The sequence below is a fragment of the Enhydra lutris genome, unplaced genomic scaffold (genome assembly GCF_002288905.1).
Source record: "Enhydra lutris kenyoni isolate GAN:26980312 unplaced genomic scaffold, ASM228890v2 scaffoldscaffold30, whole genome shotgun sequence".
NCBI lineage: Eukaryota > Metazoa > Chordata > Mammalia > Carnivora > Mustelidae > Enhydra > Enhydra lutris.
In genome coordinates this window covers 12,161,825-12,233,913 of record NW_019154114.1, presented here as the reverse complement: position 1 = coordinate 12,233,913, position 72,089 = coordinate 12,161,825, and positions in this window count along the sequence as shown.

The following is a 72,089-nucleotide window of genomic DNA, read 5'->3' as shown; positions in this document are numbered from 1 at the left end:
TGTTGTCAAAATAGTCATACATAACTTTTAGTTTTGAAGGTGAGCTTTAGATTTACTTAAGTGTTTTTTTTTTTTTTTTTTTTACCCCATTGGCTTAATGTTTTAAACTCTATAGTTATGATAATATATCTTCAGGTCCCATTTCTAAACCCATCAATAACATTGCGATTCAATTCTGCAAAAGAAATTATTAGTCAATGCCTGTATATTAATCATTCAAAAACAATAAAAATAAAATTGAGGGCAAAACACTAGTTGCCTCAAAGTATTGAATAAGCAAGGTCTTCTGGGAGATTTATGATCAGGATTTACAATTATTTTTTTTCTGATGAAATTGAGCTTTGTCTATTAGAATGAAATTGAAAATGACCTTTCCTGAGTCCTATAACTATGAAAATATATTCTTGATGAGAATATTTAGAACGGGAACCACATAAATTTGGCATGTTTTGGTTTTCATCTTTTCCCACCGTCCATGAAATAGAGTACTTACTCCTTGTAAATAAAACAATTGCACAGATATTTCTAATTTGCTGGAGTTGATTTTAGCCTGGGGATTTCCAATGAATGAATAAGTATCTCAGACAGTCAATAATTTGAATTGAATAAAACCACCTATGAACACATGCCAAGCATTGAAGATGTGTTGCATCACTATAAATCATGCTAGGTAGCATTTCAGTGAGACGATAGCATTTTCATGTTCCAAAATATGCCATTCTTTTAATGTACATTGAGCTCCTATTTACAGAGTCTAATGCATGGTCAAAAAAAATTTTTTTTAAGATTTTATTTATTTGAGAGAGAGAGAGCACATGTGAGAGAGCATGAGCAGGGAGGGGGAGCAGAGAGAGAGGGAGAAACAGACTCCCCACTGAGTAGAGAAACCAATGTGGGACTTGATCCCAGGACCCTGAGATCATGACCTGAGCCAAAGGCAGATGCTTAACTAACTGAGCCACCCAAGGGCCCCCGTGGTCAAAATTCTTTGACTGCAAGCAACAGACATCAAAGCATAGGTGAGGGAAGAAGTACTTTTTAAAAAAAAAAAAGATTTTATTTGACACAGAGAGCGATCAGAAGTAGGCAGAGAGGCAGGCAGAGAGAGAGGGGGGGAAGCAGGCTCCCCGCTGAGCAGAGAGCCCGATGCGGGGCTCGATTCCATGACCCTGGGATCATGACCTGAGCCGAAGGCAGAGGCGTTAACCCACTGAGCCACCCAGGTGCCCAAGAAGTACTTCTTAATTTAGTGTTGGTAAGTACAAGATGGATAGATTTGAACTTAGGGACATTGGAGTCTAAAAGTTCAGACCTTAACATCTTCATCTCTGTGGACCACCGAACTCTCTTCTTCTGCTCTTGTCTTCATTCTTGGGGCTTTTAACAGGATGGTGGTGGGAGGCTCTGAGCTCATGTATTCATTGATTTCAGGGAAGATACAGAGAAGCACCCTCCTCTTAGATCCATCAAAATCTCACGAGAGCTCTCTGAGAACACTCCGAAAATCTGGTTGAGTGCCAGGGCCTGGAGTAGGAGTCAGAGAATCTGGATTTCCGTCCTCTGCCTATTCATTAGGAGCAAGATTTCAAATTTTTGTACATTACATGAGCTTGTGATTTCTCACGTGGCAAATTCAGGGCGTAACTCCATTCACCAGTCCTTTTTGAGTACCAAGTATACCCTGTGCATGTTGGGGAGGTGGGATACAGCCATGGAAAAAACCAGAAGAGGTTCTCTTTGCATGGAGGCTTTGCTTCAGTGTGAAGGAGACCAGCAATGAAAAGTTCAAGAAAGGAGGAGCAACGATAAGATAGTTTAAGTAGTGCCCAGTGCTATGACCAAAGCAGGACTTGAACCAGCAGAAGGAGACAAAGTCATTCAAAGGGACACAAATATGCACTGAGAACCTCTGATGAAAGTGAGCTGGGCTCCTGAGCATTTAGGAACAGAATGGATTCTGGGCAGGAGGAAAAGTGCAGAAATGTTGGGTTGGGAATAAGCCGGGCTTATTTAAAGACTGGGAAGACAGACTGTGTCTTGTCCATCCTGAGGAAAGGAAAGCGGTAGAATTGAGTGTAGGGACACCCACCACGGCCACCAGGAGTTGAGAATCTAGTAGATGGTTTTAGGCATTTTTTTGTGGTAGCTCGTCGAGGGGGACCTGGTGGAGGTGCTGAGTCCAGTTATAAAGGCTTGTGGTGATAATCGAGGCAAGATGTGTTGGCCACTTGGAACAGGCTGCTGGCAAGGAAGGTTGTGAGAAGTGCTTGTATTTTGGTTTCTTTCTGATGCACCACAGGCAGGGCCCACAGACCCACTAAACAGGAGGAATGAGCAGAGAGATTGAGGTAGATTTCCAGGGGTTTGATCCAGAGCACCCAAGTGTAGGATGTCTCCATGGAGCAGTATGGGGAGGTCTGGGGGATGGGAACAATGAGAATCTGGCCTTTGAGAGCTAAAGCACTGGGATTCTCTGACTTTGAACTTCGGGTGAGCTCTGGGCCTGGTGAGGGCAGGATGGCCTACGCGCTCTGTTTTCTCCTGGGCTGCTCAGGGAATCAGTACAGCAAATACTCAGGAGTCTGGGGGCTCTTCAGTGTTCTGAGTCCAATAGTATCGGAGAAGCTTTTTGGCCCAAGACAACACATGTGCAAGTGGCAGATAGCTTTTTTGGCTGGCTGCCAGGCTTCTTAAATACCCTTCTCTGATTTCTTCTGTTCCCAAATTTGTAGACAGGCATGAATTTGGCAGTTGCTATAGAAATGTGAAAATTAGAAGATACACTGAACTACTTAGTGACTAGATTTATCTTTGAAATGTATTTTTCGTATGTTCTTTCCTCCTAATTAATTACAACTTGGAACATTTGGGTAGCAGATATATTGACAGAAGGCTTTACCCCCTCATGCTGAAATGATCATAATATAGTGAGTAGTTCTTCAGGCGGTGTGACCCCAGACTGTGATAAAGTACGACTGTGCTTTTCATAGCAGAGAAGTTAGAAGAACTTCAAGATACCTTGACAGCGTGTGAGCCTGGAACAGCCGTAGGACACCAGCAAAGACCAAGAATAACAAGAGTTCTTGCCCTGCGGAAACCATGCAAAGGGAGCTTTGAAAACTTCTAAGAAGTTGGTGTCCCGGGGCGCCTGGTTGGCTCAGTGGGTTGAGCCTCTGCCTTCAGCCCGGGTCATGATCCCAGGGTCCTGAGATCGAACCCCGCATTGGGCTCTCTGCTCATCAGGGAGCCTGCTTCCTCCTCTCTCTCTCTGCCTGCCCCTCTGCCTACTTGTGATCTCTGTCAAAGAAATAAATAAAATCTTAAAAAAAAAAAAAAAAAAAAGTCGGTGTCCCACGTAGTTGCTAAGTGACAGCCTTAGACAATGTTGATTTGCAGGACGTCATTTACAATTAAGTCCTGTGACCAGGAAATTCAGGTTTGGGTAAGAAAGGGGAGAAGGATCCCCTGAACCAGGAAATTACTGAGGTATGCCTGTCATTATGTGCTTTGACTTCGCCATATATGCCATTCCAGAAAGGAACCCAGGCAAGCGGGCATCGCGAGATGATCAGCTAAGAGAAAGATGGGGTCACCACTCAATTTTTCCTCCTTTCAGAATTTATCTGTGGGGACAAAATATGGCCAAGGTTTCAGGAGCTATAAAAAATGCCTTGTCAGAGGCGCCTGGGTGGCTCAGTGGGTTAAATCCTCTGCTTTCGGCTCAGGTCATGATCCCAGGGTCCTGGGATCAAGTCCCACATCAGGCTCTTTGCTCGGCAGGGAGCCTGCTTCCTCCTCTCTCTCTGCCTGTCTCTCTGCCTGCTTGTGATCTCTGTCAAAGAAATAAAATCTTAAAAAAAAAAAAGAAAGAAATGCCTTGTCAGTGAGGTAGACACTCCAATGTGGGTCTCCTTCCCCACCCCCCCAAAACGACAGCAATGACACTGGGCTGGAACCTCCTCAGACCCCATCCACACTGGGTGTGTTGAAGAAAATATAGAGCCATAATTTCATTCCCATGCCCTTCCTTGCTGTTGAAGCAAGACATGGTTTTATGGGTTTACTGGCATTTTATTTTATTTTATTTTGTTTTATTTTATTATTTTTGCAGGCATTTTAAATTGGCTTTTTGAAATAGCTCCTTCCATCCTTTGCCCTGTTTTCTATCATTTTTAATCATTTTTCTAACATACCATAAGTTATAAATATCTTTCCTGGTTTTGCACATGTCATGTAATTGTTACGGTGTTTTTTTTCTTTCCATACAGGTATTTTTAGCTAGCACGAAGTCAAAATAATCCTTCTCTTTCATGGTTTCAAGCTTCAGGGTCCTATTTAGGAAGTCTACTCCTGGCTTCTATTGTGGTGTCTTTTTTTCCCCTCTTTAGAAGAAAATTAAAAAAGCATTATTATTGTTTTATCATTCCATGGTTAGTTGTATGTAAGGAGAAAGCAGCAAATTCAAGTTTATGTATTTTTTTAAAGATTTTATTGATTTATTTGACAGAGAGAAATCACAAGTAGGCAGAGAGGCAGGCGGGGTGGGGGCTGGTGGTGGGAAGCAGGCTTCCCGCTGAGCAGAGAGCCCGATGTGGGGCTCGATCCCAGGACCCTGGGACCCGAAGGCAGAGGCTCAACCCACTGAGCTGCCCAGGCACCCCAAGTTTATGTATTTTTTAATGATTACCTTAGGAGACCAAGGGATCTGTCCATCTCTCAAGACCTGACAGTGTGCAGCATGTAGTAGATGCTCAGCAATTGAACACATGCATGAACGACCTACATCTAAAACCTACTGGCTCCCTGTGGTATAAATGAGTCATAAACTGGAAGGTTTATAATAATCTGGTAACTGGCTATCGAGTTAGAGAACTGAATTCCAAGGACTCCATAGTACTCGGTAAGAAGAGAGGAATTATTTTTTTTTTTTTTTTTAAGATCTATTTATTTGACAGAGCGAGAGAGAGAGATCACAAGCAGGCGGAGAGGCAGGCTGAGAGAGAGGGGGAAGCAGGCTCCCCGCTGAGCAGAGAGCCCCATGCAGGGGCTCGATTCCAGGACCCTGGGATCATGACCAGAGCCGAAGGCAGAGGCTTTAACCCACTGAGCCACCCAGACACCCTGAGAGGAATTCTTTTTATCTAGGCTCTAGAAACTATATGGATTTTAAAGTCATAAAATAAATAATAATAAGACACACAACACTAACTTACTATACCCAAGTGAGAGACAGCAAAAATGAGAAGATTTTGAGGGAGGTTTGTATTCTAATCTAATTCCTTGATTTTCAGTCCAGATGTAATTACTGATCTTCTGGACCCAGTTTTGCTTGGTTTTTTGTTCACCTGTAATGGGATAAAAATACTTCCTTTTCAGGAACATTGTCAGGATTGTAGTGTTAGGCACACAAGGCATCCAGGCCAGTTCCTATTGGAATTATATATTTCAACTCTTCCCTAAGCATCCCTCCAAAGAGCTCAGAATTAGAGATCACTGTCACCACATTTAGCACAGAAGACTGAAAACTTGTGTTCCTTGCGTATACTTGGACCTGGGGTGATTTACTGGTACCCGTGCTTCCTAGTCTCTAACTGATGGTGGGCAGAGTTTAAAGAGCTTGGTGGAATGAAATGCACGGACTGCCAACTTTCAGGTGATTCGCAGTTAAATATACTGTTTTCCAAAGACCATACCGTTACTGTGGTTCTGACAAATCCTGTAGCACCCCACGGTGCTGCAGACACATATGCCTGATATTCAATTAAATAAACACTCAGCAATGTTTAAATCAGACTTTTGAATTGCGCTTTTTAATGAGTCGTTCCCATGTTCACATGTTCACAAACTGAACTCAGATGCTCGCGTGATATTCTGCCGCCCAGGGAAAATGCTGACCAAACTGCTTAATGACCCAAAGTATAATGGAACTCTAAGGAAACTAATCAAGTGTCTACTGGATGGCAATGATAGTCACTGTTGAGAACATGTGCCAGAGAAATAAATTATGCAGTAAAGCTATTTCTCTTGTTCCACTCTATGGACAGAAGGACCCGTTTATATCCTCCTATAAAAAGCATACTGTGACTGGCAATAAACAATATTCTTACGTCCTTCCCTAAAAGGCTCAGCACGCTTCTTTTTTACATAAAATAGAATTCTCTCTAGCAAAAGAATGAAATGCGATGAGAAGAAAAGAATATCATTAGGAGTTAAAAATAAAATCACTGACTGAATTTCTGTCACTCTTACTGCTGTAGATGTCAAATGTTAAGCTTTCAAAAGGAAACTTGACAAAATTAAATGCTACCAGAAATAACAGGCAAACCAGGCTGGGCTGGTGCACATCTAACAGAAACATCCACTCTCAAGCAAAACGTTGAGCGGGTCTATTCCTTTTGCAACAGTGTGTCTGTTTCTTACAAATGCTTAGAAGCGGGCGCCTGGGTGGCTTAGTGGGTTAGGCCGCTGCCTTCAGCTCAGGTCATGATCTCAGGGTCCTGGGATCGAGTCCCGCATCGGGCTCTCTGCTCGGCAGGGAGCCTGCTTCCCTCTCTCTCTCTCTCTCTCCCTGCCTCTCTGTCTACTTGTGATCTCTGTCAAATAAATAAATAAAATCTTTAAAAAAATAAAATTAAAAAGCAAATGCTTAGAAGCTTCTCCAAACTGCTTTGCTTACCAGTGCTAATTTGTTCTACTGCATTAGAATTAACTTTTCCACTGAGAGCTGCATGCTTTGCCTTATTTTTTTTTGAAGTTAACAAATTAACATCTTATCCTAATAAAGACTGCAATCCCAAATGACTAGACTGTGAGTATTGAGAGAAACAGTCACGAACATTTTTTGGTTATTCTTTATTCTCTTTGGGGATAACTATGATAGGAAGTAGTTCGGGAGAATTCGAAAAATGTACTTAACCTTACTTGAAACATATTACTTATTCATTAGTGATGAGCATTATTTTGTTTTTCTGACAACCCTGAGAGAATTAATAGCATGTGCTAAATAATAAGTACATTAAAAAAAAAAAGCCTTGACAAATATCACGTACTTATTTAATATATGCTATTAGCTCAGGGTTGTCAGAAAAACAGTGTATATTTGTTTTTACATGCAAATTACCTGTTTAATTGGGGCTGACTTTTAGGTCTCAGGTTAAAGTAGTAAGTTTTCCTACCTGCATTATGTGCAGGTAGTAGCTGTACAGAACGGAAAGAAAACATAAATAATTCCATGGGCTAATAGTATTAGTAGCATGAGATCATTTTCTGTAGTCTCTTTGCCATAGCTTACGACTGAAGTTCATGCACAGACTGGCTAAAAAATGAATTTGACCTTTTATTTTTATTCTGTGTCTCCTGCTACATGTCCTCTATGCCACACAGTGTCTTACACATAATATGACAATCATTTGTTGAACGAATAATGAGGAAGACATGGTAGACCTCAGTCTCTTTAACAATGCCTCGTCCAAACAAACCATTAGAGCCAGTCTGTTACTCTGTCCACTCTCCTTTTGTAGCTACACATTTGCTAGTGTGGGCAATCATGGTCAAGTGCCAGTTGGTAATTTCATATATTTTCATTCAAAGAAATGATACAGAAACTATTTCTTCAAAAATTAGCCTAGTTATGGGGCACCTGGATGGTTCAGTCGGTTAAGCATCTGCGTTTGGCTCAGATCATGATCCTGGCGTCCTGGGTTTGAGTCCTGCATCGGGCTCCCTGCTGAGCAAGGAGCCTGCTTCTTCCTCTGTCTGCCGCTCCCTTGCTTATGTTCTCTCTTTCATTCTCCCTCTCTCTCTCTGTCAAACAAATTTTTAAAAATTAACATAATTTTACCTAAAATGACTACATGTAACATTTTTTAAACATTTATTCTGTTCGTTCTTGAGCCTAACCCTTCAAACCTAAAACCAAACTTTGAAAATACTTAACGTTCTTTGCTTGAATAATAATACGGTGGGAATTGAGCTGTAATCAGGTGAATTTTCTTTCCCATTTGGAGAATGTCAGTAAAATGAACAGAGAATTAGTAATTGAGATTAAAATGTGCTTGTCTAGGTGGGTACGTGGATTGGACAGACATCGCCATCAAAATTACTTTCACAGTCAAGATTATGTTTGCAACAAAAACATTACAGGGCATTGAAACTGAGTTTTTTCTTCCTTTGTGGTCTTCTGGACTGGGAACTGTGTGAAGATTGGGAGCAGTCCTTGGCTTCCTATGTATAGTAGCAGAAGTGCTTGGGAGAGGGCTGGAGCTGATGTTCTTGGCCCCCGCCCGAGGTTGGTGAGATTTCCTAGTGTCCAAATACAGACAGTGCATGTGGTCTCTCTTACATGAGTGACGTGGGAGTCCTGCCGCCTCCAGAAGGATGGTCTTTGTTGGTATCTCTGGTCTCCGGCTGCCTTCTCCACTCTTCCCTTTGTGCTTGGATGAGCCCAGCAGGTCTTGTGTCTGTAGGTGTGATGGGAAGCAGGAACCCCCCAGGCTGAGGAGAGCTCTCCTGGAGGTCCCTGTGTTCTTGAGAACCCTGGGATTGGCACGCCTCTTTGTTGCAACCCCGGCTGCGCAAGGCCTGATGTGTGACCGTTCACGTCTTGTCTCATCTTTGACATGCCTGCTGGGATGCTAACCGAACATGTAGAAAAACAGGTTGTAGGTTTTCAACTGCATTCTTCCTTGCAAATAAAGATTTATAAATGAAATGTCATTGGATGTTCAGCCATCATGCCTTGTCAGCAAGGCTTCTCCGAGTTTTGATAAACCAAACATGGAGGAAAGGCTTGTAGTCTGAACTCTGTCCATGCCCGGGCCCCTAGATACACTCCCGTGGAGGTGTCTTTCATTCCCAGGGAGGGTAACCAGACCTAGGACAGGTGGGGAACATGTGGACTTCCCAATATTTGGAGTTAGGGGGATTAACGTAGGAGCTGATATGGCATCCAGGTATGATATGTAATATTATGTAAGAAATGCATACGGTCCCTAGCTCACAATGATTCTAATTTTTTTATATATACTTTACGGTGGTGCAAAAGTGATAGGAATTCATTAGGAACTGTACTTTGACCTCAGATCTTTTTCTGGGCTAGTAATAGGGGGTCCCATAACCTCTTAGGCTTTGCGCTGGCAGCCCCTGCCCCCAACCCCAGGCAGCCACGCAATCAGGAGGGTAAACACCCGCTACACTTAGGCTCCTCCTGCACCAACAACCATTCTGTTTTCCACTTTCAGTATGGTACTCAATAAATTACATGAGACATCCAACACTTTTTCATAAAATGGGCTTGGAGTTTGCTGATTTTGCCCAACTGTAGGCTAATGGAAGTGTTCTGAGCACTTTTAAGGTAGGCTAGGGGAAGCTATGATGTCAGTTCAGTGGGTTAGGTGTTGTAATAAATGCATTATGACTTGAGACATCTTCAATTTCCGAAGAGTTTATCAGGACACAACACCATTGTAAGTTGAGGAAGGTCTGTATATACCTGGTCTCTGCCTCCAGTTCCAGGCACAGGGCTCTTGAAACCCTTTTAATTTCCTGAGTGATAGCAGTGATAGCATCATCTTTTGTCATCCATAATAAGCCCCTGTCAACCAGGCCTGTGTTTACGTTAATGAGATGACTGGTGGCTGGCTGTTCCAGATAGCTTCAGGATGGGGGCTGTTTTCCAGAGGAACCAACGAGGTGATTAGAAGGTTGGCATTTTTAGCCCCATCCCCCAGTCTCCAAGGAGGGGAGAGGGGCTGAGGATTGAGTTAATCACCAGTGACCAATGGTTTAATCAATATGTCCACATAATGGAACCTTCCTAAGAACCCTAAATAAAGGAGCCTGCAGAGTTTCTGGGTTGGTGAAGGCATCCATGTGCCAGGAGGATGGCATACCCATCTCCAAGGGGACAGAGACTCACATGATTTGGGACCCTTCTAGATGCTGTCCTAGGTGTTTGTGCATCTGTATCATTTATAACCTCCTTTATAATAAACCAGTAATAGTAAGTAAATTCTTGCCCTGAGTTATGTGTGCCATTATAGCAAATGATTGAATTTGAAGAGGGGGTAATGGCGGTCTCCAGTTTGCAGCCAAGTCAGACAAAACTGTGGGTAACCTGGTGACCCACTACTTGTGCTTGGCATCTGAAGTGGAGGGCAGACTCGTGGGACTGAGCTCTTGACCTTTAGAGTCTGTGAACTTATGGTCGGTGGAGTCAAAATTGCACTAAATTGTAGGACACCCAGCTGGTCCCCTTGGAGATCGGGAGAACAGATGGGTGTGAAAACCCACACATTTGGTGTTATTAGTGCTGTGGAGTCGAGAAATGTTTTTCTTGGCCAGGCCATCTGAGTTAGAGTACATTTTCGGAGCACAGTCCTCAGGAACACAGATCCTACAGCCACGTACTAGAGTTCATGGCCTGGCTCTGCCAATTCCTGGCTGTGGGAATGCGCTTCAAGTAATAATCTCTATGAGCCTACATTTGCAAAATAGAAATACGAATAGCAATGAGCTCATTGACTTAGGAGGAGGATTGCATGATTTAATATATTTGCAAATGACTTAGAAATGTCCTAACCCAACTGAGAAGTATAGTGCTTAATTAAGTGAATGGATAAAATCAGGTGAAAGGAATCTGATATTTTCTGTCCTACTTTGTCCTGTTTCATGTATCTTTTTGCCCCTTGGAGAATTCCTTTTCTATTTATTGGTCTGGTTATTGGAGTCTTCTTCCTTTCCTGAAGGGCGCCATCTTGAATCGTAGATTTTTAGATGCTGTGTGCCTTGGTAAGCAGCGTTTCCAGCTGATTTCGAGTCCCATGGCACACGTGCCGGCATGACTGGAGGCCCTTGCTGGACTTGTGATAGTGTTAGAGGTCCTCTCTGAAATATCAAGAAGAGAAATACTTGGGAAAGACAAATATCAAAACCCTTTTATCATCTCCTTGATAAAGCCGATGGTTAATTGTGACATAGGAGTAGTTACAATGATGTAAGGTGGCTAATTAGAAAGGGGCCTGGAAAGGCACCCATATGGTTGGAGGTCATCTATAACATCTTTGTGAATGTTCTCCTCTGGAATCTGCTTTGAGACTGGGCAGCTGCTTCCATGGTTCCCAGGCATTATTGGTTTCATAAAATTAATTATCCCAAGGCTCAGTAAACCTTTTGGTCTCTGTTCTCTATTATATGTGGAGTGTCCAAGAGATGAAGACAGTGTGGTGGTGGGAAGAGAGGGGTGTCCTGATGCCAGGAAGGTGGGTGGAGGGATTTGATCTATGGGGGTAGAATTTGTGAGACAGATAATCCTTAAAGTTTATCAGGTGAAATCCAAACATTTCAAAGATTAGGGAAATGCAGTCACCCTACTCTCTATTTCAGTCAAAATTTAATAAGACATTCCTTTTTCGATCTTGAAACATTATTCTGAACTCTAAGGGAAGCCAGGCAAGGATTTTAAGCAAGGGATGGAGAGAGGTGGGGGACAGATTTCATTTTCCAAGATGATGTGACAATAGTGTGAAGAAAAATTAGAAGGAAAACAGGATTGGAAGCAGGGAGATCTATTAGAAACTCATTAGAACAATCCAGATACGAAGTGTTGGAGGTCCTACTTCAAGCAGCTCCAGCTCAAGTGGAAAAGAAGCAATGGATTGGAAAGTTAATATAGGATCAGATTTATGGGGCTTGACCATAATCAAATGTATACAGTGGGGGATACGGATGGGAGTGGAAAATAAGGAGATGTCTAAGATCCTCTGAGAGGCTGAGACGAGTAGAAGAGGTGAGTAATAATGCCACTCATGAAGTAATAGCAATCAGGGTCAGTCTAAGGACTTGGGGGGAATGACGGACGGGCTGAATGGAGATGTGGACTTAAATGTGACTAGTGGACTTCCCAGCAGAGACAATAAAGTAATTCAGTAAAAACCATGCTGCTTAGCAGGACTGTCTGGAGTATAAATATATGTTTTATAGTCATTGGGATATAATAGTAAATAGTCAAAAGATATTAATTGACTTCTCAGGGTCTTACACCATTGTAAGACCGAGAATGGGGTCTCCTGACTTGCCTGCAACTCTAGTGGGAGATAGGTGGTGGTTCCTGTAAAGGGACACCTGGGAACTATAGATACGTGCTTTGAGCTGCATCTCCCTTTCTCATTCTGCCTACATTGCACTGGCCTATCTCTCCATAGTTTTATTATTTTATTTTTTAAAAGATTTTATTTATTCAACAGAGAGGGAGAGAGAGAGAGAGAGATCACAAGTTGGCAGAGAGGCAGGCAGAGAGAGAGGGGGAAGCAGACTCCCTGCTGTGCAGAGAGCCCGATGTGGGGCTTGATCCCAGGACCCTGAGATCACGACCTGAGCTGAAGGCAGAGGCTTAACCCACTGAGCCACCCAGGTGCCCCTCTTCATAGTTTTAAATGTTTTAATCTGAGTATCTCCTATTTTGTATTCAGTAAATGGGTCACGTTGAATCTTGTCTCTCCAATGATTATTATAAGTTCTTATCATTATGTGTATTTGCAGTTTATCATTCACATAATTCATTATACTATAGCGATGCTCATGTTTTTTAGAAAACTTTACGTGTGAGATGTTGCCTTGTTGTTTATTCAGAAATACTCTGAGATCCTCTTAGAAACATGGGTGGGAAGTGGGATTGAGCAGAATGTAGAAAGCTGGTCTTCAGTCTGACTCTCCTCTAGTAGGAAAGAACATCAACTAGGGTAAAACTTAATGCATTTGCATGAATGGAAATCAATGGAATTGATTTTTGAGGGACTTGTTCCTCTGCTGCCATTTCAAAACTCAATACCATGGAATGTTCTAGAAAAATGTTGTTAGAAAGATCAATAGGAAAAAAAATAGTTTTACTTAATGTGTGAAGATTATGCATTTGCAAAAGCCTTTAATTGTACAAGTTTTCAGGGAAACTTGAAGCTTTAATTTAATCACAGATCTATAATGTGCAGGTAGGCATCGTGATTTCCAATACTGAGAAATCTGTTCTCCCACTGATGTGTGAAGGATTTAAATGGCCATCAACCCTCAACATTCCAAACTTTTCTCTTCTTCTCTCACACGTCTGCAGCACATACTGTTAGAGGGCAGAGAACTCTGAACAGTGTTTTCGAACACCCTTAAGAATTAAACATTAAAATTCTGCTAAGTCATAATGACAATATAAAATATTGGCAGTAATTATACCCTCTGGATTATGACAATAGGACTTTCTTTATTCCATTGAAAATAATAATCAATAACTAAAATCTGTATGCGTATGTTTTTATTCTTTCAGAAGTGTTGGCTTAGAAGTAGTGGTATTTTTTGAAAAATCAGCTGACGTGCCTTTTAGTTGTGCTTGTAGCAATTTCTGGGTTAGGAAGTTATTGTTAGGAACCATTGTTTTATGGTTTTTAAGTTGGGCTTGTAAACATAATATAAATGTACGTGTGTGTAATGAATATGTATTGGTGTGTTCAACTGATTTAAAAAAAAATGGAAAAAGTAAGGAAAGGAACATCACTTGACGGTTTCCATATAAAGGTACATCTCCAACTGAATGTCAGGATACATTCAAGCAGCCAGAAGATAGACTCTCACATAAACATATGCCTCATTAATAGCTAGAAAGAAATATATTCTCTTCAATCTCCTTAGAATGACAGCTTCAATCATCCCTGGAGAATGGAGAGTTCATTGCCCCAAAACCTTTTTTTTTTTTAAAGATTTTATTTATTTATTTATTTATTTATTTGTCAGAGAGAGCATAAGCAGGGGAGCAGCAGGCAGAGGGAGAAGCAATCTTCTCACTGAGCAAGAAGCCTGATGTGGGGCTCAATCCCAGGACCCTGGGATCATGGCCTGAGCCTAAGGCAGACACTTAACCAACTGAGCCACCCAGGTGCCCCATTGCCCAGAAACTTCTGCTGGGGTCAGAAGAGGTGGAGGCAGCCAGAAGTACCAGAGAGGAGGGTGCCCCCTGCACATGCTCACTGACTCCTCTCTCCAGGCTGACCTAATCGACCATTTCTCCTTCATGTTAGCCAGGAGGACGGCCTAAGGGTGCCCTCTCTTCCTGGGTGGGTCTCAGTTCCCCTCTTCACACAGTGAAGTCCACGTGTCCAACAGAATATCCTTGGCCCCTCCAACACGGCTGGGCCTTGCTGCTTTTTTAATGTTTTAGAGTTGAGTCTATTCATCTGACATTTGTCTCTTTAACCGAAGGATGACAGAATGATGGTGAGGGGAAGAGGAGAAATACGCCGTAATATACAGAACCCTGGGTGAGAGGTCAGCACTGTGCAAGGCACGCAGCACATTTTAGATCTGGGATGACATTGACTCTTCCTAAGAACAGGAGGTGGGCATCATCTCCATCTTACACAGTTTGGAAACCAAAGGTACGAAGGACAAGTAGTATATCCTGTTAATATAGCTAACACGGGGGCTAGCTGAAACTCAAAGCCTGGATCGTCTGGCACCAAAGCCCTCCCTCTGCAGACACCCAAAATGATTTTTGTTGAGGCACAGTAAGAATTGGGAAAGGCAGCCCTCACCACTTTGTCCCAGAGTTTGTTGCATGAATAGAACCAAAACTTGAAGGGTTCAATGGAACCATTTCTCTGGGCAAGGCACCAGAAGCTCAGCTAGTGTGTGACTGACATGGTGGATGTCCCTTCCGCCACCACCGAGCACCTGAGCGGACCATCTGTGTGGGACATGGAGCCTTTCTCTCTCAGCCAGGGGTTCTGACTTTCCACCTTCAAGTCATTTGCAGTGATTTTTACCTCTTCTGCCACTTTACATAGAACTTGGGCCCCGATTTCCTCTTGATTGGCTCAGTAGTGACACTCCCTCTGTGAGGGGCTGTCCCCTCTTTTTGTTTTTCTGGGAGCATTGTTCTCTCATCATCGCTAAGTCTTGTTCTGAGGATTCTACTAACCCAGGCTCTAGGCAAGGCTTCCGTGATAGCCACCAGTTCACAGTACTTCCTTTCTCTAGCTCTCCCTGTGAGCGATACAAAATACACTTACTGTCATTTCCTAAAATTTTAGATGAAGTGCTTTGTTTTTTTTGGGGGGGGGGGGGGGGGGGGGGGGGTTGCCAACCTAATTAGATTTATTTACCAAGGCTCGATAATATAATTTGAACTTGGTCCAATCCTCATTTTCCAGATTTTTATTAACCATTGCATGTCTTAGATGATTTTAGAGCTAATTTGTCACCATCCTCTTGTTCAGACATCAAGAACTGCCTAGAAACATTTCACAAAAGCAGGAACTTGTGATTAATGCTATGAGCACTCTTGGTAGATACAAGTAGATACATAGTATCCTATGAGGAGTATAGTAGACACCATCCCAGCAGTGATTCGCTTTCACAGATCTCAACCATATGCTGAAGTATCTCCTTAAGAAATAAATACCCAGGGTGCCTCGGTGGGTTAAAGCCTCTGCCTTCATCTCAGGTCATGATCCCAGGGTCCTGGGATTGAGCCCTGCATCAGGCGCTTGGCTCAGTGGGGAGCCTGCTTCCCCCTCTCTTTCTGCCTGCCTCTCTGCCTACTTGTGATCTCTCTGTCAAATAAATAAGTAAAATCTTGAAAGAAAGAAAAGAAAAGGAAAGAAAGAAAGAAAGAAAGATCCCTGGTTTACTATGGGGGGGGGGGAAACAACTTAATTATGTTTTTTTTTTTTTTTCAATCAAAATATTTTTGGCCAGTGTTCTAATCCTGGTTAGGAGGTAGCCTCTTTATCCTTGGACAATTTCTATTCCGAATACACTGGTAGAAAGGTATATTTCTACCTTATGAGTAGAAATCTTACGAGGCACCAACTATATATGTGCCATATACTTGATATGTGTACATGGTATGTATATATATATATATAGGATACTGCTAGAAATAGAAAATCTGTGAGTATTTTAGTTTAGAGTGATGGAGAAATTCTTTATCTTGATTAGTGTGGTGGTTATGATGAGGGAGCAGAAGGCTAGCTAAGGACAAAGCAGAAGCTGACACCCTGTAACCCTCCCTCCCCCCACCACTCCAGGTGTGACAGTCCTCCCTCTGGGAAGCTCCCATTTGTCTTAATGTTAATGCCTTCCTAAAGGGAGAAACAACCTAAACTTGGCAATGGCAAAGGCCTTTGTTTCTTGGAGGTCCTCTTTAGCATATGAAAGGCATGTATTGCAATGGAGCACTGGGTGTGGTGCATAAACAATGAATTTTGGAACACTGAGAAAAAAAATTTTTTTTTTTTAATTTTAAAAATAAAGTTCTTCTGAAAAACTCCCTTTTCCTTACCTCCCCCAACTCCCAAGTTGAAAATCAGCCACCCCTCACAACCCTGGGGCAACAGCAATTTCTGCCCATAGGTTCTGTCCCGCACTTTAATAAACCCACACCATTTTTATACCAAAGATGTCTCAAGAATTCTTTCCTGGTCGTGGGCTCCGGATCTCAGCCCACCAAACCTCACCTGTATTCCCAAACTGTATCAGTTAGTCATGTACGTATGTTTACCAAAACTCAGCAAATTATACATCCTGTAACATAAATATATTTTGCTAATGGAAATTTTACCATAGAACTAACTAGTGGTGCTGGGCTGGCTGGTAGCAGGTGGGACTCTGGATCTTGAGGTTGTGAGTTCAAGCCCCATGTTGGGTGTAGAGATTACTTTTAAAAAATCTTTAAGGAAAGAAAAAACGATTGGTAATACATGTCTAATAATGTATATTTCAACTCAAGTCCAAAAGAAATATTCATGATCAAAAAGGGAGCCCTTTCGCGAGTCACTCATCTTACTTTCTTAGGCTGATGAATTATTTGAGAATCTCTATCTTCATTTCTGCTTCCTCTCCACACCTCCCTTTCCCATCTTGAAATCTCATGGATATCCACATGCATTTATAACTGTGTTTGGCAGCATCATGGCCCTTCAGCTCCCTTGACATTCTAATCCCGAGAGCCTCCACGAATATGTTACCTTACATGGTAAAAGGGACTTTGCAAATGTGATTAAATTACGCATCTTGTGATAGGGGGATTATCCTGGATTATCTGGGTGGGCCCCCTGTAATCCTAAGTGTCCTTAAAAAGGAAGGAGGGAGATAAGAGAGTCAAAGAGAAGGCAGGCCTACAGAATCAGAGGTCAGAGGATCCAATTGCTAGATTGAAGATGAAGGGAACCATGTAATGGTAATGCAGGGCAGCCTCTGGAAGCAGGGAAGGGCAAAGAAACTGATTGCCCTGTAGGAGATTCTCCCCTGCATCCAAAAGGGACACAGCCCTGCAGACACCTTGGTGTTAGTCCGCTGAGATCTATTTCAGACTTCTTCTCTCTTGAATTACAAGATGAATTAATTTGAGCTGAGTGACTACATTTGTGGTCCTTTGTTACAGCAGCAATAAGAAACTAATACATTGACCTGAACTTAAGAAATCCCTCCATGCTTACAGTTAGGACACTGACCTTTCCTAGATTTTACCTTCACCTCCTCTTATCCTCTGTATCTGTGTGATAATTAAGGATTTTTTAAAAAATGTCTAGGAATCTAATTTTGAATGATTTCCAAGTAACATCACTTTTTATACAGCATTTTAGATTTTAATTTGTTATATTATTTCTTAAAGTAGGAGTTCTTTAGTTCTTCCTCAAGTCTATAAATGATACCACTATTCCGTAGGCATCATGGTGAGGACAGACAGCAAAGCACAAGCCTTCCTCTCTCTTAATAATGTTTTCCTTTGAGAATCATCATGTGGGGCCACTGGTGGGGAGAGAAGTAATGGGTAGAAAAGGATATTTGTCAGTATTAAGTGAGCTCAACATGGAGGCATAGTCATCACTTAATAACTTTTAGAACTATTATTTTCTTTGTGTACACATGCTAGTCTTTCTGCAAAGTAGGTTTCTAGAAGTAGCCTGTTCTAAATATGCAAATAATATGGAGATCTGGAAATTGCCTAGTGATTTGCATTACTCACTTCCCCAGCATTATTTTATAAAATGTTTGTATGATTATGCCATAATTTTATTGCCCAGATTATGTGAGCAAAATAAATTTGTGTCTCCCCAAAGGATTTCAGAGATAGATTCTGTATACTAAAGAATTTTCTTTCTTTTCTTCAGTAACACTTTTAAATAAATCATTCAAATGAGTTCTGCTGCATAATGTGTTTTCTTTTTTTAGCTTTTTATCTCTTTTCCACAAGCCATGCTTGGGTAGGTACTTTTAAAAGATTTTAGCCGTTGAAAAGTATTCAGAGCAAAACTGGAAGGAAGCATTTGCCATCCTCCTCCATGACTGTGCCAACTTAATGCTGGGGTATCTGAGGAGTATTATTAAAGAAAATGAAAGCTTCTGGAGCTATTAATTAGACAAGTAATTCTTTAGTTTCTTTACTGACTTCATTTTTTAAAAAATTCAAGGTCATGTTCAAAGTCTTAGCCAACCAGCTGCTAATTTTAGCCTTGTATTTTATTTTATTGTGGCAAGAACCCTTAAACATGAGAGCTATCCACTTAACAAATTTTTAAGTATAAAATACAGTATTGTTAACTATAGAGGCAGTGCTGTGCAGCAGATCTCTAGAACTTTTTCATCTTACATACTTAAGACATGATGTCCATTGATTAGCAACTCCCCATTTCCCCCTTTCCCCAGTTCCTGGTAACTACCACTCTACTCTCTGCTTCTGTAAGTTTGACTATCGCAGATAACGTCCTGTAAGTGGAATCAGGCAGTGTTTGTCCTTCTGTGACTGGTTTGTTTCTCTTACCATCAAGTACCCCGGGTTTATCCATGTTGTCACCAACAGCAGGGTTCTTGGGTGAGGCTAGTAAAATTCCGTTGTATGTATATATCACATTTTCTTTATCCATTCATTTGTTAATGGATATTTAGCTTGTTTTTACATCTTGGCTCCAGTGCCTCATTGAATACTAGAGTGCTCATCGCTCTTGGACGTGCTGATTTCAATCTTTGTGGATAAATAAATACCCAGCAGTGTGAGTCCTGGATCATAAAGCAGCTCTATTAACAACTTCTGAAGAAATAGCCATAGTGTTCTCCGTAGTGACATTGGTCTTGACAATGATTTCATGGATATGACCCCAAAAGCACAGGCGACACAAGCAAAAATATACAAGGGGGACTTGATTAAACTAAAAAGCTTATGTATAGCCAAGGAAACCAGAGTGAAAAAGTAACCTATAGATCAGGAGAAAATATTTGCCAACTGTATATCAGATAAGGGGTTAATTTCCTAATAATAAGGAACACCTACAACTCAATAGGGAAACAAAAACAAAACTTCAGTAACTTGATTTTAAAAATGAGGTAAAGGCATGGAATAGACGCTCTTCGAGGATGGCCATACAAGTGGCCAACAGGTCTATGAAGAGGCCCTCGGTATCACTAGCCATCAGGGAAATGCAAACCAAAGCCACCGTGAGCTATGGCCTCACACCTGGGAAGATGGCTGTTGGCCAGGATGTGGAGAACTTGGAGTCCTTGTAAGTGTGCACTACCATGATTGTGATTGGCCCACTGATGACTAACATTCATGACAATGGGTTGGTCCGTGAGGAGCCAGTTTTACATGTTAGCATCATAGTAGCAGAGCTTATGAGAGATTTTTGTTGGATTTGAACATTCTGCCTGCATCCCTCTGCTTGCTTGCTTTCCTTTGCTCTTATATGATTGATAACTAACCATTTTTAATAATTTTATTTTCTGAATAAAGCAAAATTAGCCCAATTCTTTAGGTTGCTATAATAATATTCTTCAACTATCATACTTTCAAGAGGGCCCACAAGGTACCTGGGTGGCTCAGTTCTTTAAGTGTCTGCCTTCAGCTCAGGTCATGATCCCAGTGTCGCAGGATCGAGCCCAGCTTCTGGCTCCCTGCTCAGTGGGGAACCTGTTTTTCCCTTTCCCTCTGCTTTTTCCCCCACTTGTGCCCTCTCTTTGTCTCTCAAGTAAAATTAAAAAAAAAAAAAAGGTGTGCTCACAGTATCATTTTTAGTTCATTATTTTATAAATTTAGCACTGAACCATTCCCACAATCTCTACAGAGTTTCTAATGAAAGTAATTAGAAGACTTGCAAGAAATAATACCATAACCAAAAGATAAATTCTAATATGCATCACAAACCATAGATCAGGTTCTAAGTAACGTTTTTTTCAGAGCTTTAATTAGATGTTTTTATTTTTCTTCTAACTAAAATTATGCATCCTATGTAAAACATCAATCATTTTGGGAAGTCAGGGTCGGTAATAACACGAAACAAGCATGGGAAGAGGATATTGGAACTCCAGGGATTTTAGGAAACCTCTGATCTGACCTCATTACAGAGATGGAGAAGCTGAAACCCAGAGGATGGAAGTGAATGGTCTGGTGGGCTCAGGCGTCCTGACCTCTTCTGTGAGATGAATGGCGGGATCCAGTGTCCCCGGGGCAGGGCGGGGAGCCTGACATTGATGCATCGCCCATCCCGTATGAGCCGCTGGGAGTCTGCTGTCAGGTACCACTTGAACATTTTTCACAGTGTTCCAGAGAAAAGATTTTCTTTCCCCATTCTGAAATCCCCACTTTTAATGGGGAAACTGCAACTGGAAAATGAGCAGCTCTAGACTGAACGTAGGTGACTCTGAAAGCTCTTATGTGGAAGTCCCGCTGCCCCCGGTGTTGTGGTGCTCAGAGATGGGGCCTGTGGGAGGGAGCTGGGATTAGAAGCTTCCTAGAGACTGAGCCCATCATAAAGGATTAGTGGCCTTTTTTTTTTTTTTTTTTTTAAGATATTTATTTGACAGACAGAGATCACAAGTAGGCAGAAAGGCAGACCGAGGGGGCGGGGGAGAAGCAGGCTCCCTGCTGAGCGGAGAGCCCGATGCAGGGCTCGATGCGGGGCTCGATGCGGGGCTCGATCCCAGGACCCTGAGATCATGACCTGAGCTGAAGGCAGAGGCTTTAACCCACTGAGCCACCCAGGCTCCCCAAAGGATTAGTGGCCTTTTTAAGAAGACAATGACTTCATGCTTCGCATGGGCATGCGTCTCGGAAAGGCGATGAAGGTGATTTTTGTTTGGGAACATTTTGGTGAGGTCCAGTGCTTGATGGCCAAGAAAGAATCCTTGAGAGGTGTTTGGCACAAAAAGGTGGTTTTATTAAAACACAGGGACAGGACCTCTGGGCAGGAAGAGCTGCACCAGGGTTGTGAGGAATGGCTGATTCTATACTTGGGCATTGGGGGAGGGAAGGACAAAGGGAGGCATTTGAAAGGACTTTGATCTGTTAAGGAAGACTTACAGGATGCTGGAGTCCTGCCTATTGTCAAGCTCTCTGGTGGTTCTTCCTTCCAGTGAGGCATTAACAGGAAGGTAGCTGGGAGCTTCCCAGAAGAATGTTCTACTGCGCCTCAAAGTGTTTGTCAGTGGGTGGCAGGTTATAAGGAAATCTTACTCTATTTCTGTTCCCTTCTACCTCTGTTTCCCACATCACTGTGGAGGGGAAGGTGATGTTAGGGCTCCAGGAAATTAAGTCAATGGAAGTGAGGTTATTGAAGAGAATTTTTTTTTTTTTTTCCTAAATCACTAAGACATTTGTAAACTGATGGAGACTCGCAGCCCCATAGGACTGTGATCCCTGTCAGGACTGTGATCTCCATTAGTTTTTCCCTTCCCCTAGCTTGAGGGCAGTCCAGAGTGCCTGGGGAATGTCACACATACTGTCTTGCCGGGGTGGTGGGGTGGGGGCATAGGTACAGCATATCAGCCTGTGCTTAGTATTTTATAAAAGTGTATCACTTAAGCTAACTTCCTGCTCTTCTTACTTGTGGTCTCTTTCTATTGTCCTGAGAGATACCAACCCCTACCTTCTTCACTACCTTCCCCTGTCTGATTCAGGGCAGAAATGACAGTAGCGTCCATGGGCAAGGAAACTCCACTTATCCAAAGGTTACAGAGAAGTATCTTTGTGAGTTCCTTATTTTAAAAAAATACCCTGTGTGGGCATTATGAATTAGTGCAGTATTGTTTCTTAAAATGTGTTAAAAAAAAAAAAAAAAAAGAAACATTCCCGTTGAGCACATGTCAGTACTTAGGATGAGCCCTAAATGCTTTGCAGTCAGGCAGGTTTTTGTTGTGACTTTATCATTGGTTCAGCATTGTTTCATTTTATTTCTTGATCTTTCCCAATTGTGACCGCCGTCCATTGCTGCTCGGGAGATGACATAGAGTGAAATAATGCCTATGAGTTTCGCCAGCATCAATAATGCTGGAGAAGGGACTCTGGGGAGCCCACTAGTGAAGTGAGAGTTTCCCGACAAAGAGCAGGGGGTCCTACGCTTGGCTTCTCTTCATGTCAGTCTCCTGCCTGCACTCAGGCTTAGCGGAGATGCCTTTGATCAGCTCTCCACAACCTGGAAAACGCAAGCCAGAGGCCTGGCAAAGGACTGTTGCAACAGGTTGCTAACGAGAGCCTGTGGAGAGAGGAGACTGAATAGAAATGAAGAGCTAGGAGAGACCTGAACAGGGTCCCTAAGTGAAGCAATAGGAACTGTCTAGGAGATGGAAGATGGATCCCTACATTTGGTAAAAATGCGCTGGGAATGTGTCAAGAGCTGTGCCAGTGGCTGCGGTCAGAGCAGTGAGAAAGGCACAGCTTCCCGCATGCCGGGGCGGCTTAGTCGGTTAAGCGTCTGCCTTCAGCTCAGGTCGTGATCCTAGGGTGCTGGGATCGAGTCCCGCGTGGGGCTCCCTGCTCAGCTTGGTGCTTCTCCCTCTGCCTGCCTGCCTCTCTCCCTGCCTATGCACTATTTATCTCTTGTGCACGCACAAATAAATAAAATTTAAAAAATCAGAATAAAAGAGGCACAGCCCCTAATGCTCATGACCAGTGCGGCATTTCTCAAGCAGGGTTCTGTGAAACTCTGGGAAATGCTGCTCTCTCCATGCAAACTTGGTTTGTCATTGGTTGGAATTAATTTCGTCAAATGAGTCCTGTGGACTCAACCAGATTCTGGCTTACACACTGAAATATTTATGAAAGCGATAGGAAGAGTAGTGCTGCCTTGGTTTGGGGGCACCCTGGGAATGTAGACCCTGAGGGATGGGTTGAAAAAGCATATTTAGAAATTGATTTCAAGAATCGGGAGAGATAAGAGATGTAATATGCAGAAGAAAATGAAGCACCCCGCCCCCCCCCAACAAATGCATGTCACTGTGCTTTGTCAAGCATATCACCACTGTGGGCCACTGGAGCTTAGCTCCACCAGGAGACTCGGAGCCTCACTGAGGAACATACACCTCAAAGTTACCCACTAAAGAGCCGAGGGAGCTGAGGCTTGTCTCCCCGCTCTGGCTCCGTATCTGTTACCAGTTCCCTGGCATATATGTCCAGCAACCTACTAGGGAAGATCGTTCTCGGGAGGCACGAGAAAGCCTTCAGAGAAGGAACTGTGGCCCTGGCTATTGGAGGTCGGTCTGTGTGTTAGTTTTCTATTATAAATTATTACAAATTTAGTGATTTAAAACAGGCACCCGCCTCATGGTTCTGTAAGTCTGAAGTCCAGGTACAGTTGGACTGCCCTGAACCCCCCTGCTTGTGGTCTCATGGGGCTGAAATCACAGTGTTAGCCAAGCCATCTTCCTCCCAGGAGGCTCCAAGGATAAGCTGTTCCCAAGTTCATTCAGGTTGTTAGCCAGATTCAGGTCCTTAGAGCTGTAGCGACGCACCTTTTGCTTCTCGAGGCTGCCCACATTCTTTCTCCTTCTTTCCATGCGGCTTCCCACCAGCAATGGCAGGTTAAGACCCTCTTGTGCCGTGAATCACTCTGACTTGGCGTTCTGCTCTGTCACTCAGACTTCAGCTGAAGAGTGTTCCCTGCTTTTAAGGAACCGTGTGATGAGATTGGGCCCACCCAGATAATCCAAATAATTTCCCTACTTCAAAGTTCATAAGCTTAATTACCTCTGCAAAATCCTTTTTTCCGTGTAACCTAATATATGTGCATGTAACAGGGATCAGGGTGTGGGCCCCCTGTGGCATGGACTGAAATGATGGGGCCTGGGCATATGTTCAGGCCACCGGTAGCATCTACTAGGACTCCCAGATGCTGCTCAGTTATCCATGTGCCATAAAAGGAAACAGTCAACAAAACTAAGAGGCAACCTATGGAATGGGAGAAGATATTTGCAAATGACATGACAAATAAAGGGCGGTATCCAAGATCTACAAAGAACTTCTCAAACTCAACACCCAAAAAAAAACCAAATAGTCAAGTCAAAAAATGGGCAGAAGACATGAACAGACACTTACTTCTCCAGAGAAGACATACAAATGGCTAACAGACACATGAAAAAATATTCAGCATCATTAGCCACCCATTAAATTCAAATCAAAACCACATTGAGATACCACCTTACACCAGTTAGAATGGCAAAAATTGACAAGAAACAACAAATGTTGGAGAGGATGTGGAGAAAGGGGAACCCTCTTACACTTTTGTTGGGAATGCAAGCTGGTAGAGCCACTCTGAAAAAGTGTGGAGATTCCTCAAGACGTTGAAAATAGAGCTACACTATGACCCAGCAACTGCACTACTGGATATTGACCCCAAAGATACAGATGTGGTGAAAAGAAGAGGCACATGTACCCAAATGTTCATAGAGCGATGTCCACAATAGTCAAACTGTGGAAGGAGCCAAGATACCCTTCGAAAGATGAATGGATAGAGAAGATGTGGTTCATATACACAATGGAATATTACTCAGCCATCAGAAAGGATGAATACCCACCATTTACATTGACATGGATGGAACTGGAGGAGATTATGCTGAGTGAAATAAGTCAAACAGAGAAAGACAATTATCATATGGCTTCGCTCACATGTGGAACATAAGGAATAGCATGGAGGACATTAGGAGAAGGAAGAAAAACTGAATCAGAGGGGGAAATGAATTATGAGAAACTATGGAGTCTGGGAAACAATCTGAAGGGTTCAGAGGGGAGAGAGTTGGGGGGATGGAGTAGCCCAGTTATGGGTATTAAGGAGGGCATGTGTTATAATGAGCACCGGGTGTTATACGCAAACAATGAATCATGGAACACTACATCAAAAACTAATGATATGATGATATGGTGACTAACATAGCATTAAAAAAAATTACCCATGTGCCTCTGCTTTGAAGTAGAAGGAAAAACTCTGAAATGATAGTTTGATAGGGACAAAGGTTGGCAGGATATGGCAGTTCTTCCGGTCTTAGTAGGAAAATAATTAACTTGCAGAAAAAAGAAAGTCTAGAAAAATTGGGTCTTTGACAGGGCAAACCTAGGAAGACAAGGCCTTAGGTTTCATGGAAACATACATGTTATTCATGGTAAATAGCCATTGTAATATCAAAACTTACACGGAAGTGGAGAGAATCAGTTCCATGTTTTAATCATGGAACCTGGGATATGATTCATGGAGAACTACCTTCATGCCTTCTTTCTGAGAAATCTATCTGCAACAGATTTGTACACACTCTTGCAAGTAGAAATTCCTCGCTGACACACGTGTGCCCACTCCAGTTTGTGTAGGATTGGTGCATATCTGTCTTCTACCTGTGATGGCTGGAACATCTGATACAAAGCCATTGGTGATGGAGATAGTGCCCAACAAAGCCCCCACTCCCTTTCAGAAGTGGAGAACTGGGTGGAACTTTTCTGTTTGATCTAGGAGAGGTTTTTTGTTTGTTTTTTTTTATTTACACTCAAAGGTAAAGAGCGGGTTCAGACTTGCTTTGGTCTTCCCTGTTGCAACAGTTCTATACTCAAAACACCACTGAGACTCCATAAAAAAAAAAACCTCTGTGACTTCAGCGTTCCAGCAAATAGAGGCACAGTGTCATAAATAGCACATCACTACAGATGGATTACCCAAATGGGACAAGAAAAGTTTGGAATAAGAAAGGAACACAACCAGCTCTGTTCAACGAGGCTGCGGACTTTGTTTCCCGTTTCATCTGTCTGCGCCAAGCCCCTGCAAAGCTCTTGGAATGCTTTCAAAACCATGTTTTTGGTTTGTTTGTTTGTTTGTTTGTTTTTGCTCCATAAATGCTGGTTAATATTTTCATACTCTTGTGTAAACTACTAGGGAAAAAAAAAAACTTTTATATCTGAAGGTTTTGTGCATACCATCGATTTGGTTGACCTTTGGTTGGCTTGCAGGAATCTACTAAGAAAGACAACCGTAGTTTTTATCTGAGGCTGCCTATGGCTTACCCCTTTGCTGGAAACATTCTCTCCTACTAAAGAGTTCGCTTGGTGTGCTCACTTATCCTCCGTTGAATCTCTGATGTCTGCTTATTTATCAGCTTATTTTGTTGACTCGTTTCTTATTCCTCCACACGGAGAAAATCTAGAATGGCTCCACCGCTGCAGCGATGAGTACAAAAAAATCAACAAGGGTGAGACTTCAAGCCACAGCAACGATGCCAGGTTCCTGGCTAATTTTATCCCAGGAGGGAAAAACAAAACCAGAACTCCCCTTAAAGTAAAATTAAATAGAATGCCAGAATACTGAACTGGAGTTTGCTTCAAGACTTGCTTTTCTTTCCATAAGCTTTGCTCTCACATATGTGGCAGGATGTCAGTAAGAAGCAACTGCTATTGAAAAACATCCACTCTCGGGCGCCTGGGTGGCTCAGTGGGTTAAGGCCTCTGCCTTCGGCTCAGGTCATGGTCTCAGGGTCCTGGGATCGAGCCCCGCATCGGGCTCTCTGCTGAGCAGGGAGCCTGCTTTCCTTCCTCTCTCTCTGCCTGCCTCTCTGCCTACTTGTGATCTCTGTCTGTCAAATGGATAGAATCTTTAAAAAAAAAAAAAAAAATCCACTCTCTAATAGGATCTATCTACGACTCCTTTGTTGCTTTCAGCTTTTTTTCCCCCCCGCAAACAATGCAGGCTCTGATTCAAGATGCATATTAAGCCACTCTATGCCAGGTTTCTTTCCGTTCACTCTTTGCAATATTATAATTAGATGTGCCTGAGAGGGAATATGTTATCTACAATCATATTCTGTTTATATTAAAAGGAACCTTTTGAGAAGTTAAACATAATATGCATTGTAATTAGCTAGGTTCTCTTTAGAAGTTGGACTTAATTGGAAGAACATGGAAAGTGATTAGCAGGTGGCAAAATGAAATCAATCTGGATCTAGCACGTCCTTGGTGGGTCCCCTTGGGATGTGCTTTTCTTTACATTAGACAACTTTCCTTCAGAGTGAGCAAGTAGCTTAAAAGATGCTTAGCCTTTCCTTACGTGTCTGGTGAACACAATCCGTGACCCTTTCTTAATCCCTGAACATGAAGCTGATAGGAGTGAAGTAAAACATGTGTTGTATTCCAGGCCACTGATAGCAAACTCGTGATTAGCCAACAGTTCTGCTTTCTTGGTTCATAATTAATTTTTTTTTTTTTTTTTGTATTACCAAGTCTTTAATCATTCGTGATCCCTTAAGGGAAAAAAAGGACCTTCTTGCTGAGAAGTGAAACACAATCACAATCACAGAACCCTTGGGAACATTTTTTGTTTTATAATTTTTATGTTCTTTTATAATTTTTTTTAGTTACTCATAAGTCACCTTTCTTGTTGATAGACTATAGTACCTCATGTACTGCACATATGTGGGTGACTGTGGGAATGTGAGTGGAGAGGGAGAAGCACGACCACGTCACCCAGCCCCACGAACCCCAAGTGGGAGAGCTGAGGCGTCTCTCCTTCACGGGCTCCCTTTATCTAGGGTGCGACCACATTCTCGGATGGCATGCCCCATAAATGGGGTCAGTACAGGACTTGCATCCATGATCTGTCTTCAAGTTTAACAGCAGAACATCTCTATCTCTTTTAAAAAGCAGGCCTGCTTTTCTTAATCAGATAATAGATATTAGGGAGTCTACCTGAAAACTTTAAATTAGCAAACAGAATACTTAGATCCAACTAGAAGTTTCTGTATTTGAGCTCACATAAACCTATAGAACTTCGATCTTCTATTTTTACACTTTTGCAATGTGGGTAAGGATGTATTTTACGTAGGTCTCCTTCTAGAAAAAAAAAAAAAAAAATATATATATATATATATATATATATATATGTAGATGTTTAGTGACAGCCTAGGGTGACCTGGAGACTCTGTGAAGTACATGACCTCCATTATGATTCTCCACAATCCAAGGTTCAATGGGCAAATTACTAAAGACCAAACACAAGAACCACGTGAGGAAATTGTTTGGGGAGTAAGAACAATTTTATCCAACAACCTGCTGCTTTGGAAATTAAACTTTGAAGAAGAGCCACTATGATATTTGGGGTCTCAACTTGAGCCAGTTCAGCATTAACCTACTTTGTGTCCTCTGGAAGTAAGATGAGAGATAAGCTCGAGATGGATGTTCCTGCGTCTTCTGAGAAATGTAACGAGCCACAGTGAGGAAGGAGATAAAAGGAGAACTCTTAACCCACGCCTTCCACGGAATTATCTGGGGTGCTCATCTGAAGTCCAAGCCTATAAAACATCTGCAGCTTTTCTTCCCTAGGAGCTTTTATCTCTAAGGGTGAAATCTGACCGATATTTATGAAGACGTAGTGTATCACTTGGATGAACGTGGGTTGTGCTCTTGATGGGTTCTCTTCTCTGAGTGTGAAATGGATCATTGATGTCACAGTCGTGGGATGGGGAGCCACCGAGAAGGCACCTGGGCGTGGGGAAGAATGATTGCGTTTGTTTATTTGCTAGGGACCATTATTTGAGATTACCACATTCGTCTGAGTCCTCCTCCGAACCTGCTATCTGTGAGAGGAGGGTTTCCTAGGCCGGCCATCACTAGCTCTTCTGTGTGATTTTCCTGAGGTGCTCCCCACCTCATCGTCCTTTGTTGAAAGCTGGGAATCTTTGAGAGTTGAGCCTCACTGAGCTCCTGAACCCAGAGGGCAAATCCAGTGAGACCTCATGTGCAGCTAAGGACGTTCCTAATAGACCAATGTGTAATTTAGGGCACAAATAGTAAAAGTATGTGGTGTGGTTTCGATCAGCATCCGATTTTGTTCAGTTACTACACTCTGGCCATCTGTCCTTTGTTGCCGCAACACTGAAAGCTCAGAGTGATACTGTCTTTGTTTGCTGCCCTTTCTTTCCCTCCGTGTATGCCAGGTCATGAGGGAATCATCAAAGCTGTATCCCACATCTTTCCTTTCTTCCACATCCCATTGGGTTGGTTGAGGGCATCACCATTGGATGATTGAAGGGCTGTGCTGGCGTCCCGATCGGGCAAGGCCCTCAGTATTGTCATTAATTTAAATACTCAAAAAGTACTTAATTCATTGGTCCAATGTAATATTTACTGAGTAGTGACTGTCACATACCGCACTACATCCTGAGGATAAAATGGATCGATGAATGAGAACCTCACCTTGAAGGACTATTAGCAAGGAGACCGCTTTGAATACACTTAAGGGAAGAAATACAAGAGAGATTTTTCAAATTTTAATATAGGATTTATGATGTGGGAATTGGACGTACATTTGAGGCATCAGGCTGGAGTATTGATAAGGGAGAAGGGGGCAGAATGGGCATCAGGTACCTTTGTGGAGCCCAGGAGGTGTGGGAGTCCAGGACATTGGGAGGAATAGCTCAGAGCAGCAGGTGCCAAGATGGATCCTTCAGGGGGAATGTGGGCTTTTTGCGAGGGATGAAAATGATAACTATTACTTTCAAAATTACCAGTTCCATTCCTCCGTTCCTTTTTTTTTTTTTAAGATTTTATTTATTTATTTGACAGACAGAGATCACAAGTAGGCAGAGAGGCAGGCAGGAGGTGGGGGGTGGGGGAAGCACGCTCCCCATGGAGCAGAGAGCCCGATGCGGGGCTCGATCCCAAGACCCTGAGATCATGACCTGAGCCTAAGGCAGAGGCTTTAACCCACTGAGCCACCCAAACACCACCCCCCCTTTTTTTTTTAAAGATTATTTGTTTATTCGAGTGCAGAAAAGAGTGAGGGAGAGAGAGAGAGAGAATGTACAGGAGCCAGGGGAGGGACAGAGAAGCAGACCCCCTGCTGAGCAGGGAGTCCAATTCAGTGCTTGATCCTAGAACTCTGGGACCATGACCCGAGCTGAAAGCAGACGCCCAACCGGCTAAGCCACCCAGGCACCCCATTCCTCCATTCCTGCCTGGAAAAAAACACAAGGGGATGCTGAACTGGACTCAGACTCCTTCCTTGGAGCAGCAACCTTAGGGAGGTTCTCTGCTCACTCATTCCCTCTGTCTTTCATGGTAAGCCATCCGGGGTTGCCTGTTGTAGCTGAAAAGGGTTCTGGAACCCGGAAGTTGTTAGTGAGATCTCCCCTGAGGTTCTTGGACTATGGTAGCATCTTTATTTTTTATTTTTTAAGATTTTATTTGTTTATTGGACAGACAGAGATCACAAGTTGGCAGAGAGACAGGAGGAAGCAGGCTCCCCACTGAGCAGAGAGCCTGTTGGGGGCATTGATCCCAGGACCCTGGGACCATGACCTGAGCTGAAGGCAGAGGCTTTAACCCACTGAGCCACCCAGGTGCCCCTATGGTAGTATTTTTAAAATAAAGTATACATGACTTTTGAGATGAATTAGTTAATTTGTGACCATCATGTTATAATTATAAGGAGCTATCAGAATCCAGGAGGGGGGTGTGTGTGTGTGTGTGTGTGTGTGTGTGTGTGTGTGTTTTGTTTTGTTTCCTCTGGGTTGTTCTTGAATAAAATTAGGTTGAGTCAAACCATGGCATAGCTCCACCAGAGAAAATTCTACTTTCAGTGCTTTTCAAACCTCTGAAAAGTTTGCTGGGACTCAGGAGAGTTTATCTGTGCATATGGCTCCTCTTTATCACTCCCAGAAGTGCCACTCAGATTTCCATTTTAAATTATCTGGGGTGTAGAGCTCCCGTTATTTCTGCACTACCACTTCTTAAAGATGTGAAATAGCTCTCAACACAGCCCCAGAAATAGAACGCCAGGAACAGAGCTAATGAAACCACAGGCATTTTGAAATTAGAAAAAAAAAAGATGAAATGGCTTATTTTGTTCTTAAAATAAGAAAGACTATATAAAATATTTCCTAGGAGATTGGGGTCTGTTAGTTAAGAAAAGGCTTTATCACCTACCTTCTTTTGTTTGTTTGCTTCTGTGTACTTTAGGAACAAATGCCAAGGTTTTCTTCTCCCCCTGTTTCACAGGTACCCATTATCTTATATTTATTCAGGTTTTGGTTGAGGAAATCCCGTTTTTCAACAATACATGTTTGTCATATGCTTTTCACAAAAGCAGTCACCTCCCTTTTGATGATTCATAATGTGGTGGGTAAAGGGGACAAGAAATAGATACTACTTTTAAAGTAAATCGTAATGCCTTGTATCTATAGTTTCAACATAACTCTGAAACGAGCTGGTTGTTAAAATGTATGATCATCCGCGTGTGTGTGTGTGTGTGTGTGTGTGTGTGTGTGTGTGTTTTAAGCCATTTTGAAAAGAAAGCTGCTATATTGGAGTCAGATCTTGGTTGCTAATGATGGGAGAAGAGCTCTCCTCTCTTGTCCAGCTCTGCCGTCAGCCCCCATAGACCCAAAGGGAAGAGAAGGTGAAGAATCATAAGGAGAACGAGCAGGGAAGCATGTCTGTGCCTGCGTGTTGGGTTGTTGGGGATGAAGTAAATAAAAACCATTGACTAAAATAAAAGGAACTCTTTTCCCGTGCCCCGTCTCACTTCACCCCCTGAATTCAAAAGTCCGCTATAGCTGAACAGATGTTCTATATATTTTGTGAATCTAGATGCTGGAAATTATTTGGGAAGAAAATAATGTTGAAATAATTGAATAAACATGTTCAGACCTCTCAGAAGCTTGATGGCTGATTTTCATACAAATAACAAGACTCAATTTACAGAATAAGGCATAGGATTTGGATGGGGAAAAGGCTTGGACTCTTAACATAAAAATTTTCTTTTAAGTTGTAGAACAGGGAAAAGGGTCAGGAAAGGAGATCTTAATTTTAATTTAATGCATTTTAGTAGGACACAGTTTGCCAGGAAGTAAGTCAAGGGCAAGAAACTGGTAGTTCCTTTTTTTTTTTTTTAAAGATTTTATTTACTTGAGATAGCGTGAGAGCAAGAGAGCGCATGAGGGGGGCAGTGGGGCAAAGGGAGGAGAAGCAGGCTCCCCACTCAGTGAGGAGGAGGGGCTCGATCTCAGGAGCCCAGGATCATGACCTGAGCCAAAGGAGATGCTTAACCAACTGAGCCTCCCCTGGTATTTCCTTTCTGGTGTAACCTTTCCATGTTGGTTTTCCCAGGTCACCATGTCCCTAACTTCAGTCGCCCGTTTGACCTAAGGCAGTACCCAGAAAATTATCCAGCGTCATCAGAGAAAGCAAACCTGATTTTAAGACTCCTATTTGCTGACAGACTACTAGTATCATTGTTTGTCTTCGTGATTTTAAATACTATGGCTTCTTGGCAAGCATCCTTCTTTCTCCATTTGTCATAAAATAATGATAGGCGTGCGTGTGTGCACCTGCGTGTGTAAGGGAGCAGACTTTTTCTAGAGGGAAGAGTATCAGCTGTCTGAAGGTCCAGTAATGGCCAGAGGTGTGAGAGACTAGGGATATTGCCTAGAAAGGGATGACTGCGTTCTTGAAACTGTTATATTTATTTTAACCAAGTGGTAATATACTGTTCATGTCATTTTTGTGGTTGGCTCAGTTGTCTGAGTCTATAGTTCTGTTTGAATGGGGAAATTATGTAACAAAAAAAGGAAATCTATCAATCACACATTGGGAGTAAGGGCACCATTTAAAGCATCTGCCAATAAAACTTAGGAGATGTGTTCAAAAGCTACCCTTTGACCATCGTCTTTCAAATGTACAAACCTAAAGAGGGTACATGGAAACATTCCTGTCTATTGGTATCACTGGGTGAAGGGTTTGCACTGAAGATATATCTTACAGTGAACCCGTTCTCCTACCACGTATCAAACCTAAAATCAGAAGAATCATGATGTCCATTCTTAATTATTTCACAACTGATGGGAATTACATCTATGTATCCATATGGTTACATACCTACATGGCATTATACCTCTATCCATCTGTCTGTCCGTCCATCCATCCTCCCTCCCTCCCTTCCATCCATCCATCTGTCCATCCATCCATCCATTCATCCCTTCATCCTCCCATCCTCTCTTCAAGGAATACTTCCCTGAAAACATATTAGAGTTCTGTGACTGTGTTTAGTTGCCCATCAGAGACTTTGTGTTATGTTCTGTAAGTGGCTCTAGTATTTTTTTGACTTAATTAATCTTGTGCCTACAATAACAATAACCAAAGAACTTTAAATAATTCCTCCCATGACTGAGTGCTATTGCTTTTCTTTGAAAGCTATACATTTTAATGTTTTTCTTGGCATTTAACACATTATCCTTATTCGAAAAGTTTTGCCAAGATAATTGATAGATATTTGTTCTATGATACGTGGACCAAATGATGTAATACTTCCTAATCATCTTAAAACTGGGCCTGTGATCCTACCTAGAAATAGAATTTCAGAGACATTCCCTCTGTTACACCAGGGTCTCACAGATTTTTCTGGAGGGACTTTCCTGGGAGAAAGTGGGTGGCGGGCATGTCTTTAGTTCCCAGTTGTGACTGTGATACTGTTGACTTTCGTGCTGCTGTCAGCCTTGATCCACCTACCAGAGAAAGCCCACAAAATCAAGCAAATTAGTTCCATATGGGAATGGCTATACAGAATTATTCAAGCCAATAGATGCTAGAATATGTATTTTTTAAATATTTTATTTGTTTATTAGAGAGAGAGAGAGAGTACAACTAGGGGGAGCAGCAGGGAGAGGGAGAAGCAGGCTCCCGCTGAGCAGAGAGCACAATGTGGGGCTCCATCCCAGGACCCTGGGGTCATGACTGAGCTGAAGAGAGACGTTCAACTGACTGAGCCACCGAGATGCCCCAAGAATATCTATTTTAATGAAGAATTCATAAGGGGCACCTGGGTGGCTTAGTTGGTTAAGTGTCCAGTTTGATTTCATCTCAGGTCATGATCTCAGGGTCATGGGATTGAGCCCCACGTTTGGCTCTGCACTCAGCAAGGAGTCTGCTTGTTCCTCTCCCGCTGGCCCTCGCCAACTGGAGCATTCTCTCTCTCTCTCTCTCTCTCTCTCTCTCAAATAAATAAAATCTTAAAAAAAGATTTTTTTTTTGTTCATATTCACAGAGCCTGGTTTTACCACCACTGTGTGTCACCATCATAACCTTCAGAAAGATGCTGGTGAACTGGACAGATGCATGGGGGGGTTGAGCCTGTGCACACACACCCTTCTGTGTGCCTTAAATGTGTGTGCTCACAGGTGAAGGTTAGAACAGCCATCCACACCCCACACCGATAGCGTGATTTCTAGAAAAGTGAGCACACTATAGCAACCTCAGCAGTGATATCTCTTGCCTTCTGGAGATGAACCCGGCCCACTGGCCTGCTGCTCTGATGGCTTCCCAAGCACCCTGTGCTCATTTCATATTATTCGTGCATCGGACCATGGTCGAAATGTTGCTGTGTGAATTGCTCTCAGACAAGGTGTGCTTTCCAAAGGCAAGTGACGTGAGGTATTTCTCTGTGACTCCTCATCCCCCAAGTATACTGTAGTTCAATCCGGGGCTAGGACTAAGTGGAAGCCTTATGTATTTCTCTTGGTACGGTTTCCCAAAGGATCACATGGCAGTTTTGACATCTTTTATATTTCATTGCATCTGGCACTTATTTTTCTAGTAGAAAGACAAGAGCATGAGTAGAATCTGAGACGGGCACAATTTGCCTTGAGTGGTACATGGCGGTAGCTCTTAGCTACCCTGAGAGACGGGGGGGTTTCCTGGGTGCATAAGGGGGAGGAAACGTCAGAGAGATGTGTGCAAACAGATGCAAGTACCTTTCAGAGAAGATGCTTTCCAAATACCCAGTGGCACTAGTTGATTTGTGACTGTGTGTCCCAGCCTCTGTTGTCTTTCCTATCCTCAATCCTCCTCCTCCCACTTGAGATGGATCCCAGCAGTGGGTCCCCTGGAGGAACACAGGTGCATGGGCCCATGGCATGCCTGAGGACCCTGAATCCTGAAATGACTCAGGTGTCTCTCTCCGCAATCCCTTTTGACAGTGAGAGAGGAAGGAGATAGAATAACGCGATAGTTATGCCAGCAAGCTCAGTAATCAGACATACCAAGATTTAAATCTGAGAGCCAGCGTTTTGAGGCTAAGTGATCTTGGGCAAATAGTTAAACTTAGTAAGTTTATGTTGTCTTCCTTGCAAAAGTGAGTACATGTATTTCTTCATAGAGTGGTAGGCCGGATTAAATTAGGCAATGTGTTCAATATAGTGCCTGGGAACTTAGTAAATGCTCGTAAAAGAGTATCAGTAGTATCAGTAGATGGTTATTTAAGAGACCATTTGGGGTGCTAGAAATGTCATATTGGTATTTAGTTGAATTAAGAGCTCTCTGCATATTATAAGACTATGAATAATTATAATTATAATTTCTGTAGGGCTTTAGAGGATCATGATAAATGAGTTTTGTCCATTGTTTTAATTTTAAAAAATCTATGAATATAATACCTACATAAATATTTGCTATATGGAATAAGGTAATCCTGAGAAAGTACGATGTTTATACCCTAAAATATATGTTTATTGTATATAAGACGAGTGATAAGTATGATAGGAAAAGAAGTGTGCAATTATGATATAAAGAAGATGTGGAACTCATTTTTCGCAGTATCAAGGCAAATGGGAATATTATTAATCTCTTTAATTAGTCTGCCAGAAATAATTTATTGCCCTGTATTCAAATATCAGACTCTTGAACTTTGTATAAGTGCAGTATTCCAAAATATAAAATAAATGACCTTTCACTTTCTCTTACTCTTTGCCCATAATGGGAAATTCAACATTTCTGTTACCATAAAGTTTGTGCATAGATGGCTGTTGCAAGACCCTGAGAAATAGCCTCATTCTTTATTGTCGTGCTAAAGAAACAATGACCCCCAAACCTGCTAGCCACGTTTGTGTCCTTAGATTCATTCTTCAGTCCAGATATTCTAGATTCTAGATATTTGAGACTCAAATATTACAGGAGAAATTAATTAGGACCCCAATAACCCTTACAGGATATAAACGGACCTCAATTAAAATTCAAGCTAATAATTAACTTCAAATATAACACCCATCAATTTTGTACCCTTACCTTCAATGCCCCAGAAGCCAATGAAAGCTCTTGAGGACTGTATTTTTTTTTTCATGGTCATTGGTGTTAATTTTAGTATTACTTTGAATTACTGGCTTCTTGTCTTTAATTTTACACTTTCTCTGGGCAGTGGTTCATCTCAGCCCTGCCTACGATGTATGCCCAACAAGGGAGTGTTTGCGTATCCGAGAACCTAGCTCTCCATGTGGTTGCAGTAGGGAAGGGGTTTCATGGTAACTTGATCTGATGAGCAGACTTCTCCAGATCAGAGATTTAGTGGCCTGCTATCTTGGGAAATGGCTATCCTTGCTTATACCCTAATCATTCACAATTTCCTTTTATTCATTCTTTTTTTTTTTTTTTTTTCCAACTCAGGAGAAACATAGTGTCACAGGGCATTCACGTTTACTTGGCATGTGAATTAATGGTTTCCATTAGAATTCACTGACTAGACATGTTTAAAACAAAAGTGAATTGGATCAGAGAGAAATCATTAGGGCTGCCAGTGATCTAGGGATGCCTCACACATTGCTAGTAAAACAGTACACTCACTTTGGAGTGCAGTTTGGCAGTTTCTTAGAAAGGTAAATATTTTGTATGCATCTCAGGAATCCTGTTCCTAGGAATCTACCTGCATAAAGGAAGAAAGTTATTCTTGCACCAAGACTTTAATGCAAACATTATTGTAGCATTATTCTTAATAATCAAAAATGGCAGGGGCGCCTGGGTGGCTCACTGGGTTAGGCCTCTGCCTTCAGCTCGGGTCATGGTCTCAGGGTCCTGGGATCAAGCCCCACATTGGGCTCTCTGCACAGCGGGGAGCCTGCTTCCCCCTCTCTCTCTGCCTGCTTCTCTGCCTACTTGTGATCTCTCTCTCTCTCTCTGTTGAATAAATCAATAAAATCTTAAAAAAAAAACGGCAAACAGTCCAAATGTCCTGTTGAATGGTTCAACAAATGTGGTATATTTATACGGTGGAAAACTATTCACTCAAAAGGAACAAGGTACTGATAAGGGCTGCAATATGAATGAACCTCGAAAACATGCCAAGGTCAAGGAATCAGATGCAAAAGACCACATATTTAGATACAGAAGTATGTTGGAGCTAGGCCAACAGATTGGATATAGGTGGGAACAGAAAAGATTATGGGAAAATTTCTCACATTTGGCCCAAAGAAGAAGGTAGGTGTTGAACCTGTGTAATGACATGGAGAAGACTGAAGGGTAGAGGTTTAGAGGTGCACCTGGGGGCTAGAAGTTTGAGACCCTGGACAGGACTCTAGGTAAGAAGTCATGCATGAAGGTGGATTTCAGAGTCTCAAACTTTGAGAAGGGGTCAGGGCTGGAAAGGTAAAGACCTTTAAAACCGTGACTTGATGAATTGATACAGAAGTACATATATGGAGAGGAAAACTGAACCCAGAACCTTGGGACCAAGCAGCCTATAGAGGTCACAGGAGTAGAATAAACCAACAGAGGAGAGTAAGGGGTGGCTAATGAAACAAAGCCAGGAGTGGGGAGACTAAAACAGAAAAGGCATCCTAATGGCATAGACCAGAATGAAGAGAACTATAGAAAGAACCTACTACTGCTACATTTATTTTAACTGATAAATGTCTTATTTAATTATTTCTTACTGGTAAATATAGTCTACTAATTAAGCTTTGCATTTTGACTTCTTTTCATTTAATGGAAACATTTTTTTTTCTCCGCATCTATAATGATGCTATCAAGTCTCATCTTCAGGAAATTAATTAAATAGTGAGACAGGCTGGGGATGAGTCCATTTTCAGACAAATACCTCCCGTTTTTGAAATAAATTATCATAGCCAACAATTATTACTCCGAATATTTAAAAATTCCAAGCAGCTGTATTCAAAATTTCTCACCCGTCTAAAGCTTTTCAACAAATTATTTGTTCCTTATTTACATAATATATTCGAGCAAATGTATGAGTATGCCAATGAAGCAATTCCTGTAGAGAGGGCCAAGAGGAGGTGAGAGTCATAAATGGATTGTGAAGTCTTTCATGGAAACAAATTTTAGTCTGAATGTTCATTAAGTTTTGTTTTTGTTTTTGTTTTTTAACCTTAAACTTTGTCTGAAAAGTGAAAACCATTGGAATCTTTATCTTTCCAGTGCATGTGCTTTCAATTAGCTACTGTCTAAACGGGTAATCCAACTGTTGTCATGGGTCAAAAGGCCAGTAAACACACCTACTCAGAAAGAAGCAACATGGTCTTTCTCTTTGTTCCAGTCCTTGTCCTTTGGGTCTGGTGTGAAATGCCTGGAGCTTTCTCCTGAGTTCTCAAAGTTGAGTCAAGTCTCCATGGACCAAGGAGGAGCTGCTGGTGTCCTGTCCATCCCTTACCCCTCTATTTGGTGCCTCAAGTGCTAGTTACTCAGTTTCTCCCTGAATGGATGAAGACACTACATTATGAAGATGTTCCATTCTTCCCGGTTTTAACCCTTTGAGCTGCTAGCAGTAAGTGAACAGGGAATAACCATTAACTTACTATGATGAAGCGAGATTAATGATGACACACATTATGACACAAATCGACAAATTCTGCTTACTGGTCTCCGTGGAAGAACATAAAAGCGCTAGTGCTAAGGCATGGGTTGAAGGCAGAAAGCGGTCACCACTGAAGATAAGGAAAAACAAATCATGTGCCAGAATGTGATATCTTTCTGCATCCTAAGTGTTTTCCCAGAAACCCATTCCCCAAGAAGCTGACTCTGAAATATAAACTGTTTTGGCATATTCCATTTTCTGGCCACATTTAAAACTGGCCTTATGGCTCCTTCGGGAAATGTCTCGTTCTTGGTCTGGGGCAGGAAATACAAGATGAGCCTAGAGGATCTAGGAATGACAGAAAACAGGGAATTGCTAAAGAAAAAAGAAAAAAAAAACACAATAACATGAGGCACTCCGAAAGGACACCAGAGTCAACCTGAAAGAGCTCCCAGTGGTCAAAGCTGGAACATTAGGAGCAACAAAATAAATAATGACAGAATGTTATTATAACAGAAATAAGTATCTGATCAATATTGATAGAAGTAAATAGGTAAATGAATAAATACAGGAGAAGGGCTGACAAATAATTTTCCTCTTCCCGGGGTGGGGAGATGTGTCCCCACCAGGTGGTATGACCAGCTTCCCTTCTGCTGAGTGTGCGTTGTATTTAATCACTAGCTTGCGCAGAATAAAATAGGGGGAGAGAGAGAATTTGTAGCGAAGGAGTCTGGCATTGATCAAGATTAACATCCTCATTGGAAAGTCGTGTTGATGTCAGCAGTGTGCCTGTGATTGTGATTAGGGTCAATTACATCTGCAAATATAGGAACACATTTCTGTGTCTTTCTAGATACACTGTAGTATCTTTTTTTTTTTTTTTTAAACTGTAGATCCTTCGGTTCCTTGAGGTCTGTTGAGTCATACGGCTAAAGATGTAGGTTGCATGTGTCTCAGCCTGCATCAGGTTCAGCAAATAGTTTTGTCCTCAGGACCACACTCAAAACTAAAAGTCTTGCGTGTAACCCAGTAAGTGGGTGGGAGCATTACCCTCATGCCCAGAGTACACAAAGCGTGTGTGCTTCTTTCTTTGTAATAAAAGATGCCATGTGCACTGGTGGTCCTTTATTTTTCAGGGGATGTGTGGGCGATGTCCTGAATCTTTGTAGACTTTCTTTCCCACTATCAGGGCATCTAGAGTATTTGTTGCTTCTTGCTCAAGAGATTAGTAGGATGTCAGGGGTGCCTGGGTGGCTCAGTGGGTTAAGCCTCTGCCTTCAGCTCAGGTCATGATCTCGGGGTCCTGGGATCGAGCCCCCGCATCAGGCTCTCTCCTCAGCAGGGAGCCTGCTTCCCTCCCTCTCTCTGCCTGCCTACTTGTGATCTCTGTCAAATAAATAAATACATTTTTTTAAAAAAAGCGATTAGTAGGATGTCATAAATAGAATGGACCAAAATACGTTCTGCGGAATATCCAATGTGGCAAGATACCTTAAGACACAATTGTGATGGAAAGTGGGAGAATTCACTCTCTCAGAAGCAGCTTCTGTGGGCTGAGGGCAGTTCCCAGAGGAGGTGGTCATACACATGAGGCCTGAGTGGCCAAACCCTAGAACGCTGGGGACCTGGCAAGCATCACTTATACTCATAATGATTACCATGAGCAAAAGGAAAATAACAAATGCACATACACACATACGCATATAAGCAAGAAAAAAATGAATCACCCATGAATTAAAATAGAGCAGATATTTTAGGCAAATGACTGACAGTTAATTTGTATAATACCAAAAATAGAGAAGCCATTTACTTGTGATTCAATGAGCCATGCTAAATTTCATGAGTTTCATTTATGTTTACACTGGTAGAACGTGGATTGCATATGACATCATTTTAAGCCAGTAACTAGAATAAAAATCAGAGACAGAATATAAATTAAAGCTTAAAAAAAGTTCAGTGTTCTCATTGGAAATATGTGTATTTTTTAAATTTTTTAAAAGATTTTATTTATTTATTTGACACAGAGAGAGAGATTGCAAGTAGGCAGAGAGGCAGACAGAGAGAGAGAGGGGAAAGCAGGCTCCCCGCTGAGCAGAGAGCCCAACTCGGGGCTCGATCCCAGGACCCTAAAGATCATGACCCGAGCCAAAGGCAGAGGCTTAACCCACTGAGCCACCCAGGCGCCCCTATTCTTTTAATTTTTAAAATCCTGCAAAGATAAGCTTATATGGTCATGTTTTAAAGGGGTTAATACCCAGATCAAAAACCTTTCTCAAGTTTTTCTCAAATACAACTCAGAACCGTCTTTATAACTTACACAGGTGTCTCGATGACAGCATTACTAGAAGGCTCACTGACATCCATGTAATTGAGCAGAACAGCTCAGTTCTCTGGATATTCTAAACATTGAAGAAGGGGATGGCATAACAAGGTGACAGTTGACATGTGCAAGTCTTGCTCATAGGATGAGAATATGGGTCTGAATAATTTTAGGATAAAAGACAATTTTTACCATTTGCTGTCCATTTGGATGAGCCTCCCTAGGTGGGACGTAGGAGCTCCCTTGGAGCAGCTGGAACTAAGTCCATGATTGCAGAGGACATGGCAAAGCTTTGTGTGTGAGCTGTACCATCAGAGGTGCTTTTGCCTATGACCTGTTGGCAGTAAGAACTGTGAAAATTCAAGGATAGGCCTTCAGAGGCCTCGTGTATTTCTGTCTGTCCTTTTGTGTATTGGCCTATGCCGTGAGAAGAGCAAGCCCGAGTTATCATTAGCCAAGAAGGATGCAGGACATGGGGAGTAGAGCTGCTCAGCCAAGCTCACCCCAACCCAGCTGACTTGAAGATCCATGAGAGCAAATGCTTACCTCCATACACCTCTGACCATTGGCGGCCATTTTTCATGACCAAGTCAGCTGATTGAGCGCATGCCCGTGCCCCACCCTGGTCTCTCTTCAGATTTCCTTCGTCTCCTTCCACAGCTTTCAAGCCTGCGCTTCTTGGGTTACACCACCCCTGGAAGTACAGCTATCCCAGGCCGTATGACCTCTACCGTCCTTCCTGACAGCACAAGCCTTGGGCCTAACTCTGGTAGAAGCTACATCTGGAAGCTTCCTCAGGAATCAGCCACAGGAATCAGTGAGGAACTGAACTAATTCTCCCATTAATCAGATGCTACAGATGAATCTTCCTGCCTGTTATCTGTGTAGGGATTGGAAAGTGGATGAAATTCAGTGGATACCTGCTGCGTGCATCTCATTTAATCCTTATAATGAATGCTTCCATGGGTGTTGTCATTCTTAGAGGATACTGGAAACTCAAAGAGTTTGTTACTTGCTCAAGGTCACCCATCGAGGAACTGGCTGTATGTAGACTCAGGACTGTCTGGTGCCAAAACCCATTCTTTCTCTACTGCCCCAGTGCATCTAAACTCCACAGTGATGTTGTAGTTATTCTGATTTACTAAAATCTCTAATATTTATGTAAGTGTCCTAACAGTGAGATAGATAGAACAGGAGATACTAACCTTCACTTTTTTTTTTTTTTCTAAAATGATGTAAGTAATTTATCCCAACACCTGGTTACTAATGATTAGCTACCATGAAGAGCTAGCGAAGCTTTCTTCGGTATGATCACAAATATTGCTAATATGATTGTAAAGAAGATACATGAAAAGGAAGTGGTATTCCCAAGCCAATTACTTTGGCTAGCACTGCGTAAGACATAGATCCTTAACAATGGGATAAATGCATTCTCTGATGATTTGCCCTCAGAATTTCTCTTTGGAAGGAGCTATTTTTGTTTATAAAATATTTAACATGCCCTCTGGGATGGAAGAAGAGAAGCTGGGGGCCTGGATGGGAATAGAACTCCTAAGAGTGCAACCAGGGCTGATGTATTGTCCATGGAAATGCCACATAAACTGGTGGTGGATGCTGATACGGCCCCAGGCATGCCCAGGAAACCAGCTGTGCACCCCGTGGGTTAACCCACCTAATCCTCAGATACCCTGTGCGTTAGTTTTACTTTGACCAGCCCACTTTCCCAAATCGGACAACTAGCCACGGAGCGGCCAAATGACTTACGCAGTTGTACAAGCTAGAGGCAGGGGGATCAGGAATGAGAACCCAGGGGTTCTCTTTCACCAACTGTTACCTTAGGAACCCTTCTTTGATGTGTTCCTCCTGAATGGGATTTTCTGCAAAACAAAATTGTAAATAAGAAGATGCAAAATAAAAGGTGGGAGTTGGAAATGAAATCCCAACCAGGGAAAATAGTGAAGGCCTGAGTCAGATCTAAAGTCACTTAAGAAACACACAAGAGGTTGATTGGATTCAAGTGGAAAATGAACTAAAAGTCAATGGTTGATAAAAAAAAAAAAAAATTGGGTATCTTTGTCTCTCTGAACATGACCTAGACTCAAAACCTTAGTAAAATCTACCAGGTGCGCAGTTGCTTCTTTTAAAGAGTGTCAGGTTTGTTGGTGAAGACAGTGACTATGAAGATGTTGAATTTCCTTATAGACGACGTAGCCCATGTAAATAGCTACTCCCTCAATGCTGTAAGATGCCTATAAAACAATCTGAAATTAATGTGCATCAAGATTTTAAAAAGGAAATCAAGTTTAGGCATCTTGAATGCAAAGTATATGAAATGAATGAAAACATTTTTCAGGATTGTCTTTCATCTCACTGGTAATAGATTATGAGTTGAAATTATTTTCTCCTATGAAACACAGGCATGTCTTAGGAAATGGTTATACTCTATATTATCACCGAGATACAGTGGGATCCTACTTCAAGGGAGTAAGTAGAATTTGGAGGAAAGATGGAAAAAAAGATTAATTAGCATGCAACTCCTACAACAAATGTCATTGGTAACAGGATGAGCAAGACAAGACAGAACATCTGTTGGATGTTCTCCACCCTACCTCCTCTACTTCTCAAGGAGGAATTTCTAGGTGAAGATCTGGAGTGGCAAAGGTCATCAGTTATCCTCTCCTGAAAGTTTAGGAAGGACAAAAGTAATTGTACATTGGGGGTGACACAAGGCTTTCCCCAGAGGGAGAGACTTGTCTTATGTGTCACCGCAACGTTCATAGTGCTTTACTGGGAAAGGGACTTCAATTAATTGCCATGGATGAAAGAGGGAAGATCACAGCTACACTTGGTCTAGTGTATTCTTTTCTGACTACTAAATCACCAAAGTGGAAGGAATGTCCACCAAGTGTCATATCATCATTTTTTTTTAAATTCTAAGGACAAGATAGATAAACTATTATGCCCAGAGTAAAATTTCTAATTTCTGCTTCTTAAAATTGCAGTTCCCCAAATTCTGCTGGTGTTGATCCAAGTTGTGTTCTGTCATTAAATCAGCAAATGAATTGAAATCAGGACAGAAAGTCCATATGGTGACTTTACCGATCTGACTTTATTACAAGAATTAGGCAACTGACCGTGATCCATGACTGGGATCCCATATACAAAATAAGCACTATTGGGGGTACCTGGGTGGCTGAGTCAGTTAAGCATCTGTCTTTGGCTCAGGTCATGAGCCCAGGATCCTGGGATGGAGCCCCTCATCAGGCTCCCTGTTAGGTGGGGAGCCTGCTTCTCCCTCTCCTACTGCTCCCCTGCTTGTGTTCTCTCGCTCTGTCAAATAAATAGATACAATCTTAAAAAAAAAAAAAAGAAAAAGAAAAGAAAATAAGCATTGTGTGCAAAAACTTCTACATAATTCTATAAATATAGATCCACTTTCAAGTTTATTTAATCTATTCCAAATAGAATCAAAAGATGTATGTTTGAATTCCAGTTTTGTCTTTTATAGGCCATGTTACCAAAACCCATTTTTAAAAACTGACCATATAAATACTGGCAAAGGTATAGAACAGCTGAAACTCTCCTATATTGTGGGTTGGAAGCAAAACGATACAGCCCCTTTGCAAAAGAATTTGGCATATGAGCCAGCAATGCCATGCTTAGACATTTACCCAAGAAAAAAAGAAGACCTACGTCCCCATAGAAACCTTACATGAATGTTGATTGTCGCTTCATTTGTCATTGTCCGGAAGCCGGAAATAACCCAGAAGTCATCTGGGGGATGAATGGAAAAATTATAGTACATCTACACCGGAGAATACTACTCCGTAGTATATGGGAATGAGTTCTTGATACACAGTAACAGTCTTTGGGGCGTCTCGGAGGCGTTCTGTTCTCAGAGCCAGTCTGAACAGCCCCATACTGTAGGCCTGCACTTAGTGGCATTCGGGGAAAGGGGAAGTTACAGGGACAAGAATCAGACCAGTGTCAGCCAGGTGTTGGGAAGTGGGGAACTGGTCATCAATAACCCTCTAATACTGTCAAATACAGTATTTCTTGCTGGTGGTGGTTTTACATGACTAGATGAATTTGTCAAAATTCATAGAACTCTGCATAAAAATGTGTGAATTTTATTCTATGTGAATAGACCTCGTACCACAATACACTAAATGGAATTCCTCGGTGCTTACAACCTTCGATAGATAGATAGATAGATAGATATTTTTTTTTTTTTTTCCAAATTGAGAGATAAAAGCACTTTGAGCTTCCATGTCTCCAGCAGATTACCTAGTGGTAACCCCATGGGATTGTCACTGACGAAATGTTTCCTGAACAGTAAATTATCTGTAGTCTCTGTTACCTGGGGAGGCTTGAGGTCCGATTGCTATTCCTCTCCCATAGGATATCCATCACTTGGCCTTGGCAATTAGTGGTAAAACACATGCTCGGGGCTAAATTCCAGGTTTCATTTTGTGAGTCGGGAAAGACACTCCCTCCTCCCCCTCTTTTCTTCTTCTCCATCTTAGGCAGTCAAAAAAAAAAAAAGTTTAACAATAACCTAGAGACCTTTAATCTTAATTCATGTAAAAATGGAAAATGTCTCCTTCAGATTGAATGTATACACGTAACATTTTAAAGTCAGTGATGGATGATTGACAACCATCTACTGGTCCTGTGTCTGCTTGGATACCCACGGGACTCCCCTCTGATGGGGACTCTGTCCCTTTTCTGCACTTTAGGGAAGGGCTTTCCCTCTTCTCCTCACTCTCAAGGATGTGGTTTGCATAGAGATGGGCCAGAGAAGGGACCAGATGTTGTAGCCCTGGGGTTTTCCTAATTAGAACTGAGGTGAGGAGGCTTTTTCCAAAGAGGGGGAGTGTGTTCCTGGAGCTGCTGGAGGCAGAGCCTCCCATCTCTTGGGACAGGCAAGGAGGAGAGCAGTCAGCAGCCTGTGGATAGAAATGGGGGTCCCGGGGTCCTGAACATCGAGTTCTGCCCTTGTTCTCTTTCACTTGTCACGGTTGAGGCTCCTGTTGGGTATTAGTCCCATGTCCTCTCTTCAGGACGGTTGTGTTTTATCATGAGCTAGTTTCGAAATGAGTTTTTGTTTTGTTCTGTAACCAAATGAGCCCTGACTAATAGCCCATAGATCCATGGTAATGAATGCTGATATGAGCCATAGAGTCATGAACTTTTGTATTGAAAGTTAAGGTAATTCATGAAATTCCCTATCGTTAATTTTAATGAAGAAACTGAAGCCTATACAGGGAAGTAATTAACCCATTATCACCTGATGTAAATGGCATAACCAGGAATTAAATTTATGGCTTCCACTTTTCTCTGCTTCCTCCAGTGCACACAAGAAGAAACACGTATATCCTATCTGAGCCTCTTATGATTCAGCAGCAGGTGGTGATCCCCATCTGTGCACAGTCTCTCATCCCTTGTGGTCAATAAAGTTGTTTCTTTTTTAATTAAGAGAATTGGGGGGAAAAAAGTCGTACACAATCTGGCTACTTGCTACCTCTGGGATCTCTGTTTTACTGACCCTCCTCAAACACACTTCACCCTGCTACCTTGTCACCTCCCTGGTTTATTTAGCATGGCATATTTCCCCCATCTATTTGCTTTAAACTTACTGCATGTGTTTTTATATTTAAAGAGGGCTTCTGGGAGATGACATATAGTTGGGGCCTGGTTTTTTGATCTACTCAGAAAAACCTCTGTCTTCTAATGGGTCTCTTCAGACCATTGATGTTCAATGGGTTCTTGATAATGATCTAGTGGTTACTGTTGTCGTTGTATGATTACCTACCACGGTCATTGGTGTTTTCTGCTTGTTGACCTTCTTCCTGTTGTGTCTTCCATTCCCTTCCTGCCTTTTGTGGTTTTAACTGGGCATTTTATCTGATTCCATTTTCTCTCCTTCCTTAGTACATCAGTTATACCTTTTTTTAAAATAGCTTTTTCAGTGGTGTTCCTAGAGTTCACAACATGGGCCTACAACTAATCCAATTTCATTTTCAAATAGCATGGCACCAATGCATGGGTAATGTGAGTGTCTTTGTAGTTGCCCCACAGTCTGTAGTGTGTGTGTGTGTGTGTGTGTTTTCTCCAGTCTTTCTCTTTGCTTTTCAGTTTTCCAGCCTTTTTTTCTCTCTACTTTTCAGTTCTGGAAGCTTCTACTGAGATGTCCGTAAGCTTAGAGCTTCTTTCCTCCACTGTGTCCAGTCTACTGTAAGGCCAAATCAAAGGCCTTCTCCATCTCTGTTATAGTATTTTTATATCTAGCATTTCCTTATGGTTCATTCTTAGAATTTCCATCTCTCTGCTTGCACTGTCTGTTCTTACATGTGTTGTCAGCTTTATCTACTCTGAGTCCTTAGCATATATATTAAAGTTGTTTAATTTTTTTAAAAAAGATTTTATTTATTTGACAGAGATCACAAGCAGGCAGAGGCAGGCAGAGAGCGAGCCGGGGAAACAGGCTCCCCGCTGAGCAGAGAGCCTGACGTAGGGCTCGATCTCAGGACCCTGGGATCATGACCGGAGCTGAAGGCAGAGGCTTTAACCCACTGAGCCACCCAGGCGCCCCTTGAAGTTGTTTTAAATTCCCTGTATGGTTATCCCATCATCCTTAGCACATCCAGTCCTCGTGCTAGCTCTGTGTCTTCAGATTGTGGGGTTTTGTTTTGTTTTGTTTTGTTTTGTTTTTGCCTTTTGGTGTGCCTTGTGATTTTTTTCTTGCTAGCCTGACATGGTGTACAGGGTAAAAGGAACTGCTGTAGATAGGCCTTTGGTAATGTAGCCAAGAGCTATGGGGGAAGGAGAAGTGTCCCATATCCTGTGATGGGTCCGAGTCTCTGAGTGTGTCTCTGTCTGTGGACTTCACCAGTGTTGGTCTGTTACTTCTTTCCACTCTGGTGGGACTGGAGGGCTACAGTGAGCTGCCGTTGGGTATTTCCCTTTCACTGGTCAGTGAGGCTCTGAGAATATACCTCATCAGGTTAGCTTCTGGGTAAGAAGTTTCTCCTAAAGACAGGCCTTGTTAAGAACAGAGTTCTCGGATGTATTTTAAAATGGTTCCTCTCCCCTTCCCTCTGATGGAAACAGGAAGAGATTTTTTCCTGATATTCACTGTGGACATCTGGTTGAGCTTCTGGAGATAAATCTCACAATATTATGGGTGTGCTTTTATGACCGAACTGCACCCCACCAGAGTTTTTGTCTCTGACTTTTCCACACTGAGCTCCCAGCAACTGAACAATCACAGATCGGCCCTATTTCAGGTCCCCATGGTGGTATACAAGTCTCTGCTTGGGAAGACACTGTGACTCTGTTGTTTGCTGGACTGTTTCTCCGGTCTTTAGAGGCAGTGGTTTGCCCTGTATCCTCGCCTCTCTTAAGGATCCAAGGGATCCAAAAACAGTTGTGGATTTTTCAGTCTGTTCTGCTTTTACTTACTGGGGTGGAGTGGTGGCTTTCAAGGTCCTTACCTGCAGGAACTGGAAACCCAAATCTCCCCTCACTCTTTTGCAGTCATACGCCCACCTGAAATCCTTTTTACTTCTTTCCTTTACATGGAAATTTTTGCCCTCAGCTCTCCTCTCTGTTTACCTCCTCATCTTCTTCAGGTGTCACTTTGTCACATAAATCTCTGGATACTTCGTAGAATATCGTAACTACCCCTGACTTTTCCTGCCTTTTTAAAATTCTCCTCTCTAGAAGACATCATTAACATCTATCACTTTTTTTTTTTTTTTAAATATTGTATTTATTTATTTGACAGAGAGACACAGCGAGAGAGGGAACACAAGCAGGGGGAGTGAGAGAGGGAGAAGCAGGCTTCCCACCAAGCCGGGAGCCTGATGTGGGGCTCCATCCCAGAATCCTGGGATCATGACCTGAGCCGAAGGCAGACACTCAAGGACTGAGCCACCCAGGTGCCCCCATCTATCACTTCTTAATCCTTCATAATCTTTTTTATCACCTCTGTTCCCCACAGAAGTGCAAGGTTCATGAGGACAAAGATATTTGTCCATTTTGTTGACCCACAGACCCTTGAAAAGTGCCTAGAATATATGAGGTACTCCTATTTTTATCAAGATGTGTTAAATGAATGGATAAGTAAGGGATTCCGGGATTTCATTTATTTTACAAAAAAAAAAATCAAAACATGGATTTTTTTATTCACTGAATTACAGAATTCACCAATGAAATACTTTTTTGAAGGTTTTTCAGAAGGTTTTAGAAGATTTCCTCTAGTAAAAGGAGGACCCCAATTCTACCCAAGTTCTATGCAGTGAATAAAATCTTTTTGGTAAGGAGCACCATTTGGGATCTAGGGACAGAGTAAGAAGTATTTCCTGGCCTTGAGTGGTCTGTTCCTGGAAACAGGGTCTGTGTTGAGATATGGGAAGCTCTGCTTCTTGCTCAGTCTGTCCAGAGCCTTGTGGTCTCTTACCTCCGTTTTCTCTGCATCTGTTCTACTCTTTGCTGCTTTGTACATGGTTTTGCTTGGTTACCCCCAAGCAAGTTCACAGAACAAAGGCAACAGGGTTGGCTATCTTTGATCAGGTGCCCATCCCTGCATGATCAGGTATATGACCAAGGACGGTGGGGAGGGGAGAGGAAAGTGGAATCACAAGAAAAAAAAGAAAAACCAGGAATACCTCTTTTAGGGACTATGGGCAAGTGATAAGGTCTAGAAAGGACTAAGGGCAGGTCTGGCAATGGAAGTATCCAAAAGTGTTGTCATATTATAAAGTCATTGGTGGGCTTTAAATGTTAAGTCTGTGATTCTCAGCTGTGTGATGGATCTGGAATAGACCTCAGTAGGTGACATACATTTTCCTTTCTTCATTTTTAAAGAGGAGGAAGTTCAAATCCAGAGAACTTCTGATTGTCATTCACAGTATCACATTACTGTGCTTTGACACCTTATGAATTTCACCCAGATACTCTAGGATCTCAGTTTCCTTATTCGCAGAATAAAATGAATTCTACATTTTAAGAAAGTAGTATTTGTCTTAAAAGAAAATTTCAGCAATAATCTTCTCTACCATTCTCCCACTGTTGCTGTCTTTGAAAGACACTGTTCTGTTTGCCCATGGTTTTTCCTCCCTCCATAATTTAAATGAAAGAGTCCAATTTCTTTTCTCTCTCTCTCTTTTTTTTTTTTTTTAAGATTTTTTTATTTATTTGACTATGAGAAATACAGCGAGAGAGGGAACACAAGCAGGGGGAGTAGGAGAGGGAGAAGCGGGCTTCTGGCTGAGCAGGGAGCCCATTATGGGGATCGATCCCAGGACCCTGGGATCATGACCTGAGCTGAAGGCTGAGGCTTAATGGCTGAGCCACCCAGGCGCCCTCCAGTTTCTTAATTGGCAAAAAAATCTTAGGAAAAGAAGTTAAAAACAAAAACAAAAAACCCAGAAGAAGTTCTTCATTAAGAAAAGACAAGCCTAGGGGCACCTGGATGGCCTAGTCAGTTAAGTATCAACCTTTGGCTCTGGTCATGATATCAGGGTCCTTGAGGTTGAATCCCACTTCGGGCTCCCCACTCATTGGGAAATCTGCTTCTCCCTATCTCTCAGGCCCTCCATCTCCCCTCCCTCCACCCCTCCTGCCCGTTTGTGTGCTCTCTTTCTCTCTGTCTAAATAAATAAAATCTTTAAAAAAAAAAAAAAAAAGACATGTAGCACCTTCATAAAATGAAACAGGAACTTGTGAGAAACACACATACAAACACGTTATACATCTACAGGTAAATTCTCAAATATATTTACACCCCAAACATTATTCTCTTGTGAAGAAAAGAAATCAAATGTGTGTAACAGAGGAGCAAAAAATAAATGTTTTGTGCCTTTGCTTGAGAAGTACCTGTTTACTTTCTATTTACATTTGTATGCTTTGCTCTACTTATTTGTCTTTCTTTTTTTCTTTATCTTTCTTTCTTTCTTTCTTTCTTTCTTTTTTTTTAACATGTATTTACTCCTGTACACACCTTAACAAAATCACCAGGGACACTTAAAAAAAAAAAAAAAAGGTACTAAAATAATGTGCACTGCATAGTCCTTAACATAAATAAACTTTAAAGAATAATGTACTAAAAAAAAAGAATAAACACAAAAAAATTCTTCCCCACAGTGTAGTCTGGAGCATGATTTGTTGACACCCAAGGAGATGGGGCGCCTGGGAGGCTCAGTTGGTTGTGTCTGCCTTCAGCTCAGGTCCTGATCTTGGGGTCCTGGGATCAAGTTCAGTGTCAAGCTCCCTGCCCAGCAGGGAGCCTGCTTCTCCCACTGCCTCTGACCCTCCCCCACCCATGCCCACTCCCTTGCTCTCTCAGATAATTAACATGTATATTAAAGGGAAAAAGGCATGGAGGCTAAACATGGGAGAGCCACAGCTGCTTCCACAGTTTGGCCGATCTTTATACAAGTTCTAGGCTGTTTCTTTGCCAGGAGAAGTGATATTTTTGTCCACCGTCACATATTACTGGACTCTGAAGTTGTAAATAAAAATTTGTTTCTGTTTTCCAGAATGTATACCACTAAAAAATAACTAGATGCTGACATTTTAACTACGTAAGTTGATTCCAAGGAAGATGAAGAAACACACGTTGATTAATTTAACATATTTTATTAGTTACCTCGGGTGTTAAATATATGCAAACTTAGATTTCCCGAAGGATCTTGGGTACCTTAAGTAGCCTTTATTTTGGACCTCAAACTCTTTACTTGCAAAATAGACACTAACGCAAATTTCTCACAGAGCCAGAGCCTGCTATGTACTAAAATGGTCAATACCAAATGGTGTGTCACTATTAGTTCTGTAGCATCAGGAAATTACCATGGAATCCATGCTCTCTAGCAATCACTATTTTGGGAGATGATTTGGAAACTCACAAAACTTTATTTTTTATTTTTACTTGGCAATGAGCAGTTGTAAAGGACAGACTTTTGTATCTTGGGGTTCCATAGAGGATGTCCCTGCCGGTGGATGACAGACACATGGGTCTCTATGAGGACGGCATTTACACACAATAGAATATGGGGCTGAATTTCTGCAGAGTGACTAACAGGCTTGTGGCAAATAGTCTGTCTACTTTTTTAGTCATTGCTCTAATGAACGTTCCTTGATGAAGTGGTAGTTCCTATCACTTAAGAAATCTGTCCAGGCCAGATAATCACCTAAGGGACAGAATGCACAGATGGCACACCTCCACAATGAGACCTTTTCCTCTCCTTCCCATTGTCCTGTGTTCTGTAAGGAATTTAATATATGAGCGTAGCTTGAAAAGAAAAACATCAAAACAAGTTGCCATATAATCTTGTTCTTTTCATTTTCTCATGGCCATCTTTGACTTGGATAAGGATTCATTTGAAACATCCCATCAACACGGAGTGGTCAGTGAAGGGTTGGCAGGGGGTAGAGGCGGTCTGTGCTCATAACACAAGCCATCAATGTCTCCATAGCTCTCTCTGAACTGGATTTGCTTCACTTCTTGCCCTTCCATTCCGTTGGCTCCCACGCTGAATCGCTGTGTTTTAACTACATGCATTTCATATGCTGCTGTTGAAGTTTTCAAGGCTAAATAAGGATGAGGCTTATGTGGAGTATTTCTAGACCACAGGGGGATAAAAATTCCAAAGGAACCCAAAACAGACAAAATAAACAACCATCTAAAACTCTTCCCTGCTGATTTTAGAAAATGTCTCATCTACCCTTGTTGATAAAATCAAACAAATCAATTGGGATGTGTTTGTTAAAAAATTAAAATAATAGACTTTTGTATTTGTAGGTTATCTTACTTTTTAGCTAGTGCATTGTTCCCAGGACTCATTCTCCTTTCATGATCTATGAAAATATTTTTTATAAACAAAATTGAAGACATCATTCAGAAAGTTAAGATTTGATGCCACGGAATACCTGGGTGGCTCAGTGGGTTAAGGATCTGCCTTCAGCTCAGGTCATGATCTCAGGGTCCTGGGATTGAGCCCGGCAAGGGGCTCCCTGCTCATCAGGGAGTCCGCTTCTCCTTCTCCCTCTGTGTTCTCTCTTTTGCTCTCAAGTAAATAAACTCTTAGGGAAAAAAAGATTTGATGCCAGAAGCTCTGGATACACCTAGAGTTTGAGGACAAGTAAAACCATGTAAAATACAAGTGGATGAGCTGTTAGTTACATCTAATAAGATGTCACAATCAAAAGACTTTGATAAGGCAAAGTTTTACCAAGCTCTGTAAGTCAAATCATCTAAAAAATAAAGTTTTGAAGAACATTTAATTAACATATATTTATATTTGGAAATGCCTACTTAACATCTGGAAGCAACTCGTCAAAACTGGAAAGAGACACATGTTGGCTCATTGGCTGTGGGAAAAGCAAGGCATCACCTCTTCTTTCAGGAGCCATACACAGTCTCAGACATGATTCTGAACAAGGGGTTTCAGATTAGGAGTCCTCTGCCACTCCGTGTTTCTGGCACGTTCTCTCCAGGCCACACAAATGTTTCACTGAAAACTCCTTCCATGTGCCAACCAAACACGTACCAAGAAACAGAAAGGATTTCGTGCCAATAGTATTCAAGTACAGTGTGCTTAGCGCAGATTCTTGGACCAAATTTCCCAAGAAACTGGCATCAAATCTAATGGGTGTTTGTGGCTCATATTTTTAATATATGTCAGAATAATATTAGTCCCTTTCTACAAAATGGTTCTTTCCTGTATTAAACAACATCCACAAAGAGACAAACATGGAGAGAGAGAAATGTTTCTTTGAGTAGAACAGTATTTCTGCAAACAGACAAGGACTATAGGAAAACCTTAATTTTGAAACTAGTGTGAAACTAACTTATGCGACACTGGTCATAGTTTCGACAGGACACTTAGTTTCAAAACTTCCTCACCAGAGATATTAATAACAAAAAGAGCAAAATACTTTTTCAGTGGAGAAGATCTGGTGGACACCACCTTGACCAAGTGATCAAAATTAGTATCACTGTTACTAGGGTAACAGGACAGCAGGTGCCTCCTGATACGATCCACTAAGGAGGACAAAATGTCACTGAGGTGGTATTCTGGGGGGAAAAAAAGTGTTTATATGGAAACACAAAGATTTGTTTAAATTCTGAAGGATAAACAGCCGCAGAATCATCCTGTGGGCCCGTTGGTTATTCTTCAGCTTATTTGTAATTGCTTTCAATGAATCCTTCCTCAATCACCTTTAAAACTTGTTGCCGCAACAAAGAAAATTAAATCTTAGTATATGTCTGAAGTGAAGTGAAAATATAATTTTAGGACCCATCAAAAATGTTCACTGCAACAATGAAACAGAAAACCATCACTTCAAGGCAAAAAGAGTGACAGATTCAACAAAATGCAGCATTCTTTTTCACCAGAGACCGTATTTCCAAGAGATAGAATTTTACATGTTTCAGGTCCATATATTCCTTCAGTCTTCCTGTGTGTTCAAAAATGCCCAACTCCGGTTGTATACAAAAGTTCTACTGGCTACCAAATACTGGGATGGGGGTGCATTGAATGCTTTAAGAGTTAACACACCGGAAGAGTTGAAGTGAAGAAATTAAAGAGATTACAACCTCTTGCATTAAATTAAAGAGAAGTTCCCCCCAAAATGTTTTCTGGTCATGAATGCACTATACGAATGCTGATTTCATTTATGTCTCCTCTCAGTCTCTGTGACTTCCGACCAGTGGTCCCAAAAGTCTCTGTTCAGCATAGAAGCAAGAGAGAACTCTTTATCCACGTTCATGTTGGAAGATTTTCTAGCTCTGTCCACGTTCATTGAAAATGACAGAAAAGAATACTAAAGTAAACCTGAGCACATCTATCCTGACCTTGAGTCCGATGATGGTCAGGCTAATGGCAAGCCAAAGCTTAGCTCCTAATATCCACATCTGTGCCTCCCCACATGTTAGCTTGTTTTTAATTCTCACATTGATTAGGTATGATCACAGTGTGATTCCCCCTCCTGCAGACAACTCATTTGTATTGCAAATTGTTAATAACATCTTAAAATCCAACAATATTATCATCACTGGGGGCCCCCACAGCCTTCATATTCACTTCCACGTTATTGAACTAACGAGCACGGATGCAGGGACAGCTGCAGCTCCTGGTGAAGCTTATGTAATCAGAAATGTCTCTCCCAGTGGGATCCTCAAACTATTAAAGGATCATAACAGATTAGGTGACTCTGATGAGTAGAGGTGAAAGCCTCTGTTTCATTTGTCCTTTTTGCGGGTACACATGATAGGCATGCTAGAATTTGTCTTCGCCAGTAGCTTCATATGAGTGTTCCATATTTATATTTGTGTTCGTGCTCAATATTTTGCTCTCCAAATATAACTCTGAGTAGATCTCCTGAACAGAATGTACAACAGGTATACCTCTGGGCCTTGGAATCAAATAGACTGGAGTTGGAATTTTGGCTTCTTTCATTGCTACAGAGGAGCATTGAACAAGTTTCTTGTCTCCTTCTGCCTGTTCCCTCATTTCAAAAGTAAAAATAGCAGTAATCCTTTTGTGTATTTAATGAAAACGTGGATTAAAGTGCTGTGTACAATAAAATACCAGCTACTGCTAGAGCTCATCATGAAAGTGCTTTCGGTGGCAAGAATATGCTATTTCTTAGCTTTTATTTTAAGTGAAATAAACTTATTATACATTCAAGTGGATTAAACCTATACTACTATTTTCTGAATTACATCTTACATGTTGGAATCTTGAGGGGGCCAAATGAATGTAATTCCGTGGGTCCTTTGAATGATCCAATTAGATAATCTCCTTTGAAATATGATCATATATTTACTCAAGTATCTTACATTGATGGTCATTTTGTTCTATCATTTTCTTTCAGGGCTTTAGTTTTGGACTCGAGACTGTGGTAATTGAAGATTTCTGCTTCTGGCCCTGATGGATTAGTGTGCAGCTGACCAAACCCAAAGCCAAGAACACAAGAGAAGGTAAATTCAATGAGAATACATTCTCGAAGGTACCAGAGAGTTTTCAAGGGAGTTAGAACTGGGGGTGCCAGGAACCTGGAGAGAAGGATAACACATTGGAGGTAAGCCAAACGGTCTCCATGGCATTTTTTTAGTCAAGGCATTTGCAGATTGTGCAACAGCATGGGGCAGGAGGTAGAGAGCTGAGCAGAACATAACAGCTGAGCAGCGTTGGTGACAGGCTTGCAGGTGTGAGAGCCAAACACCAGGAATCCGATCTTTCATGGCATCCAGGACTGGAAGGGCTGACTTCTGCAGTGAAGGGAAGAGAAGCAAAGGAAATCTGTGCTTTCATTTTCATCTTAAAGTTGTTTGTCAGTGAAAAGGGATCATAGAGCAAAAGGCAAAACAGAGGTTAGCTCCTAAATGTTTCTAACAAGATACTCAGAAATGTTTGCAGATTCACAGAACAAGAAATTGAAAAAACTAGGAACTATGTCCCTAAGAAGGGACGGGTGCTGATAAACAACCTGTAGGAAAAGCAGGCAGGAGATAGACCAGGCCTTATAAAAACCTAAACCCACACTTGAATCTGTCCAAGTCCTGCTTGGGTAAGGGGATGCCATAATCAGCTACATGCAAGAATTTATAACCTAGTTCCCTAGAGGAATATAACATCAGCCCATAAATTTTTTCATGCAAAAATGGATGGCATTTAATTAAAAAAAAATGAAGAGGTCAACAATAGGTCCAAGAAGATAACAACGTTAGAAACAGAATCAATGATCATCCCTATTTCAAAGTACATGGAAAGGAAGTTTAAAATTATGATTTTTACCAAGAGGAGAGATGGTGAGTGAGAGGATCCCCATAGAGCTGGAGTCCCTATAAAATTCCTGCATGGTTTCAGAGTAGGCCAAGTTCTCTTAAAGTGATGCCAAAAGCAGTCATTGTAGTGTTTCTCAATTCATCCATGTTGGTGTACATGGCAGGATCTGCTTTTATTAAGGTTCCGTGATATTCCCCCGTGTGTGTGTGTGTGTGTGTGTGTGTGTGTGTGTGTGTGTATGTATCATGATTTCTGTATCCATTCATCTCTTAACAGACATTTAGATTGTTTCCAAATCTTGGCTACTGTAAATCCCAAACACACAGAAGTGGAGGGTTGAGTGGTGATTACCAGGGGTGGAGAGGTGGGGAAATTGGAGAGAGGGGGACATTGGTCCAAGGGTACAAGCCCACAGTTATACAGAATGCAGAGATCTAATGCACAGCGTGATGACCATAGTTAAGTGTATCGAATACTGGAAATTTTCTAAAAGAGTATATTTCAGGTGCTCTCATCACACAAAATCATGGTCACTGTGTGAGATATGTTAATTACCTTGAATGTAATCATTTCACAATGTATGTGTATGTCAAAGCATTATGTTATATACCTTTAACATACATAGTTTAAAAAAAAAGTAGCCATATAGGAAAAGCTGGACAGAATTTCTTAAGAATTAAGAATTTGGGGTCACCCAAAGACACAGAGAAGAGACTAGAAAAGTAGGCCAGGAAGTGGGGAAAGCTATTTGCATTATATAAGAAAGAACTTATAGAGAATAGATCAACAACTTTACCAAATTACACTTCACAAATGAAAACAACCAATAAGGCATTAGTATATAAGATACCCTACATCATCATTCAAAAAATGCAAATTCTGTAATGGCCAGAATGATAAAATTGAAAGGCTGGTGATGGAGAGGGTGTGAAAGAACATGACTCCTATTCTTTTGGTAGAAGGTAGAATGGTTACCAGCCCTGGGGACAGGTCTTCGGTCCAGAATACTAAATACAAATGTGTAGATTTTCCATGACCCAATAACTCAACTACCGGGCTCGATCAACAGAAATGCATAGAATATGTCCATTAAAGATGTACAGTCATATCCATGGCAGTGTTTACTATAGTTCAGACCCAAATACTCACCAGGTATAGAATGGATAAATAATTTATGGTATATCCATGCAACAAAATAATACATAAAAATAGAAATTACACTATAAGGAAGAACCATGGACAAATTTCACAGATACAATGTTGAACAACAGAAGTTAGACACAAACATGAGTGTGCTGTTTTAGTACGTTTAGATGGACTTCATAAAGAGTCAAGACTCATCCATTGGACTGCAAGTCTAAATAATGGTTATTTTTTTGCTGGATTTTCGTACAGTTAATGTTCTCTTTCTTCATATCTAACAATATGGGGAACCTTTTTATATAAATAACATTTGCTATTTATCCTATTTCTCAATCCATAATTCATCACTTGCTCAGCTTCTCCAAAGTGAAAACTGCTTATAATCTGAAGTTTCTGAACAGAGCACATTGGACATTGCTACTGCATGTATAATGGGATAATTTTTATTATGATATAAAATAATTGGCACATGATTGGGCTTCTAGATGCAATACAAGATTGATAATGCCATTAGTCCTTCTGAAGCCTTGAATTATGCCATCCTACTCTCATGCTTTTCCCACCTTCCCTTATGCATCTGCCTGGAAAAGTCTGGAAGAGATATGTCCAGATGGAGGAGTGTGTGAGTGCAGGGATACCATATCCTTCCCACTAACACAGTTTTAACAACCTATTAATACTAACATGTTGATTTTCGCCCCCATTGATTGGCAAAGTCAACCGCAACCAGAATTTAACATTTATATTACACTAGCATGGTTTTGCTTTTGTTTTGCCTTTGTATTTCTCTGTTAGGGTTAGCTTACCCTTGGTGCTATGCAACAACACTATTTCTGCCCAAAGGGAAATGACTATTCTTCATGAAAATATTACTGTTGCTATATTTGTTCATTTTTAATATCTTTCGGCATTCTCAAAATTTGTTGTCTGCAGCTTTGCTGATTCTTACTGTAAATTTTTTACTGTCTTCACTATCCACGTTTTCTCAACTATTGGGAAGAAAAATTATTTTAACCTAAAAAAAAATAGTGCTTTAATTGTCAGCAAACAATTGTGAAAGTTTGTCACAGCAAAACTTGTGAAAATGGAAGCGATTATCACCTCGTTGACCGGTGAATCAATATCCAAGGGGCATTTTAGCCAGAACACTCAGATGAGATTGCCTCTGTAGGCTGGTGTTCTGTCTGGGGAGAGGGAGTGAGCTTTAGGGAAACTGGCAAGACCAGCCACTGAGCTTTTCTCTTAATAAAGTAGTGTGTATGTAAATGCTCTGTCTAGCCCATCTTTTCTAGCTTTTGTAATCTCAGTTTACAATAGTAGCAGCATAGTTAGTGATGGACCAGCTTTTGCCCGAGAACTACTGGAATAAGCTGGACAAAACCCAGCAAAACTGTTCAAAGACACCTGAGAGCTACGTTTAAGGCACTAGGTATTTGGGGGGCTAGGATCCTAGGAAAAGAAAAAAGCCAAAGAAATGGGCATCCGGTAGTTGTCTTCATTCTCCACTCAAGGCAGTGAGAATGCTAAAAAGCAGTTGCTAGGAGACTGGGAAGAATAAAATTTCAATAGTCCCATGGGATTGGGAGAAAGAAGAAGATGGTGTTTATATTCACCCCATGAAGAGGGACCCTTTTATTATTATTATTATTTTTTAAAGATTTTATTTATTTATTTGACAGACAGAGATCACAAGTAGAGAAGCAGGCAGAGAGAGAGAGAGAGGGAAGCAGGCTCCCTGCTGAGCAGAGAGCCCAATGCGGGACTCGATCCCAGGACCCTGAGATCATGACCTGAGCCGAAGGCAGCGGCTTAACCCACTGAGCCACCCAGGTGCCCAAGAGGGACCCTTTTAAATCAGTAGGGGCTTTTTTGGGTCCCTGAAAATGCCACACAAGATTATAGTGATCCAGAAACCAGCAGTCACTAATACCGAAACGTCTAATTTAAAACCTACTCGATTCCCAGATTAGATTTAGATGATATTCTCCGATCCAGCTGCATGCCTGAAGCAGAAGCAAATTCTTACTCTAGATTTTTATATAAATACACAAGGGTCAATACAATATGATTTGGCTTAAAAGAAGAAAAGACTAAGAACCAAAGAAAAATTTATATAATAAAAATAGATGCAAAAGAAAAGCAATGAAAATATCAGCCATGTGCCTTGAAATCATGGTCATGAAACTATTCCTAAAGCATTGAAAGATGGGATAGAATTGGCAGAGAACTGGAAACTCTAATGAAGGGCAAAGTGAAAGTTCTAGCAACAAAACCATGCAAAACTGAATAGTTGCCAAATAGACGAATGCAGTCATAGCTTAGAGGTAGTTTGGGATGGTTTGGTTGGTAGGTGAGAACAGAATATCAAGGATGAAATGGAGAGTGGAAAAAGCAGGACAAATACTAAAAAGAATTTAAAAGAGATGTTTTCCCTGGGTAAAATTCAGACACTAGGTGAACTGTAGTTGCAGAAAAGAGGGAGGAAAATGGGGCAGAAGCAGACAATTTCCCAAAATTCATGGAAGTCATTAATTCACCAACTTAAGAAGTATTACAGACTTCAAACAGGATGCTTCCTAGAAGGCCACACCTAAACACTGCTGAAAGCCAAAGACCCATGGAAAAATCTTAAACATCACCCAGAAGAAAAACTTTGTATTACCTTCCTAACTGGAAGAATAAGAATGACAGTTGACCTCTCCATATGAAAGAGTGGAAGCCAAAATACAATTACTTTTCATTATTTCTAAACAGTGCTAGAAGAAAGTAACAGACAATGTAGAGTTCTATACCCAATAAAAATAATCCTTTGGAAAATGGAGGCAAAATATTTTTCAACAAATGAAATGTGAGAGCAGCTGTCACCGCAGACCTTCATTAAAAATAACACTGATGTGTGTTCTCATACAGAAAGAAAATAATATTAAAGGCAGGTCAGAGGGTAAAACTGAGCAGATAACTATGTGAGTAAAAGCATGCCATTTTGGATATACAGTTTCAGTTTTACAAAAGGATAAAATTCGTGGAGATGGATGTCATGATGGCTTTATCATATAAAAATGTGTTTAATACCATAGTGCTCTATGCTTAAAAATTGTAAATTTTTTGTGGATTTTGCCACAATAACATTTAAAAAGAAATACACATAAACACACACAGAGATATAAGGAATAGCATGAATGCTCAGCAGCACCCACCAGCAGCTTAAGAAATAGTATTTCTGGTAAGGGATGAATCCATGATGAGTTTGCTAAACTCATTGCTTAGCGGCTTATTTTCTGCCATCGCTTTAACACACGAGGACCACCAACTGGGCTATGAAAGCAATTCAACTTGTATAGCAGTCTTTCCTCCTTCATAGTCCTTTCCTTGAAAAGTCATTATCTGTTGTTCAGAACAACACATCATGATGTCTTGTGGAATTTGAAGTTGATATAAAATATCCAACACCAATAGTCCACATGTCAGAGAAAGGTCCACGTAACTGACCAGGATGTGACAAAAAGTAATAACTTTTTTTTTAAAAGATTTTATTTCTTTGACACAGAGAGAGATCACAAGTAGGCAGAGCAGCATAGAGAGAGTGAGGGGGAAGCAGGCTCCCTGCTGAGCAGAGAGCCTGATGCAGGGCTCGATCCCAGGACCCTGGGATCATGACCTGAGCTGAAGGCAGAGGCTTAACCCACTGAGCCACCCAGGTGCTCCACAAAAAGAAATAATTTAAATTAGACATTAATTAATCAAGAATGCATGCTGCAATCTCTAGAGTAACATTTTTCTTTTCAAAAATTTTAACAGACTGTGCAGTATTGGTTTCCGGAGTAGAATTCAGTGACTCGTCACTTCCATACAACACCCGGGGCTCGTTACAACAAGTACCCTCCTTAATACCCATCACCCATCTACCTATCCTCAACCTCCCTCCATCAACCCTGTTTGTTCTATAGAGTAACTTTTAAAAAAAATAATAAAAGAATATACTAACAGGCTAATCAAGAGAGAAGTGGAATGATAAGATTCATAGTACATCATGCTTTTTTATCATTGCTTTCCTCAAAATAAAAGTCTGAAGGAACAGACTTGGGAGCTGGTAGGTTTTTGGGGGATGTGGTCCCAGGGAGCAGGAGTTCATAGTAGTAGTTGAAACACAGTAGGAAGGAAAGCAGATGCAGATATGTGTTACTGATTAGGTATCATGATGAGGTATAAGCCTTACATGCTTCCAGAATACGTGTGAAGAACCTTAATGAAATGAAGGTCCTAACTGTGTACCTGGCTGATGAAAGGGACTGACATAGATTCATCCTCTGCTCCGTTGTGACTCCATATGCACCCTTGGGCTCTTAAGGGTGTCTTCACTGGTGGCTTAGGCAGGCTCAAGACAAGGCACTATCGGATATCACATACAGGAAGTCCATCAAAGTCTTCATGGAACTGACTCTTGAAGCGTTGATTGGAGAAAGAAGCAGAGCCAATGAGATTTTGAACAGGTATGCAGGAGGCTTTGTTGGTAAGGTTTGTGGGGGTGTTCCTGAAAAGTTCCCCAAGTCTCTTTGGATCCAAGAAAGCCTGTGAGCTATTTAGTTTTCTTTCCATGAAGCTCTTTTCTGCTTAAATGATCCAGTGTGTGTTTCTCATATGCAAATAAGAATCCTGACTGATGAGAAGGAGAACACTGAACGTGCGGGTACCATCTTGACTTCAGAGAACCAAATATTTAAAGAAAGCTCAACAAGAAATAATTATAGATTCTCCAGCAGACATATTACAACAGGAGGTAGATTTATATATAATATTTGGATCTCACATTAAATGTCTGGAGAATCATAAGTACTTTGAGAACTGAAAAAGTTACTTAGTGGGACCAATGTTGATCAGAGAGCCATTTGAGCTCAGATATTAAGAATGTTCTAGGTATGGAAAGGAAGATCTAGTCAAATGTTGATGTAAGAAAGGTATCTCAAGCTATAAAAACAGTTTCAAGGAGGAGCCCATCCAGAATTTATTCATGCTTAAACATTATATCTAAATGTGAGAAAAATATGTTTAAAGTCCTTTGTGTAAGAAAATTAACATGAAAAATGAAGGCTTGACTCAGGGTGGGGATAATACATTGAAAAAAGTGAGAGAATGCCATCCTATAACTTTAATTTTTGTTCTCCCTTTGTATTGTCACTAACTGTTGAAATGGAAAGAGAAAAATATTTAAGTGCAAGTAGAACCTTAGGAGATGGGAGAAGAAACTTTTATTATTTAGTGGAAATTGAGATTTCCAGTTCTGTTCAAAAGCAATCTTTGATGTTATACTAAAAGTACCAGGAAGGCCATGTTGGTGGTACTGTAGGGGGGAAAGGACAGTTTTCCGGAAGATGGGGGGAGAGGCTGGGTAGAATCTCCCACAAAAGACTGTTCATTGAGAGCTCCACAAATACGACAGAAAATTATGTAATTAACAGAGCAACTGGAAGGGCAGGCAACATTTAGGTTATAGCCTATAAAACTAGAGATGGGGAAATATTTGCAAATTTTTCACATGCAGGAAGTGCCCACCATTCAGTTGTTTATGTAAGAGAAATCTTTCTCCTTACTTCTAGAATTCCAGTATCATGCTGCCTGAGGAACTAGACCAAGGAGTGAGGAAGTGCCTTTCTCATATAGTCTCATCTTCTCTCATGTCTCTTTGACCTAAAAGTTGGCTTTCAGTTACCAATGCAATAGTGCTCTAATAATCTTTCAGTATTCTTTTTTTTTTTTTTTTTAATCTTTGAGTATTCTCGAAGCATTGAGTTTGGCAGGAAATACAATGTGTATGTCTGATCTGAGACAAGGTTTGAAGAATGGAAATGCTTATTTGCCTATGCACAGCCTTAAAACCCACTGCTTCCTGATTGCAAATCTGGGAGAATAAATGTGCCCTTTTAAAATATTTAAAATGTCCATCATTAATCATGTCCTCCAGTCTTCGGATGACTTTAAAGCACCATCTTCATCATCCCTCATATTTGACGTGCACTGTCATACATACTAGCCTTTCTGAGTTTGAGACATGGGAGTAAGCAGTCCACGTAGAAAGGTGCCTTCCAGAAACAGAGTCTAGCGTTTTAATCTGGGCCCGCTGTGAATTTCTCAGCCATGTTCTTCTGTTATCCTGTGTCCTATACCCGGTGCTGGATTTTCCCTGTAGTATTCAGATCATGGCTTCTAATTCTTGTGGCATATTAATTTAACCTAACTGCCTGTAAATCCCACTAAAGGAATTTCTCAGTGGACGGTTGGCCTAATTATCCAAAGAATGGAATATATGACCATGGGCCAGTCTTGCTATTCTGACCATTGGAAGGACAGTTTCACTCTACTGTCAGATTGTAATTTTTTACCGCTTAGAGTTGAACTGTGTAGGCTAGGCAACTGAAAATAGTTTTGGCCCTTATGTGGCAGATTTTAGAAATAGTTGAGCCTACTTTATTCCGGAAATAATTTAAAGGAGAAATGCATAAATTAACGAACTGAAAGAATTAAATTGGCTTTATCCTCTACCAGAATTCTTACATACATATTATTATTTTAATCTCATACTAGCCATTAATTTTGAAAGGTAATTACTTCCACTTTTATTGTAAAAAAAAAATTAATGTCTGTATAAGTGAGGGGAGTCTTCCCAGGAAAATAAAGTGCTTTCTTTAGGTAGAGAATAAAATTAAGTGTCCTGGGTACCTGAACAGAGGAAGCAGCCTGGCCCGTGCCAGAAACCAGGGTGTGCTTACCAGCTGCGTGGCCTCAGGAAGACAAGGTGAATTCTGGGTGCCTGTCCCCTCACCTATAAGGTGGGGATGATCACCTATCTTTTTCTAAATGTGCAGTTTACGTATACATGGAAAATGCTTAGAATCCGCAATTCTACTTCTTGGTATATGACCAAAATAATTGAAAGCAGGTATTTGAAAAGATATTTATAAACCCATGTTCACCGCATGATTTGCAGTAGCCAAGAGGTAGAAACAAAACCGACGTCCATCAACAGACGGACGGATCAACAAAATGTGGTGGACCCAACACAGGCGTGTTCTTCAGCCTTAAAGAGGAAGGAAGTCCTGACACCTGCTACAACATGGGTACACGCTGACCACGTTATGCTGAGTTAGTCCCCAGAGGACAAATACAGTATGATGTCACTTTGTGAGGTACCTAAAGTAGTTGAGTTCCCAGAGACCGTAGAACGGCGGTTGCCACAGGCTGGATGAAGGGAGGAATGGACGTTATTTATTAGTGGGAACAGTTTCAGTTAGGGATGAAGGAGTTTGGGAGCTGGAACCGTCACCAGGTAGTTGCACGACCTTGTGAACATCCTGAATGTCCTATGCTTGAAAATGGTTAAAAGGGCAAATCTTACGTAATATTTATCACAATTAAAAAAAAATACTTTGATGCTTAGAGTAGAGGTTCTCCTTATGGTGTCTGGACCCTCTGTAGCCCCTTCCCCTGGGACTTGTTAAGAAAGCAAAATGGGGGTCCCACCCCAGATCTGCTGCCTCTGAGCCATAGGGGTAGAGTCTAGCTGGATGACTCACGCTCATGCCCACTGAAGTTTGAATTTCATAGGAGCAAACCCTTGTAAGTAGTCAACAAATATTAGCAGCGTCGACATTACTTCTATTACTTTTCTATCTTTAGGCTCTCCCGATTCGGTTTGCAGAAAACATTTGTGCTTTTATTGAATTCCCTATTTGTCTTCTTTATGATACCTATTCTAACGTCTCGTTGCTAACGTGTATGACAGAAGAAGGGGGTATGGAGGGATGAAACAGTAAAGAAAGACACTTGCTAGAGGGGGTGCGTCCCCAAAGCTTATCTCTCATGCATTCGAGTAACAGACCAGAGGTTGTTTCCATAGTAACATACATTCTGCCATTTATAAATTGCAGAATGTAGAGGAAAATTATTGAAAATGCCTGTGGAAACTAAAGTTTTTCAGGGGAATGTTTGTAATACCTTAAATTGGCATGTTCCTTCTCATGATAAACACAGGGGTTATGGGTTATTTAAATGGGTTGTAAGCATCTGGGGGGCCATTGTAATCCTCATTAAACCTCCACTAACCATAAAGACCTCTTTATTCTTAAAATGAACATGCTGTGAAGGAAGTCATTGCAAAACACCCAGACTGTGACAGACATTAACCTCCTACATCAATAGCTTCTACTTTTACTGAACTCCAATAAAACCTAGGAATTCTCCACTGGAAGTATTTTCCTTCTGCAGTGAAGTTTACTTTTTTGGTGAAGCTGTACATCAAACGACTTCCCCTCTTGTGAACAAAACCTAAATCAGACTCCTTTCACTCCTGTTCATCAGGCCCCCAAATGGGTAAACTCTACACTCAGTTCTTGGTAACTAGTGGTTGTTTCCTCTGAAAAATCAAGCACTCGGCGCCCATGGTCGGAATTCCTCTTCTGTGGGAGCTAACAACGTGCGCTCTCTGAGTTTGGGAAATTGCTCTCTAACGGGTGTTTGTAAAGGGAGTAACGGTCTCAGTGGATCCGAAGGCTTGCCCTCATGCATTTTCAGGCCACCTCCGGGGGTGTGCCCCAAAGCATGTGTCTTAAGGCTCTGGGGCGGGCACCAGGAGGCCACAGAGGCTTAGGTGTACCACTAACATTATTAGGTGGCCTCTGCAAGTCCTGTAGATGACCTGGGACTCAGTTTATGTATAAATCTAGACTAGAATCTCTCTAAGGTTCCTTCTAATTCGGAAGGTTCGATGACACTCTCTCCAATCCACCCAAGGGGAAATGACAGAAAGCAAGATGGGTGTTCATAATAAATGACTAGTGAGTCCAAAACCAAAAAATCGGAAATGGTTCCTGAGTCACGGTCCGCTCTTACTGAGAAGTGGTCACCCTCGAGGAATCGAGAGGGGACCCAACTCAGAGTTCCGACTCAAAGATAGTTTGGCACCTGGGTGGCTCAGTGGGTTAAAGCCTCTGCCTTCAGCTCAGGTCATGATCCCAGGGTCCTGGGATCGAGCCCCGCATCGGGCTCTCTGCTCCACGGGGAGCCTGCTTCCCCTCTCTCTCTGCCTGCCTCTCTGCCTACTTGTGATCTCTCTGTCAAATAAATAAATCTTTAAAAAAAAAAAAAAGATAGTTTAGCTTTGGGAAGGACACTGGGTGTTAGCCTCTGTGGACGAAACTACCTTTAGAAATGACACATTGTGGTGAACACTCTGAGCCCCTACATAGGATTCCTGAAAACTGAGAGGACCTTCTAGAGATGGGAGACGGGGTGGCCCCATTAGTAATGGCTAACCATTTACATTTTGTGAAGTGGTAAGATTGCGTCCTGTTCAAACTGAAAGGTTCAACAAAAGTCATTCCTTTTCATGTTCTGTAACTTGCTCTGGAGCCCGGTTCCTAAGAGCAGCCATCCCATGGCAGGGAGATGGGGAACCCTGAAAATGACATAGGGTGAACAAAGTCAAGGCACAGGTTTTTTTTTTGTTTTTTTGTTTTTTTTTTTTCAGTTCAAAACTATCTCTTCCTGTTTAATTCTGATTCTTGAGGGGAAAGTGCCTGCAAAATTTAAATCCCTTTTCATGGCTGTTTGTCTGTGGCCCCTCTTGCCTTTATTCCTCCTTATCCCCGGGGCGGGGGTGGGGGGCTGCTGAGTGAGGCTGTGTGCAAATCCTACTATGTCTGGGCAATCCTTTCTTGTCCCTCTGCACTCAGAAGTGAATGGTCCGGGGAGGCTTCGGGAGACCCTGCTGGGGCCTTTGGCTTTGAGCGGCTTCTCTATCCTCTACTTGATGGAGGGGCTATTGATGGTGCCTGGTACCCACTGCTGATTGTCACCTTCTGCCTGCAGTTCAAAGGACCTCCATGTCTGATCTTGTCCCACTCCGAGGCCTCCATGGGTCATCAGCTGAAGACGTCCTCGCGATCTAAACACTTGGGAACCCTGGGCTGTATTTGCACTTGGCAGTGCCGTATGTGGGAGCTCAGCCTCAGGGCACTATTTCAAGTCGTTGATCTCGGAGACCGCCATCCACCCTGGCCGTGTATGGCTCTTGTGCCATGTGAGGGGTGATGGGGCGGTGGCGCCCTGTCACAGGGTTCTGGTCCAATCTCTGCTGTTCACAACCCCCCTTTGACCAACTCCCAGGGGCACAAGTATGCTGGTCCTCTCTCTCCAGGGCAAGGTCAGGACACCACACCCCCCCCCCCCCCCCCCCGCCCCCAGTGACTCAGAGCGAAACCCACACTCTCAACCAACTTACAGACTCTCACCATCTTACAAATGGACTCAGTCTGTAAAATGTAGGTGTTGAGTTGACTCTACCCTCTCCAGGCCTCCCCAGCTGTTGAAAGTTATTCTGTCCCTCTCGGTTCAGAAAATCTTAGCTAAAAGCCGAAAGCAGGATACTGAGGCTGCTTTTTCCCTCCACCTTTTAACAATTCAGCAGGTGCCCCTGGCCGCGGAAGGAAAATCGATGACACCGTCTGGGAGGTTATTCTGGGCCAGCCTGTCTTCTAAATGCTGTCTGTGCGGACTCTTCATTCCCTCAGCCCCAGTGGGACACAGGTGCCACTACTGCCCCCACTTGGCAGAGAAACAGAGGCTTAAATGACTTAGATAATTTGGCTGATGACACACATGTAGTAAGTGGTAGGGCTAGTAGCCCGGGAAAGAGCCCCCCAGAGAGCCAAAATGATTTCACGTTTACTTTCTCTCCTGTTTTGTGTAATTATTATTTTTATATATATTTATTTCCTGTTCTATTTACATATATGTATCCATACACGCAATTTACTAAATACTAAAGGATTTCATGCTTAATTAGCTAATTGTTCTTCTCCATTTGTTTTCATATTTTTAAAGCCACTTCCATCAATCCCTTGGATAATAAGCCAGAAAGGGGCGCTGCTCCAGGTGAGGTGGGGAGAGACGGCAGACAGGAGGGTGGGGGGTGCAGGGAGGAGCCACTTGAGTTTTTGACTTGATGGGGACCCCCTGAGCAGTGGGCTGCAGTCACCCTCCACTCGTTTTTCCACTTCCTTCTACTTATAAAGCTTCTCACTGTCACCGCCCACCACCCCCACCCTCCAACCAGCCTAGTCCTCCAAGTAGAAGCTGGTGCTCACTCTGGGTTTCAAATGCATGTGTTTGGTCATTGCGATGCGACGTGTTAGTGTATGTCCTCCTGTCCATCATCGTCAGACTCCTCCTTTCCACCTTGCTTGCCTACTTGCCTGAGCAGGATGGCCCCCGACAGCGTCTCTGGGTCCAGCCTTGACCCAAAGTCGCTTCCGGATAAGCCCGAACTTAGAATCCCACCACAGACCACGTGACTGCATCTTGTTGTTTTGTTTTGTTTTGTTTTTACCGTGTCCCTGTGCTTGGTTGATGACCAGGGACGCGCTAAGCACTCCACGCGTGTTTTCTTAAGTTACTAATTAACTAAGGGTGCTGGCTGGTGCTCTTATCAATTGATTTAAATGTCAATGAATTAATTATCCTGAAGAAGCAGATGTGGTTTTACATGTTTAATTTACAAGAAGGAAGTCTTTTGATTATCATGGGTTTTGTTTATAAAAATCTTTAAAAAAAAAAAAAAAAAGTGGGCAGATTTCGTGATTTGATGAACCGTGGAGTTAATTGCTTGCTCTGAATTTCAATTACCGTCTCCCTTGTCCAGTCTGTTAAAGACACTTTTGGCAGCTCGACACTTGGTTTTACATTTTGAATAGGAGGTCAGCTCACCTTCCATTGTAAACCAGGAGCCATAATCATCCAGTTGGGGAGAGGAAATGTGTCAAACTTTGTATCCCAAGTATACAAACAAGTTTGAAGCTCATTTGTAACTTAGAAAATACTCTAATTTTCCATATTCCAGTGTAATTCCCTAGAAACAAAGCCATCACCTGTCATTATTTTTCTATCATTATAATTGCAGTAATATTATAACAAGCTTTTTAGGCCCTCTGGGATATTTGGAAGTACTCACTAAACTCACATCACAAAGGACAGCTCCCATAAAACTAAAAATGCAAATAGGTCGTTATTCCTACCATGCCCAGTTATTACAAATAATGGAAGTTTATGAGTGAAATGTCATTTTTTAAAAGGATGCATGTGTGCTGCCTTATTTTAAATACTATGTATGTCAACCCAATGTCTAAATGGCTTCAAATGATCGAAATGTTAAAGGCAAGAAATTATCAGTTTGAAGTCATGCCCAATTTCTCTATATCCTAATCCCGCCTTTTCATCGGCATCAGATTCGGGCAGATATTCTCAAAGAAAATGAAAGGTCTTAAAATATGTGTGATATCTGGACCTCACCATTGATTTGCTCTCAGCATTACCCCAGGAGGAACATCACTCTGCAAGAAAACAGCATCTAATGGGAGGGTATGCTTGACACAATTATCATAGAGTGCCTTGCTTTCTTTTTTTTTATATGTCATTTTCCCCAACAATATTCAGTTTTTGAGTAACAGGTCCTGGACACTTCTGTAATGCAGTTTCCCTCAAACCTGCTTGGCCATTAGGCAGACAAGAGGTTGCCACCAAGACTCACCGTCAGCTCGGTGAGATCCTAATGTCTGTGCTGGTTACTCTGCCATCGTGCTTTTATGTACAAGTTGCTAATTCACTCTTTAATTATGTCACAGGTAAATTGTGCATCAAATGTTTTTAAACACTATAGAGATTCACCATTTCACCCCGCACAGGCTGTACTCAACCTCACAAATGTATTTTAAAGGAAGAGAAATAGCCGTATGCTTTATGTACCACTAATTCCCTATCATCTTAATTTCCGTTCAGTTATTTAATTACTAGCCCTGAGAAAGGCACGATTTTTTTCCCTATAAATACCGTGAAATCAGAGGGATGCCATTCTCTCCAAAACTAATTTTCATTAAGAAGAAAATGTAAGATTGACCCGAAAAAAAAACCCTCTTCTTCTGTTTTCAGTTGCAATCTCAAAAAAAAAAAAACAAACAAAAAAAAACCCTCCTTTGCAATTCAAAATGTCTTTAGAAAAGGCCACAATTCACTGAAATGCCACATTCCCAGATGCTTTATTTCTTTCATTCTGATGACTTTAAATAAGTAAATTCATAGCGGCTACAGTCCTTTCTCTAAAAATGTCCTGAGCCTTAAATAAATTGTATGCGTGTGTGGATTGGGGGAGTGCATTGAAGTCAGATCCCGACGTTCATGGAACCGTTCTAAATCATGACCTTCCCAAATACCTGTTGAGTCCAGACCTCGAATCCCAGCCCCGCACCGTTCAGAGAGCACAGCTGTGTGGAGGGGGAGTTGCCCATGTTCTCGTCATGAGGGGCTTTCCCCTAAGGTCAGTGGGTGTTCTGTTACAGATTGGTATTGGAGCACATGATTTCCATTGCCTGCTCAAAAAATAATGGTTGGCCAGGGGGGATCTTACCCCTGTGACCCTCATTGAGCCGCCTCTTTCCCACACAGCTTTTTCTGTGATCTGGTCACCATCTGCTGCCTCCCTTCTAATTCTGACTCCGTTTGTCCCAGATGGTGTTCCAGGTGCTTGGAGGATTTTCCTCCTCCTCTTTTTCTTAAAATGGTACCTTCAGTGTTACTTTCCCAGTGGAGTATTTGGTAAACCAAGAAGTTATGTGTGGCCCCGTTCCTCCTTCTCGTAGCACCGTATCTGTGGTCGGCGGAATCTTTTTCATTACACACCGTTGAGTTAATATTAAATTATGAAAAGACTGATGTAAGAAACTGACAGAACGGAAGGCTCCCAGAAGAATGGGAGGCGAGACCTCCCCGTCCTCCCATCACTGCATACATTTCCACCACCACAATCCTCTTAATGTTGTATTTAAGTAGCTCAGATCTCTCCTGCTGTGTAGTAAGCCATGGGAGAACAGGGGTTCCCTGTGCATATCCATTTATTTTTAATCTGGAGTACGTTTCAGTCACTGGCACAAAAGCTGATCC